At 42.7% G+C, this 71,250-nt stretch overlaps 4 protein-coding genes across 4 annotated transcripts; 1 reads left to right on the forward strand and 3 right to left on the reverse strand.

The window, feature by feature from the left end:
• Positions 1-3,824: 3,824 nt before the first annotated feature.
• LOC115820083 (cyclin-dependent kinase 16) lies at positions 3,825-24,682 on the reverse strand. The gene is made up of 17 exons (XM_030783543.1): positions 24,641-24,682; positions 22,502-22,665; positions 19,633-19,779; positions 14,560-14,693; positions 13,706-13,831; positions 10,234-10,290; positions 9,794-9,908; positions 9,460-9,554; positions 9,292-9,354; positions 8,707-8,830; positions 8,396-8,516; positions 8,129-8,226; positions 7,809-7,914; positions 7,393-7,435; positions 7,167-7,257; positions 4,662-4,739; positions 3,825-3,925 (listed from the first exon to the last, which is right to left on the reverse strand). Exons 2-17 carry the CDS (start codon positions 22,635-22,637, stop codon positions 3,825-3,827), a joined length of 1,635 nt encoding a protein of 544 aa, XP_030639403.1. The 5' UTR covers positions 22,638-22,665; positions 24,641-24,682.
• A 1,193-nt stretch (positions 24,683-25,875) lies between these two features.
• aaas (achalasia, adrenocortical insufficiency, alacrimia) lies at positions 25,876-33,563 on the reverse strand. Its single transcript, XM_030784728.1, has 17 exons — positions 33,518-33,563; positions 32,825-32,951; positions 32,574-32,701; positions 32,208-32,263; positions 32,021-32,112; positions 31,307-31,353; positions 31,084-31,182; positions 30,652-30,795; positions 30,407-30,527; positions 29,599-29,723; positions 29,255-29,315; positions 29,034-29,124; positions 28,731-28,797; positions 27,099-27,166; positions 26,887-26,968; positions 26,541-26,625; positions 25,876-26,193 (listed from the first exon to the last, which is right to left on the reverse strand). The coding sequence occupies exons 2-17, from the start codon at positions 32,936-32,938 to the stop codon at positions 26,047-26,049; spliced, it is 1,527 nt and encodes a 508-aa protein (XP_030640588.1). The 5' UTR covers positions 32,939-32,951; positions 33,518-33,563; the 3' UTR covers positions 25,876-26,046.
• A 2,133-nt stretch (positions 33,564-35,696) lies between these two features.
• Positions 35,697-42,946, forward strand: map3k12 (mitogen-activated protein kinase kinase kinase 12). The gene is made up of 13 exons (XM_030784905.1): positions 35,697-36,120; positions 36,425-36,608; positions 37,133-37,324; positions 37,674-37,832; positions 38,112-38,270; positions 38,525-38,633; positions 39,205-39,314; positions 39,793-39,909; positions 40,076-40,195; positions 40,566-41,235; positions 41,400-41,467; positions 42,404-42,692; positions 42,830-42,946. Exons 1-13 carry the CDS (start codon positions 35,697-35,699, stop codon positions 42,944-42,946), a joined length of 2,718 nt encoding a protein of 905 aa, XP_030640765.1.
• Positions 42,947-46,318: 3,372 nt separating this feature from the next.
• pcbp2 (poly(rC) binding protein 2) lies at positions 46,319-52,156 on the reverse strand. Its single transcript, XM_030783724.1, has 13 exons — positions 52,034-52,156; positions 50,396-50,527; positions 50,043-50,066; positions 49,753-49,785; positions 49,366-49,482; positions 48,762-48,893; positions 48,368-48,496; positions 48,075-48,149; positions 47,862-47,903; positions 47,335-47,407; positions 47,164-47,219; positions 46,580-46,749; positions 46,319-46,401 (listed from the first exon to the last, which is right to left on the reverse strand). Exons 2-13 carry the CDS (start codon positions 50,462-50,464, stop codon positions 46,365-46,367), a joined length of 957 nt encoding a protein of 318 aa, XP_030639584.1. The 5' UTR covers positions 50,465-50,527; positions 52,034-52,156; the 3' UTR covers positions 46,319-46,364.
• Positions 52,157-71,250: the final 19,094 nt, after the last annotated feature.

Below are 71,250 nucleotides of genomic sequence, written 5' to 3' on the forward strand. Positions count from 1 at the left end.
ACACACAAATCTACCCTTATCCACTGCAAAACTGGGTCTAACCTTTAAATAAAGATCTGAAGCCAGCAAATGCTACCCATGATCTCAAATTCAAATCTGTAAATCTTTGAAACCAAGCTTGATCCTGACCTTGACAAGTCATTCTATGATGTGGCCTGAGACCAAGAGACAAGAACTGCCATTCAGTTCATTATCCAAACTTATCAAAAATCTCAGCCATCCAAACTTATCAAAAATCTCAGCCTCCTCACACATGCGCGCGCATGCACGCACACACACATGCAGACACACGTGCACACACGCGCACACACACACACACACTCTTACAAAGGACAATTAATAGAGAACATATGCACAAAAGCAGGCATATTTGGTTCATGTGCAGCAATGTGAGTGTATGTAATGTGTTAAATGTGTGTGTGTGTGTGTGTGTGTGTTTCTGTGCGTGTAAACATAGGAGTGAACTTTACCTGACCGGTAACCAAATGAACTCTGACATTAGGTTTTGGCTCTGTTGATTTTCAAAGCAGTATTACAGTAGTTGAGGTGGTTGTAGGAGTGTCCAGGGACTGTTCAGTCTGATCTCGTACTGTTGACTAGGCTGTGGTAGTGGATCGGGTTATGTGAACATTTTGGGTTCTGCACTAATATGCAATGCTCTAGAGTTTTGTATGGTGTGTAGAGTGCTGCATAGGTGCTGTGGGAAAGTAATAAGTGTGTGTGTGTTTGTTTTATACTATACATTTTTTTCTCAGATTGCTAACTGGTCCTATGGCTTCATTTAAGACTACAGAGGAGTCTGTTTTATGACACTTTTTGAGTCTAGCTTTAGACTACAGCATCCAGAATCCTCAGCTACAGTTTAGTGTAACATGTCCTTCCTGTTCATGCAAAAAAAAAAATCAAAGAGCATTCTGGGAACACGAATCAAAAAAGCATTGGAATATTTCCTTCGTGAGAGAGAGAGAGAGGGAGGGAGGAAGAGAGAGAGAGAGAGAGAGACAACAAGAGAGGAAAAATAGCTAAGTGGAATAGTATAACGGCTACACAACCAATCAGACAGCAGGCTGGAGAGGTGAGGCAGGATTTGATTGGTAGACCGTGTGAATCTCCACCCCCTTTCTGTGCCAGTTTCCACTTTTGAAGCCTGTCCTATTTAGTGCACTCTTTAATGTAGTGTAGTCTCCATGCACTTCCTGCAGTGCACACACTGCCATTTAAGTCCACCTGATTAGGTTCATGTCTAGGGTCAAAGGTCAAAGGTTAGTCCAGTTCATAACAAAGGGCAGCCTGAGCTTAGCTACAGTCATAAGGTACTAAAGCTTTCTACAGTTAACTGCGAAAAACAGCTCACTGAGAGTGTATGTGTGTGGGGGAAGGGTAATGGTAGCACTGATAGTAATAGGTTATTGCAAATACAAAAATTTACTCTTCAAACATATACAGCAACTATTCAAAGCACAATCCCCCAACACACATAACCAACTCCTGTGATCCACATGCCTGTGTGTTTGCACCCATCTACATCCACACTCACACTCAGACACACACACACACACACACACACACATATATACACACACACACACACACACATAGGAGTGGCATGTAGGATGGATGGAGGGAGGGAAATGAGGTATTCAGTACAAGCGTGTCTCTATTAATTAGGATGATCTGTGTGTGTGTGTGTGTGTGTGTGTGTTATAGGCAGAGGGACTACACTGTGGTATGATATAACTCAACTCTGTATGTGTGTGTCACTATGTGTGTTAGGCTGAGGGACTGTATGGAGTATGGTATGATATGGTATAACTGGACTGTCTATCTGTGTGTGTGTGTGTGTGTGTGTGTGTGTCAGTGTGTGTTAGGCTGAGGGACTGTATGGAGTATGGTATGATATGGTATAACTGGACTGTCTATCTGTGTGTGTGTGTGTGTGTCAGTGTGTGTTAGGCTGAGGGACTGTATGGAGTATGGTATGATATGGTATAACTGGACTGTCTCCGTGTGTGTCTCTGCGTGTGTGTGTGTGTCAGGCTGAGGGACTGAAGTATGGTATGATATGGTATAACTGGACTGTCTGTGTGTGTGTGTTAGGCTGAGGGACTGAAGTATGGTATGATATGGTTTATCTATACTGTCTGTGTGTGTGTGTGTGTGTGTGTGTGTGTGTGTGTGTTTGTGTGTGTGTGTTAGGCTGAGGGACTGGAGTGTGGTATGATATGGAAGTGAACTGTAATATAGAAAGCAGCTTAAGTCTCTTATATACAACATCTAAAAACAGAAAAAATGTAGGGTTCCACTCCTCTTCCATGTTTGAATGCCCTCCCCTTCCTGGCTATTCTCTGCCTCTTCCTGCTTCAATATTTCTACAATAAAAGTTCCATTAAAGCAAAAAATAAATTCATGTCAGCTCCAAGGGAGAAACTATGGGAGCAGCAGCACATGTCTTCTTCGTATGTCCATGTGTAGTTTCATAGTTGTCTTTTGATATATGCTTCTATGCCTTTGACTTGATGGTGTGTTGTGTTATTCCTCTGGTTTAATGTGTTTGTTTTCTTTCTCTCCTTCTTTTGGCCCTGTGAATCAGTTTCTTATACTTTTGTGGGATAAAGTTCTCCATCTGTGCGTTGAAGAGCCACATCATGGTAATTAGCCACACACATTGATTTCCATCCTAAAACAACACACTCTGTCTGCGAGACTTCCCCTGAGCTGTGAGAAAGAAAGAGAGGGAGAGAGAGAGAGAGAGAGAGAGAGAGAAAGCAACAGGAATGAAATGAAAACAAAATGGTTATAATATACTTCAGAAATGTACCTCTCAAACTCACAGACACACACACACACACACACACACTCACATCACGCATCTCCTCTGAGTCATGCTAATAGTGCAATATCAAAAGTGAGCAAACAGTAAAAGTGAAATAAAACACAAAATTGTCCCGCATGGTAACCCTTTCCAAAATATTAATCTTTTTACTGCAGCATTTTCAAACCACTCTGATGACAGATTGTATTGGATGTAATGGGATAGCATGCTGGGTTCAATTTCATTTTCATTTCAAATCTGATTAAAAAAAGAGAGATAAGAGGGGAAAAGTGCACAAACAGGAACAAACACACACACACACACACTCAAACACCACCACAAGCACAGCTGCACTTACACCTATACAAAAGGATTAAAGCTCCCTCTGCAGGAACCTGCACAATACTGCACAGGAAAAAAACCCAAAACATTCAAATGAAAAGCAGAAATAAAAAAGCAATTAAAAAATGCATTACCAAACAGATATTGCTTCTGGGTGGCTGGCAGTCGCTCATGTTATATTAAACATGTTAATTTTTTTTAAATCAAATAATCAAAAAGGTCAGGGGATGTTCACTTCATTGCAAGCGCCAGAAAAAGTGTGTGTGTGTGTGTGTGTGTAGGAGACTAACACACACACACACACACACACACAGGCACACACCTTTAACTTCTCTCTTTTGTTTCCTTACAGAGAAAAAGATGGGGGTGATTCCCTAACATCCCAATCTTTAGAAAAGAGAGAAGAAAGAGACAAAGAGAGAAGGGGCAAGAGCAACAGAGCAAAGGGAGAGATAGAGGGAGCGAGAGAACAGAGAACAGAAGTTACTCAACATAAACACGGAACAGAGCCGGTAACCAGGCATTCCAAAAGAAAACAGGAATGGACAGAAAAAAGAAGAGATACTGAAAGTCATTGAGTGTGTGGGCAGAAAAGAGAGGAGGAAAAAAAGTGAAGAGGTGTGGAAGAGAAAGACAGAAAGTCATGTATTTACCAGAGTGGCAGAATGACTCAGCCAGTGGAAGGGGAAGAGGGGGCGGGACGCGGCACGGGATTGGCTCCTTCTCTCTGGAAATATTCCGATCGGGCTGAGCCCATCTTTCGGGCCAGGGCTTTATGAAGTTAACGTGGGTGGGGTTTTATGTTAGAGGGGGCGGGGCGGGGTGGGGCGGGGCGGATGTCGGAAAGGCAGAGAGACAAAGAGAGATGAGTAGAAAAAGGAAGACAGAGAGAAAAAGACAGAGAACAAGGGACAGAGAAAGAGAGAGATTAAGAATGAGATAGACCATTGAACGGAAAAAAGGCAGATGTGAAAACACACAAAGAGACAGGTCTGAAATGTGTGTGTGTGTTTGTGTGTGCGCATCATTGCACATACATGTATGTGTGAGTGCGTGTGTGCAAGTGTGTGTACGTGCGTGTGGGTTTCGCGTCTGCACGCGTGTTTGTCTATATGTGCTTATCTGTGTGCAATGGGCGATTTAGTGAGAAAACATGGGTGTGTGTCTAGTTATTAACTAGGCATTCAAGGTTTTTTTTGCGGTAAATACTTGTTTAAACTCGTTGAACCTGTGGCCCGGTTCAGAAAGTGTTGGCAGAAAGGTAGCTGTTGCTATGGGAGTGTATAAGATATGACTCAGCAATATGGAGAAGACACACACATTGATACAGAGAAACATGAAATACACACACAGAGCATCAAGAGAGAGACAGAGAGAAAATTTGTTGGGGGGTGGGGGAGTGTTAACGAGTCAGAGGAGCAGGAAACCCTGAGTGAACTGAATTTTTCTTTATCGTCTTACCCAACCCACTTCCTCCAGAGGCCGTCACCTCCCCAGTTTCACTCACCTGACTCTGGGTAAGTTGTGGTCCGTCTCCCTGGGTCCTTCTGAAGCTGGATCTCCCTCACAGAGAAGATAGAGGCAGCTGAGAGTGGAAAGACATGACCGGGTGTGTGTTAGGACTGTTATGCACTCTCTCATACTGTATCCCAATTCTGAGTGGAAAATAAACATAAAGCCAAGACTCTTCCCACTCACAGACTTGAATCACCGGAAGACGACATGAACAAGCAAAGTCAAAAAACAGTGAGAAAGAACAGACACTGTTAGTAGGAAGGAAGGAAGTTTTTGCGCAGTAATTGTGAGTACAGGTTACGATTACACTTTAGTTCACTGTGTTGAGGCCAGCTGACGTCCAGAGAAACTTGACAGTTATAACTAATCCATGTCAGAGAAACCTTGGAGTTTCAGCAGGAGCAGAGACAGTGAACAACAGTACAAATGCTTTATGGTATAAAACATAAGCAGTCCCAAGAGACCAAGAGAGATATTAGCACAGACACAGATGACACGAATATAAAATGTGAGGAGTCCCGGTGAGATACTGGTAGATCTAGAGGAGAGGAACACTGAAAAGCAAACAGTCAGAGTAGAGATACTGGTAGATCTAGAGGAGAGGAACACTGAAAAGCAAACAGTCAGAGTAGAGATACTGGTAGATCTAGAGGAGAGGAACACTGAAAAGCAAACAGTCAGAGTAGAGATACTGGTAGATCTAGAGGAGAGGAACACTGAAAAGCAAACAGTCAGAGTAGAGATACTGGTAGATCTAGAGGAGAGGAACACTGAAAAGCGAACAGTCAGAGTAGAGATACTGGTAGATCTAGAGGAGAGGAACACTGAAAAGCAAACAGTCAGAGTAGAGATACTGGTAGATCTAGAGGAGAGGAACACTGAAAAGCAAACAGTCAGAGTAGAGATACTGGTAGATCTAGAGGAGAGGAACACTGAAAAGCAAACAGTCAGAGTAGAGATACTGGTAGATCTAGAGGAGAGGAACACTGAAAAGCAAACAGAGTAGAGATACTGGTAGATCTAGAGGAGAGGAACACTGAAAAGCAAACAGTCAGAGTAGAGATACTGGTAGATCTAGAGGAGAGGAACACTGAAAAGCAAACAGTCAGAGTAGAGATACTGGTAGATCTAGAGGAGAGGAACACTGAAAAGCAAACAGTCAGAGTAGAGATACTGGTAGATCTAGAGGAGAGGAACACTGAAAAGCGAACAGTCAGAGTAGAGATACTGGTAGATCTAGAGGAGAGGAACACTGAAAAGCAAACAGTCAGAGTAGAGATACTGGTAGATCTAGAGGAGAGGAACACTGAAAAGCAAACAGTCAGAGTAGAGATACTGGTAGATCTAGAGGAGAGGAACACTGAAAAGCAAACAGAGTAGAGATACTGGTAGATCTAGAGGAGAGGAACACTGAAAAGCAAACAGTCAGAGTAGAGATACTGGTAGATCTAGAGGAGAGGAACACTGAAAAGCAAACAGTCAGAGTAGAGATACTGGTAGATCTAGAGGAGAGGAACACTGAAAAGCAAACAGTTAGAGTAAAGATACTGGTAGATCTAGAGGAGACGAACACTGAAAAGCAAACAGTCAGAGTAGAGATATTGGTACAGATGGTAGAGGACAGGAATCCAAAACATGACGAGTCACAGCAGAGACACAGAGGACAAGAATATTGAAAAGTGAGGAGTCACAGTGGAGATACAGAGGAGAGGAATATTAAAACGCAGTGAGTCAAAGTAGAGACATAGAGGAGAGGAATATTAAAACGCAGTAAGTCACAGTAGAGACACAGTGGAGATATAGGGGAGAAGAATATTAAAATGCAGTGAGTCACAGTAGAAACACAGTGGGGACATAGAGGAGAGGAATATTAAAATGCAGTGAGTCAAAGTAGAGACACAGGGGAGAGGAATATTAAAACGCAGTGAGTCAGAGCAGAGACACAGTGGAGACATAGAGGAGAGGAATATTAAAATGCACTGAGTCACAGTAGAGACATAGTGGAGACACAGGAGAGGAATATTAAAACGCAGTGAGTCACAGTAGAGACATAGTGGAGACACAGGAGAGGAATATTAAAACGCAGTGAGTCACAGTAGAGACATAGTGGAGACACAGGAGAGGAATATTAAAACGCAGTGAGTCACAGTAGAGACATAGTGGAGACACAGGAGAGGAATATTAAAACGCAGTGAGTCACAGTGGAGATACAGAGGAGACATAGAGGAGAGGAATATTAAAATGCACTGAGTCACAGTAGAGACATAGTGGAGACACAGGAGAGGAATATTAAAACGCAGTGAGTCAGAGCAGAGACACAGTGGAGACATAGAGGAGAGGAATATTAAAACGCACTGAGTCACAGTTGAGACATGGTGGAGACACAGGAGAGGAATATTAAAACGCAGTGAGTCACAGTGGAGATACAGAGGAGACGAATGTTAAAACGCAATGAGTCAAAGTAGAGACACTGGGCAGTGGTAGCTGAGAGACTTACTGTCTGGAAGGTGCTGCACCTGTTCCCCTAGACTCTTGAAATACAGATGTCTCATGGCCTCCTCTGCAGACACTCGCCTCCTTGCCTCAAACTACACACACAAATACACACGCAAACACACACGGACGCACACAAGCATACACATTTTAACATTAGGTTTGACTGGTTTTATGATGCTATAGAGTGTTTATGAAGTGAAAGGTGTGTGTGTTACACAGAGACTGACCTGAAGTAATTTGGTTAAAAGGTCATTACCATCAGTGTCTATCCTGTCAGGTGAAAAAAACCCCAAAAAAAACAGGTCAAATCTGGCGGAATACACATGCACACACACACAAACACACACACTCTCTCTCTCACACTCACAAACATGCACATCAACGGGCAGATTCATATCAAACTTCCACACACAGAAAACGTCAGACGAGAACAGAGATAGCAAAGAAGTCCCATACACGTGTAAGAGACTGACATATAACACAGGCATGAGCAGTGAGACACACAGACAGACCAGGGGACATGACTCCCAGCCATAACACAGACAGGCAGACAAAACAGAACAGCAGACAGACACATAACCTGCTAAACAGACACAATTACAGAGGAAGAGACAGACAGTCAGGGGTAGAGAGACAGACAGACCTGGGTGCATGGTTGACAAGTGGTTCAGTGCGATAATGTGGGAAGTTGTACGTCTTAAACTCTTCATTGCTACTGATTCCTGGCCAAGATGACTCTGTGGGTGTACCTGTCAGAAGCAGCCGGCCAATCAAAACATATATACACACACCAAATTTACAGACAGAATCAAGCAGTAACCAAATGAAAATATATTACACTATGACAGGGTCATACACACTAATACTCAGTCACACATTAACAGCATTCCCTGCTCTATAACCATGTCTCTCTCTCTCTCTCACACACACACACACATACACTTTTGCGTGTGCAATGCTTACCTAAGATGCGGAATATGAGGTGTAGTTGGTCATCTACTGTAGAGCCTGGGAACAGTGGCCTTCCTGTGATCATCTCATAGAATATACAACCAACACCCCTACACACACACACACACACACAAAAAGAGTAGTGTTTAAAAACAATCAGGGTTACACACATTTGCGTATGAAAGAGTATACAAACATTCTTTCATATTGTGTGCACAGAAGTGTGTGAATACACAGTATTACTTAAGGGGTGTGTGTGTGTGTGCGTGTTTCCCTCACCACATATCAATAGGTGTAGAGTACTCTGTGGATCCAAGCAGGACATCAGGAGGTCTGTACCAGAGCGTCACCACCTCATTAGAATATGTTTTAGTGGGTACTGACTTGGCCCTCGCCAGCCCTGTACACACAGACACAGACAAACAAACACACACACACACACACACACACACACAAACACACATATTGTAATCTCTGTAAGCACTGTGAAAACTGCAAGTCTGTCTGTGTACATGCATGTAATCAATGTGTGTGTGTGCGTGCTTGCGTTTGAGTGTGTCCAACTGTATTTAAGTGTGTATGTGTCTTACCGAAATCAGCCAGTTTGAGTTCCCCCCGGTCGTTGATGAGGAGGTTCTGAGGTTTCAAGTCTCTGTGGAGAACTTTCCGCCGATGACAGTACGCCAAACCTCTCAACAGCTGAAAGAGGAAGATCTACAGAGAGAAAACGAGACAAACAAAACATCTCCGCTCCTTAGATTCAGATACACTCTCCCTACAACACGTTTTACTGTCATCCCTCTGGCAATGCAAGTCAGACACAACATCTTCCAATTGACCCTCTGAGGCCAAAATTCGCTCAGACTGTATCAGAGGGGAGAGGCGCTGAGGGCTGCAGGTCCAGACACTGGATCAGTCACAGTGCAGGTCTGCCGGAGGAACGTGTGCGTGAAGGCTCTGGCTCAGTGGTATGTATCGGTAGAGTCAGGAAACTTAACCATCTGGGGTCCAAAACATAGATAATTCCTCCTTCACGTCTGACTGCTGGTTCTGTCTCCCTACCTATAAGTCACTGCTGGCAAATTCTTTCACACATGTGTGCACAGGTGTGGAACCGTGCTCTTCCATACACACACACATACGGGCACACACACACACGGCTGACAGACTCTCACCTTAACATTGTGAATGCTCATGATACTCCCACAGTCATCCATGTACTGTTTCAGATCCCTTTCCTGTTACAGACAAAAAAAAAAAAGAGTTTTATACACATGCGCTCTGTGTTATACACATACATATACACACTCACTCACACACACAAACACACACTCTATACGCACCAAGTACTCAAAGACGAGTGTGAGGCACTTGTCTGTGTGGATGATGTCGTGGAGAGTGACGATGTTGGCATGTTTCAAGTCCTTCAGGAGAGACACTGAGAGAGAAACACACTCGCATCACACTGACATCAAAATGACAGACGGCAACTGAATCATACACATTGCAACTACTACTGACTCTAAAGGCGTGTGTGTGTGTGAGCGTGAGCGTGTGCTTGCTCTGTGTGTGTATACGTGTGCGTGTATGTGTGTGTGTGTGTGTGTGCGCGCGTGCATGAGTGTGTATGTGCATGTGTGTGTTTGTTTGATTGTATGTGTGTGTGTGTGTGTGTACCTTCTCGTATGGCAGTGCAGGGTGCACCTTCCTCATGTTCCAGTCGGATCTCCTTAAGCGCCACAAGATTATCTGTCAGCTTACTCCTCCCCTTAAACACTGTCGCATAGGTACCCTAGAGAGAAAGAGAGAGAGAGAGAGAGAGAGAGGGATGAGGAAATTAAAGGAGGAAAGGGAGGAAGAAATAAGAAAGGAAACACAGAATCTGCAGCTCCATACAGGTCCAGGATTTAGAGGGATGAAAGTATTTTCAATTGAAATGTAGCTATGACTTCCAAGGGACAATCTAATAATGACAGGATCAGGGGAGAACTATCTTTCTGACTCCTCCAGGGAGGGGAAGAAGATTAAGAAAATATGCTACGTGTGAATTAATACTGAGAGAGCATCGGGCAGGCTCTGGGCTTGATTGGTTCGGTCTGTCAAATTCAGATTCCTACCTCTCCCAGTTTGTCCAACTTGATGTATGTCTCCAGTTTCCCAAATCCAATCTCTGACTGGGAGGGAAACACAGATGAAAGTTAGAATTAAAAAATTAAATAATTTCATTCTGAGACATAATACTTCATAAAAAAACCACACAGGTACAGTTAATGCACATACTGATAACATGTCAACAGTATAACAGAAAAGATAAGACTCTCTCTCCATCCGTCTAGATAAGAAGTAAAAAGATTCCCAGTTACATTTGGGATAGATAGGGAGAAAAGGGAAGTGAGAATGAGGACAAACTGTAAATTTTTCTGCAAGAGCTTCACATCAGCATTGAGACATAACATGCTACCCCTCCTAGTGGTAGCTTTTATATGACAGTTTACCACAGTTACAGCATGGCGCACTGTGGAAGCTGCTGAACAACACACTATCTGGTCTGAGTGAAGGAGGCATACACTATCTGGTCTGAGTGAAGGAGAAGGGTTCTATGTGTCTGCAGTCTAAAGGAATGTTCCAGAAAGACCATCTTTCATTCTCCTACTTAAAGACATTTATCCTCGGGCAAATACACTGAGGTGAAACAATAACGTCTAAATAACACAGCTTTTCTATATCTCTCCCTCTCTCTCCCGCCCCCTGCTTCATGGCCTTTGGGTCCAGAGATGGACTGATCACTGGAGTGAGAGAAACTGGGTTAATATAAAGCACAAGAGTATAAATGCCCTAGCGTGCAAAGTGAAAATAAGGGGTTTTTTTTCAGTTTTTGGACTCCCTGATGCATCTGCTTTTCTTGCCACTAGGGGGAGGCAGAGTGCGGTCAGGTCACTCATTCCTTAAATCCGTGTGTCCCGTGCCATCAACGTCTTCTGTGACCAACTTAGCTAATGAAGCATGTGATCTTTTTAAGGTTATCCCTATAACACCCACATGCACACGCACACACACACACACACACACACACACAGACACAGATTGTCTGTAGGGGAAGGTTAGTCATGATGAGGGAACTCAATGTGCTGGGCAGTTAGAACTGCATTAACATAACTCTAAAACATTGTTCCATATCTACCACTGACACCAAAGAACATAACCATAGAAAAGAATGAGAAAAAAAGCTCTTGATTTCATCTGTGTGTGTGTGTGTGTGTGTGAGCGCACACGTCTGCGCAGCCATAACCAGAGCAATGTTGATGCCTTTATTTAATTTCCTATGCTTCACTGGTTAGTGTCCGTATCTGGGTCAAACTTCATTTTAAGGGACCAGAATAACAAAACATCTTTTTTAGGCAGACCGAGAGCAAATGAGAGATAAAGAGAGACAGAGAAAGGAAAGAGAGTAACAGAGAGAGAGAGAGCGAGAGGGAGAGGGAGACACACACACATTCATGTTACGAGGGTTTGCTCTGCTACAGTAAAAAGTTACGGTCCTATTTTAAAATTACAGTCCTATTTTCTTTCAGCTGCTGTACATCATGTTCTGCTCACTGTAGCATGAGGAGTCACAATCAGCTCCTCTCCATCCCCAGCCCGTCCCTGTGACACACACCGTGCTCCAGGCTGACCGGAGAAACCCTGCCTTCCACCGGCTCACTGTTCCACAGCCCGGAGCCCAGTGCCTCTCAACAGAGAACAGAGCGGAGAGAGACAGAAGTAAGCCCAAAAGACTGCTCCGATAAGTGCTTTTACCACATAACAGACGGCCTTAGTAAGACCAAGGAATGTTTCTAGAGATTTCTAGCTGGTTCACTCTAGCTGGGTTTTTTTTTTCTTCTCCACTACATGCGTCTGTATAAAGTCAGAACCTGTCTAATGGGTTACATGTTTTACCACCAGCCTCCTCAAACTAATGGATCAGAACCCCTAAACCCGTCCTGAAGCGTAATATGGCCGACAGTTCCCAAAATAACAACAGAGCCACGTGGAGAGAGTCAGCGGCAGATAGGTGCTCTCCATCTGAAGGACAAAAACGAGGCCTGGACATCACAAATGGGAACATTTTGTCCTGGCATCTAAATTTCCGTTGTAAATTGAAATCGTTATCTGAATTCCAACGGAATCACAGTTAACCTCCGCTGTGCAAAACAAGCCAATCTATTTAGCAAGTCCTCACAAATGGGTTATTTGTGTTAGGACATCTAATAAACAAACAACACATACACATACACACGCACACACGCACACACACACACACACACGAAAAGTGTAGAAAGAATTTGCCTAATAGTGAGGGAACAAAGCTCTGAAACGTTACACTGAAATTTTCAAAAACACGTAACACCCTACGTTACGCAAGCACTCGTTTTTCTGACGTTGGGATCGGTGTGAAAAGGGAACAGCCAAGTCTGTTGCTGCTGGGCGATTAGCTGTATGACATCACTCCTGTGGGTAATGATTCAAGACAGGAAGAGCAGAAATGAAGCAGGCAGAAACATGTGGCCTGTCACTCCTCACTGGTCTTCAGGTTGGTGTAAAAGCTGGCAGTCAGCCAAGGCAGTTACTTCACCAAAAAAAAAAAAGAAAGAAATCTCTCTCTTTGACTGGAACTCTTCTTCTAACATCAAAATGTTGCAAAACCGAGGCTTAAAACACATGACACAGAGTAGGGGAGCAAGAGAGAGACAGGATTTCAACTCTTATAGGCGGAAGGCTGTAAGAGGACACGGCTAATTTTTAGTCTTACACAATTTAGTTAAAACCAGGACAACATCAAACTCAGCCTCAACCTCAGCACCAAAACCTCAGACCTCAGGACGGTGACCAAGTTTCAGTACATTTCTTAACCAGCACAAGAGTGTGTGTGTGTGTGTGTGTGGTGGGGGAAAGGTTTGTTTTAAGCCTTACCCATTGAGTAAAGTGGATATACAGCATGCAACAGAAAAGCTTGTGTGTGTGTTTTTTTAAATGAACTCTCTTCAGAGAGTGCTGTGCTGTTATCAAATGAGGTTTGTTAATAATGCAGGTAATGCAGCTCAGAGACATGAGAGAGCTGACAGAAAAAGACTGGTGTCAGAGGACTGGAAATCCAGTGTCTACATTCTTACACTCACTCACACACACATTTACGCACACGCGCACACACACACACACACACATACACACACAAGCCAAATTTTGTAATGCATCAACTCCATCACTTCATTTCTGGCAGCAGCTCTGGGGCTTCCCCTCTGAGAAGCTGTTTTTGTCCTTTCATGTGGAAAGACTCAGTCACGGTTTAACAGGAGTGGACTTTCCTCACTGGAATTAAACCAGTCAGCACAGGTTGAGACACCTACCTTAGGTCCTTTTCACTCTGACTCCCAGGTCCAGAGTTTTCTAGAGCTACATGACTACCGTAAAAGGGTGTCGACAGGTTCTCCAGGACCAGAGGGTGGGAATCGAGGAAAATAAAAAAACAAAAAAAGGGCCAGGGTAAGGGGTGTGGGGGTGTGTGTTGGGGGGGGGGGGGGGGGGGGGGGGGGGGGGGGGGGTACTCACCAGCGAGGCCCGTCGGAGCCTGCGGCTCAGGGGCTTGTCAAAGGGGGGACTGTTCATGGCAAACTTCTCTAGGTAACCCTCCGGCAAGCGGATATCCGCCGGCAACGACAGACGCTTATTAATGTCCTACAGAGAGAGAGAGAGAGAGAGAGAGAGAGGGAGAGATGGGAAAGGGAGGAGGGGAGACAGAGGGAGAGGACAGGGCCGGGGGGGAGTGGGGGTAGTATGTAAATAATATGCAAAAAAACCCTGGAAATTCCGTCCATCCTTAGTCAGCTACAATATTTAATGTAATTATTTTTTTAATATCATGAAACATACAAGACTTTACATTCTTGAGGCAAATAGTTTCCAGCAAACAGAAAGGGCAGGGCGAGTGTTTGGCACTTGACAGTGAGTTATACAGAGGGTGGTTTTTGTACTGTACAGAAAAACACAGTTAAGAATAATTTCAAGGTGCAATGACAGCAACATAAACCCCATCGTTCACAGTGACGGGTTAACAGCCACTGTGCTGAGGTGAAAATGAGGCCAGATTATCTATTGCTCCTGTGTTAATTATTTAATGAAGCAGTAGTCTGTGTGCATGTGTGTGCACGCATGTGTGTGTGTGTGTGTGTGTGTGTAACACTCTGAGTATTGGATAACAGGCTAATGATGTCATAGGTCACAAAAGTTAGGAATGACTCATAAGTGTTTCAGTGTGGCGTGTGAGTGTGTGTGTGTGTGTACATATTTGCGCACATGTGTGAGTGCGAGAATGTGTGTGCGTAATCTGATTGGAGGCGCATCAGGGATTATTGAAATGTATCTGGGGTGGTTGAACATGGTGTGAGTGTGTGTGTGTGTGTTACCTCATTGGAAATGCGGCGGGGATGGTTGTTTCTCATGCGGACTCTGACCGGACTCTGCACTTCGTCAGAGGATGTGCCAGACGCCTGATCGCTCTCTCCATCCGAGCCCATTTTCACGTTTTCATGAACTATACCTGCAAAACACACACACACTTAAGATTTAACACAGAGTGTCCTTTACATGTCTGAATTTACATGATTACACTCTCAACCCTGACCTCTACACACCCCTGCCTCTCCTTGAGTTATGGTGCAGTCCGACCCTGTGATTGTATGGATTGATGGATTATACCATAGCTGTTGTGGGGGTGTGAGATCTGCTGTAAAACTGACACAGGTCTGATAGCTCCAATCAATATGAGCTAGTACAGCTACCTCCTCCCCCTCTGATAAATCAGCTCAGCTGCAGTGCGAGGGGTATGTGCATGCGTGTGTGTGTGTGTTATGATGTTGTGGGAGTACCTAACCAAACTGTCAGTTGCTGCTGCCCCTGTCTCTTCCCTGACTGTCTGTTCTCCTGTCGGTGGAGCCTGATGCGGTGATTCGTTTGCAGATGGGGCTTCTCCTATTTAAGCATCCCGCTCCAAGATGGCTCTCTCTCTCTCGTTCTCCTCTTCCCTCAGGCAGACGCTGGAAACCACTTACGTTTAACTTTTATTGGTTGTTCTCTTGTGTTAGTTAATTCCACCTTAGTTTGTAAACACTTTCTGTTAACGGGTTTGATTTTTGGTATTGCCGGGCACTTATTTTTGAGCACCTTAGTTAAGGTTCAGTTAGTGTGGTAAGCAAGCGGACTCATGCCTTTTCTTTTCGCGGGAGCCAGGGAAGTTGATTTATATCAAGGAATAAAGCGTGAGGCTTTCTTTACATTTTCTCTTCCGTTTTTCTTGTTGTGACCGCCACGTTCTGTTATTTTTGTGATTTTCGCCATTTATCATTAAACTTGTAAAAAAAAATTTCCCGTACCAAACTGTTTGGGCTTTTTATGTTACTACGCCCTGCTTTTAAAAAAAGTTGGGCTCGTAACAGTGTGTGTGCGCGCGCGCATGCGTGTGTGCGTGCACAAAGCAAAGACAGGCAACGTTATACATTGAAGCCCAGGAGAAAAAAAGTGGTTGACCAAACCAGGAAACAATACATTCTACAAACTTCTCTTTACAAACCAGTAGCATTGTAAGGCAATGAAAGATGTAGGGTAATAAATAAACAGGTATATAAAATAATAAAATGTAATAAAATGCAGTACTTCCGTGTGTTTGTCTTGAGGATACAGAACACATTAACGCTCTCACACACACACAAATCTGCATAAATATACTCATAAAGAAAATAGGGCCATAAACACACATGCACAGAGGAAAGTCTGGAGGAGGGGCTCACCGATGCGGTTGCCAAGGTTACAGATTCGGAGCACACGGAAGGGAGAGAGCCGCTGAGGCTCTTTGGACTCCTCCCCCATCTCTTACACACACACACACACACACACACACACACACACTTAACACTCTATAAATCTGAAAAAGCTCCAACTTTGCTTAACCCTTCCTCTCTCTCTCTCTCTGCAGTCACAGCCTGCTGACTAAGTAAGGTCATACACGGTCAGCCAAGACACCAGAATTGCAGCAGAAATCACATACAACACACACATATTCACTCACACACACACACACACAGCCCCAACCCCATATACACACAGTCAAGCACATTCACCTAACTGCCCTAAAGCACAAATATGGGTCAACAGTCCTCCCCAAACACTGTGACAGGCCAAAATAAGGGTAAAAACAAACAGAGGTCTACATCTCTAAATCTCCAGCAGCAGCCATAAACCTTTCCACTCCTCTTGCTATCATTCATTCTCTTTTCTTTGCCCTCCACACAGCTGTTGTATTCTCCCTCTTCTTTGTCTCTGGCCTTTATTCAGTATGCGTCTCTATTCATGTCAGCCCAGCGTGTGCCCTCTTTCTCTCCCTCCACTCCATTCCTTTCCTCCCCACATTCTCTCCATCCCTCCCTCCCTCCCTCCATCCTCTCTTTCAGCCTCCACCACTCCCTCTGTCTGTTTCCCTGTGCAAGTCCCACCCCTTTCCATAAGCACTGCTCATCTCTTTCTCTTTCTCTCTCTCTCACACACACACACACACACACACACACACAATCCCTTGCTCTCTTTTGTCAGGGAACTTCATGGATGTAAACAGATAGATCTGCTGTCTCTCTTACGCTCCCTCTCTCTCTGTGCGAGTGAAATTAAAACCTCTCCAGTGACACCTCTTTTCTTCCTTCCTGTGCAGTTTTTTTTCTCCCCTTTTTGAATCGAATATGCGTGCTCAGGTCAGCTGTTTTATCCCTCCATTTCTCCCCTCTATAAAAGTCACATCCCTCATCCCTCTGTGAGAAGACAGCAGTACACAACACTGTTCGATGGAAGAGAGAATAATGATAACAATTCAATACAGCTCCACGCACATTCCTTCACTCATTCATTCATTTATTCTCTTTCTCTCTCTTTCTGTCTCTCTCTATCACACACACACACACAAACACAGTTGGTGTAAATTATTCAACTGTGATGTAAGCATGTTGGATACAATTACACACAAGAAAATATTACATAAACATACCAGGGCTCAGAAAGATGAGACCTCTTGCGCACACACACACACACACACGCGTGCGTGCACCCCCCCCCCCCCCCCAAATGAAAAGCAACACAGAGTGAGAGAGCGGGAGAGAGAGAGAGAGAGAGAGAGAAGTAGTGCAAGGGAGTAAAACAGCCCCTGAGAGAAAGGGAGAGGGATAGGGGGTAAGCATGGAGAGAGAGAGAGAGAGAGAGAGAGTGAGAGTAATTATGGTTAAACTCTTTATCTGTGTCTGAGGAATCTTGTTATTCAATTACTGTAAGAGGAAAACCCTCGAGCAACTGCCAAAGCTCTCTCTCTCTCCCTTTCTTTTTATCTCTCAGTCTGGTGCTCAGTCTTTCTTTCTGTTCCATTTTATAGCACGCCAGTCTTTGTTTTGGTTGGTTCTCTCTCTCTCTCTCTCTTTCTCTTTCTCTCTCTCCCTCTCTCTGTGTGTGTGTGTGTGTGTGTGTGTTTGTGAAAATGGAGGTGCTAAGCTTTTTCTTTTTAGGTGACTATTCTGTAGGCTGGTCTTTGATCGACAGCTGCACGGAATGGAGAGGGAAAGCTGATCCCACATACAGCGTAACTAAAACTGAAACACAACGAAATTCAGTCACACTGTGTGTATGTGTGTGTGTGTGTGTGTGTGTGTGCGCGCGAGAGGGAGAGAGAGAGCGAGAGAGAGAGATGGCAGATTTTGACCAGATTAAGCAGATTTCCCTTCCCAAATCCCAGCGATAATCCCTCTGAGGGAGGAAAAACTACACTAAATACAATACTATCACCACATTTAGTACAGTAAGTACATCATCAAACTACACTAAATACAACACTATCACCACATTTAGTACAGTAAGTACATCATCAATCTATCACTAAATACAACACTATCACCACATTTAGTACAGTAAGTACATCATCAATCTATCACTAAATACAACACTATCACCACATTTAGTACAGTAAGTACATCATCAATCTATCACTAAATACAATACTATCACCACATTTAGTACAGTAAGTACATCATCAATCTATCACTAAATACAACACTATCACCACATTTAGTACAGTAAGTACATCATCAATCTATCACTAAATACAATACTATCACCACATTTAGTACAGTAAGTACATCATCAATCTATCAAGCATTCTCTAAATTAAACAGGTCCTGACTGCTATAGACTTACTATCCTCCCCAACACAAACACACCACTACACTGCTATTCAAATCAGTCCAGCAGGTTACCGTAGCAACATCAACCCATGATACTCCCAAGTCTCCTCATCAGAGTGCTCAGATATGTTACTGACACAGAGTTTCCACAGCCAGAAAAAGTGCCGTGTTGCTAAAATCAACATATCACAGGAATATGAAAAAATGACATTAACAGTAAAACAGGCGCAAACCTTTTTGTTTTTTTACTGGATTTGAACAGAAATTCACTCTAACGCGGGATTTGTAAGAGTGGGCAGGGCTACCGCTACAACAAAGATTTCAACACTTCTTCATTGACGATGTAATTCGGAAACGTCAATGTCAAATTTTCTGTCATTGTCAATTAGGTAAATTTAATAAAACAGCATTCACAGTAATGACAGTAGACTTTTAAAATACAAAACAATCAAGTTAGCTCATTAAGTAGACTCATACACTCTTCCATGGGTGACAGAGAGAATGCTGATTTTAACAAGGTTATATGGAAACGGTCTAGACATGAATATTAACACGGCATGCATGCATGCGTACGCGGCGCGCGCGCGCGCACACACACACTCACTCTCTCTCTCTCTCTCTCTCTCTCTCTCTCTCTCTCCCCCCCCCCCTCTCTCTCATCTCTCTCATCTCTGTAGTGCTGTGGAGACTTTGCATCACCGGCATGCTCCATCACTACCAACGTGAGAGACATACAGAGAAAGAAAAAGTGAGAGAGAGAGAGAGCATGAGTCAGCAACACACACACAGACACACAGACACACACACACAGACACACGCAGAGGCACACACACACGCGCGCGTAATGCATGTTCCATGCACATTTCAACATATCGTGTTACACAGACCTCCAAAACACCCAGGTGAGGCAAGAAGTGCCTTTTTTGTTTGTTGCTGTTTATCTGAGGTGATTAGAGCGTCTCCTCAGTCCCCACTAAAATGTAAAAAAAGAAAACAAACAACCAAACAAACAAAAAAACAAAAAAATGCTTTTCCTAAAAAGAAACTCACTGGAAAAAATAGGCCAAAGTGAAACAGGTGTGAAAGTGGAAAACACCAAAAGTCTGCTGGACCTAACAGCGATACCAGTAACTGAGCAACCCAGAGGAGAGAGAGAGACAGACAGAGAGAGACAGATAGAGAGAGAGAGACAGATAAAGAGACAGAGAGAGAGAGACAGATAGAGACAGAGTGACAGACAGATAGAGAGAGAGACATAAAGAGAATCACCGAGAGAGCCGGTCCGGTGCAGGCTGAGGTAAGGACGGTCCAAACCGTCTCTGCGGAGACCACCACGCCCCAGACCCCCAGCATACTGACGCAAGAATGAGGGAGCACTGTGAGACGCAGGAGGGGGGACAGGGCACACAATGGGCTCTGAGAGAGAGAGAGAGAAAGAGAGAGAGAGAAACGGGGGGAATGGAAGAAAAAGAATGAAGAAAAGATATGTGGGAGAGAGCAAGAGAGAGAGCAAGAGAGAGAGAGAGAGAGAAACAGAGAAAGGGAGAAGAATGGAAGGAAAAGAATGAAGATATGGGGGAAAGAGAGAGAAAGAATAAACTAAAGATATGCAGAGAAAATAGGTGGTAGAGTGGTAGCAGTAGTACAGTAGCAGAATTAGTAGATTTATTAATGGATCTGCCATGGAATATACTGATGCGCTCAGGCCAGAGTGCAGCAGCTACTAGTTAGTGGGGAGGGAGAGAGCGAGCGACCGAGCGAGAGAGAGAGAGAGAGAGAGAGACAGACAGACAGACAGACCTGCTGACAGGCAAGCAGAGAAAGTGTAGTAGAACATGCAGTGCATGCCAAAGCCTTAGTATCCAGCATAACATGCATAAGAATCAGTGTCAGCTCCACTCGCAGAGGGGAGAGAGAGAGAGAATGAAAAATATCCTCCCCCCAGCCCATACAAAACTTCAAACTACACCCTCAACTACATCCTCACCTAAAGCTCTGACAACTGTACCAACAGACATCAGGCTGCACAGAAAACAGTCCAAAACCGCCATGAACAATGCTATACTCTGGTATATGCACCAATACTATAATGAAGGAATTATGAATTGAATTGTTGATTAAGTGGGATGTCATTTACGGGCAGCTGACCAGTTTAGCTTAGCTGTGAAAACCAGTCAAGCAGTAACTTCACCAGCCTTCACTGATGAGTCTTACAAAGGTCCACACTAGGCCATTGCCTCTAAACTCCCATCATGAGGATCCGACAAACCAGTCTGTCCCTGCTTCTGACCAGTACTGCAGCAGCAGACTGAACCCATCTCCTCATGCCCCAGAACCCATCTCCTCATGCCCCAGAACCCATCTCCTCATGCCCCAGGCCTTGGCCTCTTGACTTAGCTCTGCTGGGTATGGTCAGTGTTATCTTGACTTAGCTCTGCTGGGTATGGTCAGTGTTATCTTGACTTAGCTTTGCTGGGTATGGTCAGTGTTATCTTGACTTAGCTTTGCTGGGTATGGTCAGTGTTATCTTGACTTAGCTCTGCTGGGTATGGTCAGTGTTATCCTGACTTAGCTCTGCTGGGTATGGTCAGTGTTATCCTGACTTAGCTCTGCTGGGTATGGTCAGTGTTATCCTGACTTAGCTCTGCTGGGTATGGTCAGTGTTATCTTGACTTAGCTTTGCTGGGTATGGTCAGTGTTATCCTGACTTAGCTCTGCTGGGTATGGTCAGTGTTATCTTGACTTAGCTTTGCTGGGTATGGTCAGTGTTATCCTGACTTAGCTCTGCTGGGTATGGTCAGTGTTATCTTGACTTAGCTTTGCTGGGTATGGTCAGTGTTATCCTGACTTAGCTCTGCTGGGTATGGTCAGTGTTATCCTGACTTAGCTCTGCTGGGTATGGTCAGTGTTATCTTGACTTAGCTTTGCTGGGTATGGTCAGTGTTATCCTGACTTAGCTCTGCTGGGTATGGTCAGTGTTATCTTGACTTAGCTCTGCTGGGTATGGTCAGTGTTATCCTGACTTAGCTCTGCTGGGTATGGTCAGTGTTATCTTGACTTAGCTCTGCTGGGTATGGTCAGTGTTATCTTGACTTAGCTCTGCTGGGTATGGTCAGTGTTATCGTGACTTAGCTCTGCTGGGTATGGTCAGTGTTATCTTGACTTAGCTTTGCTGGGTATGGTCAGTGTTATCTTGACTTAGCTCTGCTGGGTATGGTCAGTGTTATCCTGACTTAGCTCTGCTGGGTATGGTCAGTGTTATCCTGACTTAGCTCTGCTGGGTATGGTCAGTGTTATCTTGACTTAGCTCTGCTGGGTATGGTCAGTGTTATCTTGAATGTCTAGTGGACTCTGATGACTGGAGTTGATAAATACTGGTCTAGAAAATTTCAAATCTCCACATTCTTTTTTTCTCTCTGACTCACACACACCACAAAGAGCTAATTCAGCTGTGCACACACATGGGCAGACACATAAAAACACAATTCTCAACGCACTCTCAACTCATTCACACAATCCTGCATTATGGCGGTGGAACACACTCTCAAAACACATGGATAAGTCCCGACGCACTCCTCCTCTTCCAGCTCTTTTCTCATCCATCTCACCCTCTCCCCTCACCTCCTTTCTTTTCTCCATCTCTCAAGCATAAAGGGCACATGACAGTGAAGGCAATGATTCATATTATCAAGTTATGATTATGTTACTGATGATGATGAAGACACTTGGGAAGGGACTCTTACTGTTAGTGGTGAATGAGAGGGTATTCAGATGATAATTTAGATATTCTACAGGCATATATTTTATGCATGCAGGTGTGAGAATGCCTGGAGTAAGTGCACTCACGACTTTGTTTCTCATCTGTAAACAAAGAGTTGAGAGGGTTTTTTTTTTAAATTTTTGTATATGTATATTGAAGTCCTCCATATTTGTCTAGATAAGTTCTGACTGTGTGTGTGTGTGTAATGAGAAGATGTTTTTAACGTGTCTTTTGAAGTGTGTTTTGAGTGTGTGTGTGGACAGTTCTTGCATTTGTGGTTTAGCACGTGTGAAATGCAAGCCATTTCCAAATGTAAGCTATTGCAAAGTTTTTTTCTTATAATCATGTCTGTATCTGTGTGTGTATGTGTATTCTAACCATTATCCCGTGTGTTGGCTGCGTTTGGATCGTCCAGGCTGGTGTGTTCTGTGAGCTCAGCCAGGTTCTCGTCCACAGGCCGGGCACTGCGTAGACTCATGGACAGCCGCCGCTTGATTATCTTCATCCGGTCCATCAGCTCTCAGCCAGGGGCCTCACAGGGCCTGCAAGGGCCACACATACACTTCATATCATGTGTCTATATCTGGGCCCATCACACACATATTTACTTCCACCAAACAAGAAGCTGTTACAGATACACTATTAATGACATCACATCTGAGGCAGCAAAAAAACAAACAAAAAAAAAAAACACACTATTTATAGCATAACACCTGTGTCCACAAGACACAGTGAAATATCTCTGACAACATCTTGCCCGAAACTGTCAGCCCCCCTTTCCCAAAACACACGACGTATTTACACCATTAAACCTGGCTCTTTGCGTCATTGCCCCCTAATTTCAGCCTTTAAACCGGCGCTGAATAGTAACAAACAACAGAGTCTATTTTCTAGGTTTTTACTGGTGGCATTTTCAGTACGCCTATTTACTTCACGCTTCATTTGTAAATCACAGCTGACAACTCCCAGTTAAGACAAAACATCAGTGCAAAGCTGTTCGTTCGGTCGTCTTTTTCTCTCTTAGCAGCTTGAGGTAAAACTCGCTTAGAAACTCCTGACCTTACTCCCTCATTATCTTTCTCTATGCACCCTGTGGTCACATTCTACTTTCTCTCCAGTAAAGGTCAGAGGCAGAGGGAGAGATATCCAAGCGAAAAGCTTGTGACGGAAGGCAGACAACACTGCTTTGTCGCTTTATGTCGAGGTTCAACTTACTGGCCATTTGGAACACGACAAAACACCTGGTTTTCCCTTAAACACAAAATTACGCTGACTCTGTGCTTTAGCGGTGAATACTGTAATTATCTGAGTGTTTCCCGAATTATAGCGCCACACTCTTTTTTGCGCACTGACCCAGAACTGGGCTTGAACTTACCAGCCCGCGTCAAAGGCCATCAATGGCGCAACGCATATGCAGTCTGTGATGGAATCGATAATACAAAGCGTTGCTGATCGAGTAAGGACACACTTCGTGTGAGAGCAATATAAATTGTCCTAACGACAGAACGGTAAACCGACAGTCGATTCGCCGGCTTCCAACACAGCCGTAAAGTCATTTTTTGCCCCGCACCAATGGCACTGACCGCTGCGCGTTCGGGGCTTGGGTCTGTTGATCAATAATTTTTTCCTCATGATTTGTAATACAAAAGATCGATGCAGTTGCTTACCTTGCCGCAGGTCTGACAAATGTGACTTTTAAAAACCGTATTCATCCGCGGCGGCTTACTGTTTGAATGGACTGCAGTACAGTCCCGTTCCTGCGTGTCCCTGTTTTATAGACGCCGGTCAGTTGAGTTTGACGCCAGACAAGTAACTTGGCGTATGCTGTCCCGAGACTATGTGGAGTCTCTTCTATTTTGGGGTGTGAATTTCAAATGTACTTATATGAAATATAAATTGTTTCAGGGCGGAACTACAAAGCGGGCCTCTAAACAGACATCCCATTTCTCTCCGTCTTTTCCTGGTACAATCACCCAGAAGGGCAAGTCTAACCGGGCTTGAAAAGTTAAGGAAATCTACACATATCAAATCAAAATGTTATCACGAGTCAAGTTAATGTGGAAATATAGTGTTTCTCTCGCTGAGAAGTTTACCTAACCTCACAAGTTACCTCGCTTATAAATAACTAATTTGCCTAGCTTCCACGCAGTGTTGTGGTTATGAACCTTGTCCCATTAGAGAGCGGCGTTAGCGAGGGTGCTAACAACAGTCATACAATTCAATCGGATTCATTCTCGTTTTGTCACAACTTTAATGTGATAACGACCGGTTGGTTCCAGTAAAACAAATAACGTTCAGTTGGTTACCACAATTAAAAGCTATTGCTAGGTATATGGAATCTCCGCTATCAAGGAGAACATCACACATGAGGCAGCTAGCTACACAGCGACGCTATGACAGGCTAATAAACTTCACCTGGCCCACGACAACATCCGACACGAAGCTTTCAATTGTCCGCGACAAACAATTAAAGGTCCTTATTATGAAATACGTATTGATACAATTCAGGGGACTTACCTGATGTATGATCCGGATATGGGCCGATATTCCGGCTGCAGTCTGCGGACTACACAAACGTCCTGAAACGGAACAGGATTCACTGCACCAAGTTTACGTGGTTTAAGCGCGGACAAAACAATCAGCCGCAAAAATAACACTCCAGGGCAAGCGCGAGCGGCACATCCGGTTGACAAATCGGGCTGGGGACTTAATTAACGCCTTCTTTTCAACCAACCACTCGTTAGACGCATCTCGTTCATTCATGGGCATAACACGTTTCACTTCTCTCCAAAATCTCGTGCGTGTTAACTGAATACTGAATGGCATCGCTTTAGCATCCCGGGAAACACCGCAAGGGGTGAGGGAGTGTGTGTGCGCGCACGCATTGTAAAGGGAGACTGGGGGCCTGAATTTTACCAGAAGGGAGATTAAATTATTCCGGGTCCCCCATCCTAATATGCACGCCTGAGGCATCCATGTAAAATGCAATAATAAATTCAGACCTCTGCCAAAAACATTTCTTTTGAACTTAACCATCTCCAGACAACCAATTTATATAACAAATTAAATCTTTAATAGAAATGAAGACAGAATTCCAACCTCTGTCATGTTTATCTTTAAACCTTTCAGTAGATGTACTGAAAACCCAAAAATCCAAGAGAAACACTTTATTATCGCCCTGAAACACCCAATTGAACAAGTTGAGTGACATATGGATGCACTCAGTGGTAATCTCACTGTAGCATCCTTTTTAAAAGTGGAATAAAAAGCATGGTTTTGTTGTGCATCAAAGGACAGCTAAGGGTGGTTGAAGAGGGGGGGCAGTATGCCATTAAGCAGAGGAAGAGGAGATTATTTGGATCCAGATAGCAAAGACAGATTAGGAGGAGATAAAGACTTGTTACACACAGATAAAACAGCATTGGGATTAGCGAACGGATCCCCTAACATGTGTTTATGACGCTACCTTGGCACATTGACCATTAAAAAGCAACGGTAGGCTGAACACCAGCAAGATGGCGCCATCTAGTGGTTTAGGGAGGACATCACTTTGAAGGCTGCTGAATAAATGGACAAGAATAACACGGATCAAACTCAGATTAATTTCAGTCCTTGGTGCACCAAAGATCAAGAGAGTTTTATATAAAAAAAAACAAGTGAATTATTTTAACACACGTTATTTAATCAGTATAAGAACCTACAATCATGTACGTATACCTTAAACTAAGCAATAGGAGAGACATTAAATAAGGGAGCTGAAACATTCCTATATGCATCAACCAGTCATAAGCACAACATAAAGCAAGTCTATGCTGATATCACCATTTATTTACGGTGTATAAAAAAAGGTGGGTTTCATGTACAAAGGGAAATGTCCAGGTTAAGGCCGAGTAAAGGTGTATGTGTGAGTGTTTTTAGGACACCTATTTGGTGTAAAGTGTGTGTGTTTTGTTGTCGGCTGCCTTGCTGGTAAGGTGGGGTATGGGTGGGCTCCCCCCCAGGCCTGACCGTGAGCCCCCTGCTCTGCTGAAGTAGAAAGGCACGTGAGAAATCCTGCCGTTCGACCAGCACTGCGGAGAGAATCAAACAGACGAGGAGACAGGGCCAGTGAATCCCGGTGATTCGGTGAGAAATGAACAGAGAATGAGTCAAATACTTTGAGAACAAGAAGTGAATAATGAGTCTGTGAGAACCAATCTGAAGTGAAAGCTTCGGTATCAGAGTGAGTCATGAGTGAACTGGCCAAGGCCGAGGTGTCAAAGATAAGAGTCATTACCTCTCAAGAGCATTAATGTGAGAGTTCAACACAGAGTCCACTGAGTAACAGCACATGCTGTGCACCAACCACTGATACACACAGTCCATTCATTATAGAAAAAGCACACACACACACACACACACACACACACACACTCACCACTGTGAGTAGAGCCCCATGCTGGAAATGTGGGTGGAATTGCATCAGTCTGGGCTCTGCACCAGCCTCCCCTCTCACAAACCCACTGACAGAGACAGACACACACCGTACACAGACCAACAAGGGTGCAATTAGAGGCGCTCATTCATTGCTAATACCACTTTTCCAAAAAAAAAAAAAAAAAAGGAACAGAACTATCACTATGAGAGTGACAGTGGACTAGTCTGTTAAAATCAGAATGAACCATTAAAAGTTAGGAGCAAGAGATAGGTATAACACTCATAGTAACATTACATTAGTCTGATAAGGGCAGCGTGAAGAAGGTAAAATTTTTGTGAGAATTCACCATGGCAGCAGCTCGAACACAGGACTGGTACGTGTCTTGAAAACAGCAATGATGGAGGGATGACTGGAAGACTGGGGATCACCTGCAGGAGAGGAGAGGAGAGGTGAAGAGGGAGAGAGGGAGGGAAAAGTGTCACAAGTTGGCAGTACAGAGATAGGAGAACGACAGACATTCTTCGCATCTTCTGAAGATGATGAGGGGAAAGGTTTTACCCTTAAGCAGAACAGCGAGTCTTTCTCCACTTGGGTCCCAAGCCAAAGACTGCACCTCCCCTCCAACACTGCCACAAACACAAGAGATTTATTGACTTTATGTTAACACTAGATACAGGTCCAACTCACAATGTCTCAAGTATTACTTTTCCACTGTCAGGCCTCAAGACTTAATTCAAGTCTCAATGGTAATATCAGTGTATCATGTCAACTGTCTTGCTTTTATAGTTTCCATGAGAGTTCCCACTATAAGCCAAATGTTAAATTTCCTGACTTTCCCCTGACTTTCACTGACTAAAAAGCTGAACTTCCATGACTTATAATGAACGGAAAAACAGGCCGCCTTTGTACTGAGCAGACAAAAACCAGCCACAGTATTTTAAACTGTTTGCGAGCTTTATTTACTAGTTCACATACGTTTTCAGTACAAAAGTTAAAGTTTTCACTGCTTAAACACAGTGCACAATTATGATCACATACGACTGGGCCTATACACCCTTGTAAACACACTGGCCCTTATGCAACAAACTTTGAGCAAAATATTTGCGTGGTTGTGAAGGGTTCCCTCTCCCACATTTGATAGACCGGTAGTAGTTTTACGAACTTTACATTTGGCTTTTCTATCGTCCACTCCTAACTCGCAGTCTTTGAAGTCATCATTTTGTAGCCAAAGCTCTTGAAACTGACATTTTCCTGGCACGTTTGCCTTCGTTAGCAGGTACAGGAGACTGCATATCTTGACTGAAGTTATTGGCAGTTGCCGACGAGCGGGAAGGGGATAAACGGGCACTGAAAAATCAAGTAACCATAACAACCATGCAAGCAATACAGGAACGCGTGAAATAACCCGATAAAGAAAAATACTGCATGGAAAATATTACATTTTGATAAATGGCAGCTAAAATTTAAACACACTACAGACAAAATTCCCTGACATTCCATGACTTGGCCCAAAAAATGATCAAACCCCCTGACTTTCTATGTGAAATAGACTTTTTAAAATTCCATGACCTGTGGGAACCCTGGTCTATTCTTCATGCGTTACTGATCATTTATGTGTATATTTGCAGTACTCCTATGTTTGTTTGTTTTTAGAGCATGTGACCTAAACATCTAGACTGAGTAAATGACAAATTTTTTCAGTTGGCAAACTATCAATGGATTCACCTATTTCAGCAGCTTACTAAGCTTTTAACACGGGGTGTTTTTGTGTGTGTATGTGTGTGTGTGAGGTGTGTCCCACACGACATGCGCTGGCATGTTACAGAGTGAACACAGCATATTCGTTACTCTGTGTGTGTGTGTGTGTGTGTGTGTGTGTGTATGGTACCAGCATGCAGACATTACAGTGTGGTGTGATTTTTCCAACACATTTGATGAACACTGAACAATTTATTGCAGCCTGAAGGAAGACAGCAAAGCAGAATCCATGGCTGTAAACTGTCTCAGACAAGTCCTGGAGATCAAGCAATCTCCAGTCACGTTCGTTTGTACATTTCAGCTGTTAAAGTCCCTAAAAACTCTGAGATGAGTCAGAGTCAAGTCCATGTTATAAGTCTACAAGTTAGAAGTCCTTACGTTCCTGATCAATACACACGTTACACAACGGACAACTTAAAAAACACAACTTACGTAATGTCTCCATCAGAAAATGTGGTCGCAGACAAATCAGCCACCACTGCTGCAGCTTTAGATCCTCCTGAAACACACACACACACACACACACAAAATCACTGATCGATCCTGATCCAACACCAGTGCACACTCACTCAGGCTTTAAACAGAGCACAGATTGTCTGTAGATGATCTGATGTTGACTGAATGGGGGCTGAGATAGAGAATAAGCAGTTGTTTATGGTACAGGGCTAAATTAAGCTGAGTAGACAGCAGGCTGTGTGATAGTGTAGGATTACTGAGTAAAGCAGAGATGAGTACCTGGGGCATCTGTGAAGGTTAGTGCATATATGACTGTCTCTCCCTGGACACTGAACAACAAACGGCTCCCATCAGGACTCCAGCAACCAGACTGAGAGAGAGAGAGAGAGAGCACTAAAAGATTAGGTCTCAGTAACAAAGGTCTTGGTCAGACATGGGTAATGTGTGTGTTTATCTGCGTGTGCACGCGCGTGTGTGTGTGTGTGTGTGTTGAGCCTCACCTGACAACGACCTTTCAGACATGGCCATCTCTCACAAGTCCACATCCTGGTCTCCCACACCCTGCAGCATAACATACACAAACACACACACACACACACACACACACACACACACACAAACACAAACACATCAACAGAGCTCTCTAGCCGTCCACAAATACACCTGATGCAACTAGTCAGAGTCGTTTTGAGCCTCTGAGTGTCAGCAGCAGGCAGAGTGGATCAGGAGTGCTACTGCAGGAGTGCTCTTCTCCAGGCAGGACATCACCTTCCTTTCAACACTGTGTGTGTGTGTGTGAATCCATATACATAATCTGTATAAATGTGTGTGTGTGTGTACGTACCTGAATAAGGCAGAGGGCGTAGCTGCCAGCACTCTCCCTCCATCAGGGGACCAGGAAATTAACGTGACTCCACCCCCTCCAACACGCTGCAGAGGAACGCAGGTTTCTGCTGCTACATCCCACACCTTCAAAACACACATACACACACGCATATACATATACGTGCACACACACACACACACACACACAGAGTTATACTGTTAAGTACCCACCAATTTACTATAGTTCGATGTAAAATCTAAAACTTGAGGCAACACTGTCTAAACAGTCAATAAGTTTGTACATTTAGCCTATGTGTGCATGTTCCAAAAAGCCTAGACTACAGGAAATGTGCTTTTTTTCCACTGGTTTGAATGGAATACGATGCTGTCCGCAACCAACTGCACAACTCTGTGTTGACATGGACTGTCTCAACTCGCTTCCGTTTGTTCTAACACAACAAATAGTCCGGTTCTCTATGCCTTCTGTTCAATCTCACATGAGCAAAGCTTCCTGCATCTGCAAAACTTTGGATGTGTGAGTGTGTGTGTGTGTATGTGTGAGTGTGAGAGAGGGAGAGAGAGAAAGAGAGAGAGGCATCTCTATTACAATGTAACTCAGCGAAATATTGATAATTCCTGTTTTGATCTTTGGGCGTCAGGACCAAAATTTCGCAGGAACAGAAAGGATTGGATTTTAATCTAAGGTTCATGCAGGACTCTGAGATGGACTGGCAAGACAGCTGGCAGGCAACTATAAATACGAAAACACCCCTACAGCGGGTTTACTATTGGTATCAAAGTAAGTTTGCTTATATGTTGGGGCATACCATCATGGCTGTGTCTGCGGGGGAGGCTGACACCAGCAGAGATCCGGAAGGGGACCAGGCAATGGAAGTGACTGGAGAGTGACCAGGGTGAGACAACGCCTGGGCACAGCCAGAGGAAGGGCTGAGAGAGAGAGAGAGAGAGAGAGAGAGAGAGAGAGACAGAGAGAGAGAGACTTATAAACTACAGGACAAGAGGTTCAGACAGTGAGCAAAGACAACGGGTAAGTGAAGTGAACGGTCAGTACCGTGTGGACAGAGAGGTCGGGTCCACGTGCCAGACAAGCAGGCAGGTGTGACAGGCCACTGCTAAAGCAGATGCACACAGAGGCTTCCACTGTAACGCAGCTACACTACGCTGCAGCCTATGTTTCAAAGTCGGAGCTGTCGCACTGAGAGAGAGGGAGAGAGACAGAGAGAAAGAGAGAGAGACATTGATTGAGAGAGAGATAACTTGAAATAATGTATGACTGTTGCACACTTTCAGTGAAAGCATACCGGACACGCTCAAGATACCACAAGTTGTGTGTCTGTATGTGTGAGTGTGTGTATGTACAGGTTGTGCTTGTGAGTGTACGTGTGACTACATGTAAGTACAGGTTATGTGTGTGTGAGTGTGAGCGTATGTAAGCACAGGTTGCGTGTATGTAATGGTTGTGTGCGTGTATGTGTGTAAGTACCTTTTAGAATTGTAGATCTTGATGGAGTCATCCAGTAAAGCCACAGCAAACTTATCAGTGTGTGGATGCCAAGAAAAGCCTCGGACAGCGCAGTCTGACCTAAAACACACACACACGTACATGTGCAACCTTTAAAAAGAACACACTGACAAAACTCACAGCTACATGCGCATTTTAGCATGTTAGAAACCATTTGGAATTAGCAAGTTATTTAAGTACTTACCAGTCTAGGACCTGAGAGAATTCAGCAACCATCTCTTCACTGCTCAACTACAGTCAGAGAGAGAGAGAGAGTGAGAGAGAGAACAATACAAAATATTACACACTCATATTAAAGAGATCTCATACATTCTAAAATGGCATGAGGAGGGTATTGATCAACCACATATTTAAACAAGTGTAATCATATAATCAGTAGGAAAGTGTGTTTCAGAGAGATGGATAAGAATGATACAACTCTAACCTGTGAGATCTTAACTTTAACCTTTTGCACTCTGCACTATACAACATTCATCATTCATCCAACATTCAAACATTTGGTGCCCATTCCCAAAGAGATGATAGAAGCCAGCAGCTGAGCTCTTGGCACTGTCATCCATATGTGTCTATAGACAGACTATATGTGAATGAATTAAAGATGAACAGGCCCAACACAGATAGATCTTCCAAACACCTTTACTATGACAAACAAAACAGAAATATACAAAACATACAATCTCTTCATCAGTTCTCTGTTGAGGATCCAGTATTTTGTCTGTTGGTTTTTTTTGTGATATTAGGGGTGACTGGAGTTTGTCTCAGCATTCTGGCCTCTATCATTTGAATTCAGAATTAACAGCTTGTCCCCGGCACCTTCCCTGTCGGGTACGCATGTCATTATGACTCATTACATTAGGCATATCATTATGACTCCAAATCATGAGTAAAAGATACTCACCGTCAGATGTGGGAACAGAGAACCATGGAATGAAGACATCCACCGAAGCAGAGCCAACACACACCCTGAACTCACCGTCAACCACTTAGGCACTGCAGAAACACACACACACACAGAGCAATGGCTGAAACTCAGTTGCAGAGTTCATCTATAGAGTGCACTGATGCATGAAGGCAGAGAATCCAACCTTCTTCAGCACTGTTGGTGATTTCATCTAAGAGCCCTGAGAGACCAGCATCCCGCCTAAACAAGACACACACAGACAGACATGGGAATGAGGGTTCAAGCATAGAGAGTAACAGCAAAGCAAAAGACAACAAGAGTGATACAAAGTCAATTCACTGTTATATATTTCACTACATGTGTTGTGTAGCTTATACCCCTGAACAAAGCAGTTACATTCAACATCATAGAGTGTGTGTGCAAATGTGAACACACAGAATACAAAACAGAGAATATGAGTGCATGCATGTATGCATGTCTGAGTGGGACACAGAAAGAGTACATTTTGAAGGGAGAGTGTCAGACTGTGTGTGCGTGTGTGTGTGTGTACCAGGCTCCAGCGCTTCTCATCCATAATGTGTCTCTGTGATCCAAGAAGGCAGCCTTGCTGCTGCTCTCTGGACGACTGTGTGGTTTCAGAGACTCTCTGGGGAAATGCAGGCTGGGCGGGTCCCACTCCTACACATAAATGCCATATTATTCCTGTCAGTCTTACAGAAAATTATACCTGACATCCCACCACATGGACACATGATGTAACGAGTATAACCCCCCGAAAGTTCTCAACTGAGGAAACTTTACCTGTTTCTCGTAACAGTCGGCCGAGCTGGCCGACACAAGCTCATTGTTTGCCTCGTAGAGAGTGACCTGACCCGCTGGTACAGGCGATGGAAACAGCGAGAGGGAACACATCATACTCACTGGGGGCCTGGGCGACAATAAAACGACTCAGCAATTACACAGCGTCACATAAAAAAAGAAATACAGTATTTGTAAACATGTCTTGAAAATACATAAGTTACTGTCCTGTTATCTATGGCGTCGACAATATTAGAATATTATCTTAGAAATGTAATACAATTCTTAACGTTTCAATTAACACGAAATACTGTGTTATTAACATCCTCAAGCTGGTGTACACCACAGCGAAATATTTAGTTGTTAGTTTGTTAAATAACTTTGAGCCAAAAGTCAGTAAATTGCTTCGACGTATTCCCTGGGAGTGCAGTTTGGGCTTCTGGTTTAAAGTTACACAAATAGGAGAAAGCCCAAGTTATACTGTATCTACCCAAAAAAAAGCATGACAGAAAACGACCATAGCTAGCCAACTTAAGCTAAGCTGGCTGATATATGAAGTATTAAAAGCACAGTGTTCATCTACTTCTTTTTAGACACTCGAATAATGCGTAACCCTGACTGAAATATATGTAACCGTGAACGTCATCTTGAATGTCTTGAATTGCCGAGACATTTATTTTTTAACACGAGCCTGACCTGATTCTGCCTCCATAACAGAACGCCGCGCCGTGATGTGAAACTACAGAGCACCATTATGGACAAACGGAACGAAATAACTCCACAACGCGCGCCAGTTTCTAGCAAGTCCACACTGCCACCTGCGGGATATAAAAAGCTAGTACATACGTTTTGGAAGCCTGTCAAATATGCACCGTATGCCTGTACTCAACGTCCTTGGTATTTTGTGCCCTCTTCATTTTGTAACTACGCTGTAAGATAGTTCTCCCCTCGATATACCGTTGACAATTGCCCATTTTGAAAATATTACGACTTTACTGAAAAGAGGATTTTATGTAAGCTGTTACGTGAGCTGTCTGCAGATTATCAAGTTAAATGTGAATCGATTGTCATAAATTCGAGTGAAAGTAAAGCACCTTTGCGTTTGTTTTTTATTATTATTAATTACATGACATCTCAGTGATGCTATGGTGTGAACCACACTGGCACCATTTTATCTCAAGCAGCACACACGCCCCCTTGTGGGAGTCACGCAGCCACGTGTGACGTCAGTTCAGCACCGGGCAGGAGACAGCTCCTTCCCCCTCCTCGCGCCGTGCGCCCCATGGCTTCAAGCTTATTGATAACGCAATTTGCCCGATGGGACTCATTTTGATCAGGTGAACTTGCCAAGACTTTGCCCGGAAAAAAAGATAACACGAGCTTGATTGAAGAAGAGGACACGACAAAATTCTACTTTGTATCCGGAATTAGAAAAAAAAATCTGATCCCACCCCTCACTTGACAACGCGACAACACGGAGCTCGAGAGGTACGGTAATGTTTTATCATCTACAATCGAAACTTGGCTTAGAGCTCTGTCTTCCGCCGACGGCCCGATTTAGATGAATGGCTTCGTGCAGTGTAGCAGCACGTCACGCGTCTTTAACGTAAGCATCCAGGTGAAAATGTTTGGCTATTCGGTGCAAGAGAATTCTTCATCGGCTGTATATGTATATATGTGAATGTGTGCGCGCGTGTATGTGTTTGTACATCCACTCGTTCTATAGGCATTGCGGCACTTAGCTCTGGTGCCCACGGCACTGGCTTTCATAAGAACCATTCATACTCGTTCTTTTGCCATTGAACATGACTTCCCATTTTGGCCAAATCAAATGTCCGCCCCGCAGCGGACCGTAATGCTATTATTTCAGACTCGTTGCGTGGACGGACGTCAGGCGGTCCATCTCGAATGATGGTGCAGTATCGCGCTGTTGTAAGTACACTGCATGTGGTATGTGTCAATGTGAACGAATACACACACACCACACGTACGCACGCACGCATACAAACGCGCGCGCGATTCGCGAGCACGCATGCAATACACGCACACAAACAATGCCACACACGCCGATAGAGAGATGGAGTGTCACACGCACGCACCACACTCGGGCTAGTTATGCAATTTTGTCGTATTGTGCGGAGACTGAAATGACGTGAAATCTACGTTACGACTGAAACGTAGGTTCGTTCGTGTGCTGTAGCTTACGGTAACAGCGTACAGTCCAAAAGAAGGTGAATGGAGTGCAGCCACTGTTATTCAACGCTTGAACCAGAAATGATATGTTATTACTATGTTTCAGACAGAAACCGTTTACGGTAGTAATAATACTTTTTAATTAGCACTTTTGAAACTGCATCTATTATGACCATTATTACTGCTGAAACCGCGAGTGTAAATGCGATTGTAGCCACCTCTGTCAAAGATGTGCTTCAGAAATGTATGTCACTAACGTGTGCTTTAACAGTAATCGTTTACCGTAATAATGATATTTTTTATTAGCATTAGTGAAACTGTTAATTTTACGACTGTTATTACTCCTGAAACAGCAAATGTACATATGAATGTAGCCACTTCAATTAATAGGATACCAGTACCTCTATTACGACCGCACACGTTCTCTCTACGCTAGGTAACAACTATTAGTAACTAGATTATGATTTTAATGTCACCAGTTTTGAAAACACTGTCCTCCTTTTTGCTGTTTTTGCTAACAATCATGTCTTTTCTCTCTCGCTCTCTTTCTTCCAATTGGACACATTCTTTCATGCTTCCTCCCAGGCTGTGAAGACTTGTGTCTGTGTGAGTTCACTCGTGTTGGAATATTGAAGGCCACCGTGTTTTAGGGGGGTCAGTAAATGAGTGTGCCCCCCTCAACATGGCTTGTGTCCATGAACAACGTGCACCCTCTCCCTCCCTGTCAGGGTTCAGCACTCCACTGTCTGAAACCCCTTACCGTCGTCCAGAGACCGACCCCTCTGCTTGCACCCCTGATACCGAACTCACACCTACTCAGTGTGTCCTCCGCAACGTGCTTTCGATCGACCCCCCAGGGGGCGGGAGCGCCCCTCACACTCAGGGCAACAGTCCAACCACAAGCGATGAGCCCACCCCCTTCTCCAACAGTGTGTTGAAGCTGCAGGAAGGTGGAGCAGAGGGAGGAGCTGTCCGCAGCCAATCGGAGAGCTTCAGGTTACAGGCGGGAGGTGGCGGCTTTCTGGAAGGTCTCTTTGGTTGTTTGAAACCTGTCTGGACCATGATTGGCAAAGCCTACTCCACTGAACACAAACAGAGTCAGGAGGGTAAGTGAGAGAAGAGGGAGGAGTGAGAAAGAGTGAAAGAGTGAGCAAGGGAGCTAGTGAATGGGTGAGAGAGAGGGAGGATGAAAGAATGTGTGTGTGTGTGTGTGCAAGAGAGAGAGAAAGACGTGAAAATCTTTCAGCAGGTTTTTTTTTTATTCTGTGTCTCTCTTTCACTCCCTCTCTCTCTGTCACACACATTCATTTTACATTTCTCACCTTCACAATCTGTTCTTCCCTTCCTCTACCCTTCTCTCTCTGTCTCCCCCTCACTCTTTCACTTGTTATTTTTTACCCCTTCCCTCAGAGTCGTGGGAGGTGCCATTTGAGGAGATCTCGGAGCTACAGTGGGTGGGCAGTGGAGCTCAGGGTGCTGTGTTTCTGGGGAAATTTCATGGCGAGGAGGTGGCCGTCAAAAAAGTGCGGGACATCAAAGAGACGGACATCAAACACCTTCGCAAGCTGAAGCACCCCAACATCATCACCTTTAAGTGAGTGAACACAGTCTCCCTCTGACCTCTGTTTTCCCCAGCTCTATTCTCACACACACACACATACATACACACCCACATACACACAGACGCGCGCGCGCGCGCGCACACACACACACACACACACACACACTCTCAGACACACATACTCACACACACACACACATGCACAACTGCGTATGTTTGTTGAAACTCAGCATTCACACTAGTTCAGTGAATCAAGAACTTGTTTATTACTCACTAAGCTATATTAGGTCTGTTAGCGGTGAGCCATAACCAAACTGTGTAAGTCTGTGTATAGGACTTGGATTAGAACTAATACTCCGCCACCCAAATGGTGACTGATATATGAGAGGCTTTATTCAAGTCACTGAGATGTAACGAGGTGTAGAACCGCTGCTGACAAGTAAAGGGAAGGTTTCAAGTCTGATTCAAGTCTTAATGGCCTTATACAGTGACCATAAAGTTGCTGTATCCATGCAACCAAAACCCATTTTTAGCTTATCCTTCTCTTTGTTTGTCAGGGGAGTGTGTACACAGGCGCCGTGTTACTGCATCATTATGGAGTACTGTGCTCAGGGCCAGCTCTATGAGGTTCTGAGAGCTGGACGTAAGATCACTCCCTCTCTACTGGTGGACTGGGCCATGGGCATTGCAGGCGGCATGAACTACCTCCATCTTCACAAGATCATCCACCGGGACCTCAAATCACCCAAGTGAGTTGGCATGCATACAGACACACACACACACACACACACACATACACGTATATATGCATGCACGCACACACGCACACACAAACATGCACGCACATGTGCGCACACACAAACATGCATTCACATGTGCGCACTCACAGTCATACACTGGCTTAATCCCAACCCTAGATTTCACACACAAACGCTCAGATAAATGATTTAAAGGTTTCAAACTAAGATGTGTAGACACTGTTTTCAAATCAACTGCCATAGTATCAAAAACCTCCAGAAACTGTTTAGTGGATCATTCATATTTATTTTTCTTTCTTTCTTTCTTTCTTTCTTTCTTTCTATGCCCATCTTTTGTCAGTATGCTGATTACCCATGATGACTTGGTGAAGATATCTGACTTTGGCACGTCTAAAGAGCTGAGCGATAAGAGCACTAAGATGTCCTTTGCTGGGACAGTGGCCTGGATGGCACCAGAGGTCATCCGCAATGAACCCGTATCTGAGAAAGTGGACATCTGGTAACAATTAGTGCACTGATAGAGTGAGAGAGAGAGAGAGAAAGAGAGTGAATGAGAGAGATAGTGAGACACAGAGAGTGAAGAGGGGAGAGAGTGAAAAGGAAGATAGTAAGAGAGTGAAGAATCAGCCTTTTCATGAATTTAAATTACGTGTGTCAGATTTTCCCTCAAACTGTCCTCATATCCATACTCTGTTCTTATTTATAACATCATCCCCCCAAACATCCACTTACACACACACACACACACACACACACACATACACGGCATTGTCCACAGGTCTTTTGGCGTGGTTCTTTGGGAGCTGTTGACTGGAGAGATCCCCTATAAAGACGTAGATTCGTCTGCCATAATCTGGGGTGTGGGAAACAACAGCCTGCAGCTTCCCATACCTGACAGCTGCCCCGATGGCTTCAAAATCCTTCTGAAACAATGCTGGTGAGAACAGGCACGCGCACACACACACACACACACAAATACGCACACACACACACACACACAAAACTACAGGACCTATGCTTAAAAAATGTAAAGTCAATGAAATGTGTTGTGAAGAGTGACACGATTATTGAATAATGAGATTCAAATAAAAACACACTTGGGAATCAGTTCCAGAGGAAAGAAAGATACTTGTAATATTTAAGGATTTAAGGGATTAGAATTATTTACTGTGTGTCTTTGATTGTGCGCAGGAATTGTAAACCCAGAAACCGGCCATCGTTCAGACAAATACTCCTGCACCTCGATATTGCTTCTGCAGATGTCCTCTCCACGCCTCAGGAGACTTACTTCAAATCTCAGGTGTGCTGAAATTGTCTAACACACACACACACACACACACACACACACACATACAGACCTGGGCCAAAGTGGTACTTGAAGTCACAGTGGAACTACTGGGGCCCGTCCCAAATCCCCTCAGTGCTCCTCCTCCTCGCAACCTTGCTCTTTTAATTAACAGGATGTCTAAAAGTTTTGATGAAGAGTCTTTAGGGCATTCATGCTATATTTGTTTGGTATAGTTTCAACTCACTCCTGTTTGAATTTCAGCAGTTTAATGCATCAGGACAGAGTCCTGCTCATTCAGAAACTTCTACAGCTCATTTTGATTAAGGTCTCACACACACACAAACACACACTGTCCAATGTTATGTATCCAAATGAACAATATAAAAGTGTTTTCTGGGTTTGCCAGTGAAATAATTATAATGATGTGTGTGTGTGTGTGTGTGTGTGTGTGTGCGCGCGCATGCGTATGTGTGTGTGTGTGTGTGTGCACATGTGTGTGTGTGTCTGTGTCTGTGTGTGGTGGGGGTGTGTGAATGTGTGTGTGTGTGTGTGTGTGTGTGTGTGTGTGTGCGTGCTTTTACAGGCGGAGTGGCGTGAAGAGGTGAAGCAGCACTTTGAAAAGATCAAGTCAGAGGGGACGTGTCTGCACCGACTGGATGAGGAGCTCATCAACCGTCGTCGCGAGGAACTCAGGTCAGCAACGAAACAGTACAAAGCACAGGTTGCCATGGAGATTCAGGTCTTTACAAATTTCAAAGATAAATACAGAGATGATTTTGCATTTAGGGGCGGCTATGTGATATGGACAATTGGAGATTCCAATCATGTTCCGACCAGTACGCTAGTATCAAACCAGCATATGACCCCTGATCAGTCAACCAATGGGCTTATTGCAGGTCTCTTAAACAGCTATATTCCTTTATTCCTTTGTGAGTACATCGGAAGGAACCATAAAATCAAGAGCTATGATGATTAAATCCCATTTAGTCTTGATGCATTTCAAGTTCTGTGGTGAAAAAGGCAAATTGACCAACAGTGCTCAGTGTATTAGAGCAGTTACATAGCAGAAAAACACAAAAAATATATGATTAAATAAAGCCTGGCGTCTCATGAGTCACGTGACCCAAAATGTCCAGAAGGAATGACTGGTTGTGGCTTGTGCTTTAAACAGACACGCACTGGATATTCGAGAACACTACGAGAGGAAACTGGAAAGAGCAAATAACCTTTACATGGAGTTAAATGCAGTCATGCTACAGCTAGAACTCAAAGAGAAGGAGCTACTAAGGTAAACAAGGACACACACTCATGCTTATGCCCTCTCTCTCTCTCTCTCTCGCCCTCTTTCTCTCAGTCTCTCTTGCTTTCTGTCTCTCCTGGTCTCTTTCTGTCTTACCGGCTTCACTACCTTAAAATTATGTGTTTTGAATTTTCTGTTGATATTCTGTGATAAGGAGGGAGCAGTGTTTGGATAAGAAATACCCCGGTCTCTTCAAACACCATCCCTCAAACACAGTGGACAAACTCATCAAGAAGAGGAATGTCCCTCAGAAGCTCCCGTCTCATGGCAAGAGGTGAAAACCTTACATGTTTCCAACAAGACAACAAAATGCTAACACTCACATCAATTAAAAACATCCTCGAGCTTTATATAAACTGTGATGTTCAATATTGTTAGCTAAATGACAGCTTGTGTTACTGTAATTATGTTTTTTAATATGTACCTGAATAGCCTGAACTAGTGAGAAATAAAAATTCACAGGATTTAGAACAAAAGAAGTATGTTAGTGTATTTTAACCTAGAAAAAAAATCCTATAAAATATCAAGACTCACATCAGAGAAAATCATAGAGAAAAAGAAATCATTTTCATTTGAACAGAGACTAGCTTTTCTTTTCTTTTCTTTTCTTTTCATTTCTTTTCTTTTCTTTACTCTTTCCTCAGGCCTGACCTTTTAAGGTCAGAGGTCATACTGCCTAAGATGGACACGGGTGTGCTGCAGGTGACTGTACCATCCTGCCCAAACCGAGGGTCCACGTCCCCTAACCGTTCCCGTCGAGTGAAGACGCGCCATCGCAGGGGTGGCAAAGGGAGCAGCGGGGATCTTTCAGGGCCCAAACACCCTCCAGGACCTCCCAGCAGAGAGAGGGAGACCCCTGCACCAAGCAGCGCAGCTCCTGGTACCCCTGCAAGCGAGGGAGGATCCGCACAGAGAGGCCCTCAACAAGATGCTCCCCCACTGAAACTGTCATCCTCCAGCCCAGACCTCCTCTGTTCCACAAGGGGGGCCGAGGGCGGAGCCAGTGGAGGGGCGGGTAGCCTGAGCGCATGTGAAGACCTTGGGGGCGGGGCAAGGGGCGGGGCCGAAGCTGGGGTGGGAGTGGACGAGACTCCGCCGCGCAGCGACACGGCTAGCGAAGACGCGGCTTCCCTGCCTTTCTCCAGCAGCCCCGATTCGCCGTGCTGCGGGAGGGGTGGGGCTGTGGGGAGGGGCCACACATTGGGGGAGGAGAGAGAAGAAGGAGGTGGGACTGTCCGATTACCCAGAGGAGCCAGCGGCAGTCACCTGACCCCCTCTGCAATCCTATACAGAGCAGCTATCACACGGAAACAGGTCTGCATGTACACGCACGCTTGAACATATCCAACGCACCTGAATTTAACTTAGTAACTAGACTACTGACTGTTCGTTGCTTGTTAAACGCTATTCATGGCAAGTGTGATTTTGTATGTGTGTGTGTGTGTGTGTGTGTGTGTGTGTGTGTGTGTGTGGCACAGCGCCGAGGTGTCTCTTCAGAAGAAGAAGAGGGTGAGGTGGACAGCGAGGTGGAGTTACCAAGGAGACGGTGAGTGAATGTCATCAGACTCTGCTCTATTTTCACACTCGTTCTCCCCTCTTAAACGATTTCGCTGTTTATAAAAATGACTCTCTCTCTCTCCTCTCTCTCTCTCTCTCTCTCTCTCCAACTCTCTGTTTGATGTCTTCATCTCAGAGCTTTACTTAGCCGTTTTATACATGGCTGCCTTTCTCAGATTCTTCTAGAATATTAACAAGCTAAAAATGCAGTTATTTTGCTTCAGACTAAGGTGAATATATAGCAGCATCCATAATTTTAGATTTTTGCACTCATCCTTGACAGTCCATAGTTAAATATTGATCATAAATGTAAATATCATATATATAAATCTAATATCTTTATTATTATCTTTGTTACCCACTGGGATTGAATATTAGTCATAACTTCAAATTACTTGTATAGCCTGTATTTGAGTATTCATGAATGTTACATTTTGCTGCTATATGATGCTCTGTGGCCCTGGTTTCTTAGTAGACTTTCTTACATTTTGTGCTGTTAATTTTTGTTCATACCTAACTCAGGTCATAGACCAAAAATTATCCTCATAGTTTAAGAGTAAAATAACATACACTTATATAGACATTATATAGAGAACTATGTCTACGGTTCACTCCTGATTTTCTAAATATAACGGTCTTCAAAGAATCCAGTTCATGTAATGAGGGAAAATACAGTTGATTTTAGTTGCTTAGCATGACATGCATGACATGTTTGCATGACATGCAGCTGTCTCAGTCATTTTTGCTGAAGGACCGTTGCACTGGGCAATGTCTTTTAACTTGCATCTCTAGGCACAGAGGCAAGTTTGTTATCTGAAGGAATCTTGCTACGTAGACAGGACTTCAATACAGCTTCAAAGCTCATGAATAATATGTTTATCAGAAACTGAAATGTCCTCTCTAATTGGTCTTTGTTGAAATATAGACGGCCCACCAGTATAACCAAGTGCCAATCAGTGTCAACATTCAGCTCAGAGAATCTGTCAGTCTCAGATGGGGAGGAGGGGCATACCACTGACCATTCCCACAGTGGAACACCTGATGTGGTGAGCACCAATACTGATGAACGTTTGGACGATCGCAGCGATGACCTCATCTCACAGGGCTCCGAGATCCCGGCTGACATCACTGACCCCGCCCTGTCTGAAAGAGAGGCCGCCGCACTTCCTGAACAGGAGAAATTTACACTGGACACAGAACAGAACATTTTGGAGGTAACACACACATACGCACACACACACTCAGTCACTTAGAGCAGTTTTGAAAAGAAAATAAAAACTGACAGACCCACACCACATTTTTAAGGGAATTTGTAAACATGACCTTTCTTTTTCTCTCTCCTTATTTTTAGATTCGAGCGCTGTGCGAGGATTCAGACTGTGATAGTGCTGAGCTCGACCAATCAGGGAGTGGAGAGCCAAGTCGCCCCCCAAGCGCAGGGGGGTGGGGCCAGGGTCCTCAGAACTAACTAACCAACAAACACAGACAGACAGACAGACACACACAAACACACACACGCAGACACAGACACTTATGCATTTGTACATATACCCCCCCCCCCCAAAAAAAACACAGCCAATCAGCTTACACACTCTGTGCAGCACCTCTGTACACTCTAGAGAGATCACTAACACATACAGCACCCATGCGTGCCACACACATGCGCACACACACACACACACACACACATCACGCAGAGAGAGGAAACAGTCCACGCTCCATCTAGCCTTCTCACAGGAAATACTGATGGGTCAGCATTAGTGTGACAAAAAATCCCACATTTAGTCTCTTTAAAAACCACATACCTTCTGGACCTGGTCAGGATTAAGAGATCAAAAGATTAGTGATCCAACAATGCCAGGAAACCAGGAGAAAGCCACGGAAATTACAAAAAAAAAAGAAAAGAGAAGAAAAGAAATTACACTCTTCTTCACACTCAGATGTAAAGTAATCAGTAAATTGCTGCTCTGTGGACTGAAGACACGGGTAGACAACCGGAAGTGCGGAATGGAGTCTGGCTTAGCCCGCCAGACACGATGATGTCACCACGTTTTTTACCCAATCAGTGGATGTTTAACGTTGGTTTTAAGTGATGTCGGCTCTCGTGAGGCCGAATGATCAAAAACACTGAAATGCTGGCATTCAATATACGGTGCCCACCGGTATTTCAGGAAATTTAAATGGACAAACCAAGCGGATATCACCATAAAAGGACAGGGCTACAACGTGCAATCCAAACAGCAGAGCTTATGTATTTTCACCCTGGTAGATATACTAATCAGTCCAGGAAGTCTGTAACTCTCTCTCTCTCTTACCTCCAGATTCTCTCTCTCTCTCTCTAGGTTAATAGGGACATGCAATACGTACACTTCAAATATTCTGGAAAGACAGCACTTTTATTTTCTGTACTTTCTGTAAAGAGAAAAAAAGATTTTCTTTTTGACGTATAAGAATTTTAACTCGAGAGTATTGAGTTTTTAAAAAAGAAAAAAAAGTTTAAAGCAGCCCTTATGAACAAATGCATGAGTACATTTGTATGCATTTTAATTTTTGAATCATTGTTTTTATAAATCTCAAGAAAAAAAATGTTTGCACTTTTTTACCTTGAATGTGTAATCTTGTTTTGTTGCTCGTAGGCACTTTAAGAAAAAAAGAAAAAGAAAAATAAGACATGAAATATTTAACTTCACCAACCTCTTCCACACACTCATTAAGCACTGAAAGGTCGCTATGATTCTAGACAGCTCTTTGGCCCTAATGTAGAGCCAATCTGAACCCCTTTCAACTACACCCCCCTCTGTCAAATCAGAAAAGGCTAAACAGGCATTAGTAAATAAGTTATATTCTCCATCTGCCATAAGTGACAGGAGAAGGGGCACAAGGAGAAGGGGCACAAGGTTGATTTTGGATGGGCCTATGGTTTGTTGCAATATTCCTTCTTGTTCAGTGGGACTTATTGCTGAAGTGTAGGGCTACATTCTAAACAACCAGTCATATCTGATATGTCTTTTCACTAATTAGCCGTTGAAGTTTTCATCAGCCTGTTCTTCGGTTGTGAGTGTGGAGATAGTGGGGTGGAAGGACACAGCAGTGTTTGAGTCTGTAGAAACACGCTCGTAATTGTAGATCTCACCACATGGGAAAAACGGAAGATAGAAAGAAGAATATAATGTACTAAAACTGGATGAACGTTTTGTCTCCCCATTAATTCATAGCCCTTTAAAACCACAGTGGCACATAGAGAAATCCAGGGCAGATATAGAACACTGCCCTCTAGTGGTATGGAGTCAAAGCATGCCATCTTTGGATTTCTTTTGGGTTTTTTTTTGTACTGCCTTGCTCAATGTAACTGTACTATACAAAATCTATTTAAGGTAAATATAATGATCAAAAATAAAAACTGTACTAGTAAAAATGAACCATAAACGTGTGGTGATTTTGTTTGTCATTTCATGTATTGTGTACAGTAAAAAGTATTTCGATCATTTTGGCTTGAGGATATGACAGAACTTGTATTGGTATGTCAAACTGTATATGAAAGGGAGCTTGACAGAGATAGATCTTGGAAATAAAACACAAAAGGGGCATTCTGTAGTTTTAGCATTTCACATCTTTTTTAATTTGCATTTTTAAAATTCTTCATTCCTGTTGCACCCAATTCTACAATATTCTGAAAACGTGCACAAAAAGTTTTATTCTCTCCTTTATCCTGAAAAATCAAAAACAAAAAAAAAACAAACAAACAAAAAAAAAACCCAACAATACGAAATAAGTCTGACTCAAGCAAAAAAGGAAAGGAGGAAACTAGTGTTACTTCTAGAATGTTCCTTCTAGTCATTTAATAGATCAACAACTCTGTCGCATCATACAAAACAACGAGTTGGATTAGATCCTCCGCAGCCTCCCCACCCCAATAGTTAAAAAAAATATTTTCTCTATTTAAAAGAAATATTTTCAACTCATTATGATAGTATATTTATATGTATATATATATATATATATATATATATCAGTTTATCAGAAATTTCAGTAAGAGATTCAACTCTATCTACCAGCCTCCCCTCTAACTTCTGGATTTAAAAAAAAAAGAAAAAGAAAAAAAACCCGGAATGACATAAAATTAACAGTTTAACATTGACCGACAATGACGTCAAACCAGCGGGAGGTTTAAATCCACTGAAAGCCCAAATGACTTCCTATGGATTTGTCTGTAACGGACACAATGTAGAAAGCATTTGGGGGGAACAAAACAAAAAGATATTTTCCACCCAAATCCTTCCAGCTTATTTCCAGCTTTCAAAAAAAAAAAAGTTAAATTAAAATAAATACACAAATTCATAAAATACAGGGAAAATGGCAAAACCATCAATACTTAACTTTTGGGATAACGTTTTTTTTTTTTAAGCTTTTTTTAAATTATTTTTGGAAAGAACAATCTGAGAACTAAAACCCTTCAACCTCTTCAGATTTTACGTTCACTTTCAAGCGGCAACATCAATGACACAATATACATCAAGAACCAAGAAGAAACATTAAAAACTATAGTTAAAAGGGGTTTTAAAAACAATCTTTATCCAAGAGATAAATAAATAAAATACCTTTGTATATATCCATGAAGCATAGCGGGATGAGTGTAAAGATAGATCAAGTTGTATTTGTGTGTGTGTGTGTGTGTGTGTGTTCTTTTTTTTTTTTTTTTTTTTTTGGTGGTTGTGCGTGAGTGACAGTTCATGCACATGTCATGGTTGTGCGTGCGTTCGTGTGTGTGTTTGTGAGTGTGTGGGTATGTGTGTGTGTGTTTGCGAGCGCAAGATGCAAAAAAAAGAAAAAAAAAAAAAAAAGTAAAAAGGGGTGAGTTGCTAGTGGAGATGCTTTATGTCAGCGGGTCAGTTAGCCGCCAGTCCTGTAGCCTCAGAGGAAAGCCTGGAATGAGAGAAGAAAACAGTCGTTTTAGGACATCAATAAGAACTGCAGCTGCAATTATTACCTGTCACTGATTCTGTAAACTGTTGCCACAACACTGGTGTCCGTGTCTGTGTTAGTGTGAGTGTGTGTGTGTGTGTGTGTGTGTGCGCGTGTGTGCGCGTGTGTATGTAGTCACCTGGCGTTGATGAGGTACTCAGCCAGGCTGATGCTGGCTGGAGAACCTGTGATGGTGACTTGGCGGTCTGTAGAGCCCTCCACAGGGTTGGCAATCTTTATCTGAGCTCCAGACATCTGACGAATCTCATTGATCTTGGCACCCTGACGGCCAATGATGCAGCCAATTAACTGCCAAACAAGAGAAAGGGGGGGACTCGTTTACCCATAACAACTTCCTGTCAGGTTTGATCAATTTGAGCTTACTTACAACATACACCTAAACCATCAGGATTTTCAGTCAGGGAGAATTTCCAGTTGACCTTAAGGAATGTTAATTTTTTAATCCCAAATACACAAACTCTTCCTTCAATTTTCTGAAATCATATTTCAATTTCTTTCCTTTCACTCTGATCTACATGAATCCACAGGAATCCTCATAATATTTCAGTTAAGCCCAGTAAAAAGTTTGAAAGTAGCTCACATTTCATCCAATATATACACTTCTTGTTTTCGTAGTCATTCATATATGAACATGAAACACACAGAGGCATGCAAAACTGAGTTGTGTTCGTGCAGCCACACACATCACACATGCACACTTACGTCATTAGGAATGGTCAGTTCATGAGAGCCAGTCTGTGCAGTAGCGTCCATTCCAGCTGTGGAGAACCAGATAGAGTTTGAAAATCAAACAAAACAGCCCATCCACACATAGAGGTCAACTCAGTCAGAGTGAGAGTCTGTGTTGGCGTGTGTATGTGTGTGCTGATTTACCTGTAAAACCTTGGCTACTGGGGGCCAGAGGAAATGGGCTCTGCTGCATAGCCAACTGGTGAAGTTTTGTGAGCTGTGAAGAGCAGCATTTTAGTTGTTTAGTTTTACCTCTCAAAGAAAACAGACAAGTGTCCAAAATTACCTGCAATTTCTACCATTTAGAACAATTTGACTATGAGAAAATCCAGGTTTTCCTGAAGGAAGAGACAAACATACTCTGGAGCAAGCTGAGAGGCGGGCCCCATTCTAATGATGGAACTGAGAAATGAACATAGACTTTGCTGCCCCACCATACCATTCTCATTACCAGATCCACTTCAGGCGCGTCCCTGAGCTTAAGCCTTTTCCTTACCACTGTGGTCACAGACATGCTCACCGAGGTCTAGCTCAAAACTGCCATAAAAGTAAAACTAAACTGATTTAAAAAATCTCGTACTGTTATTTATCATGCAGTGTCCACAGTATGTAATCATCTAACAACAGATTTTATGTCAATGGAGGAAGAGGACAGTAGAAGTTTCTCTTACATCAGGTTGGGGAATGGCATGTTGTCCCTGCACCGCATATGCCTGTTTAAAACACACACACACACACACACACACACACACACACACACACACACACACACACAAAAAGGTCTATTAGCTCATATTACGTTATGCTCAGAATACAGCCTGCAGCAACACACATACTCACAACAATCAGAAATTAATTACTCTACTTTTGAATTGCACACACACCTGTCCTCCAGCAAAGATGACAGGCGAACCTGAGGGTTTGGGTCTATACGGGATGGTCACACCTTTAGGAGGAGACTGAGTGAAAAACAGAAAGATAAAAGGGGAGAGGAGTAGAGAAAGACAAAGAATAGAAGAAACAGAGCAGGAAAGACAGATCAATGGGAAAGGTGGGGGACAAAACAAAGTTAGTTACAATGTAGAACTACAGTTACAAATGCAAAACAAAAAAAAATGAATTCTGTCACAGCTTAATGTGTTTTTTGTTTTTAACTCATTTAATATTTTCCTCTCACCTCTAGCATGACCACACAGATCTGTTTGACACACTCAATGATTGACAGCGGGGTTCCGGCAATGGTGATGGCTCTCTCTGTGGAGTTAGGCAGCATGTCTCCCGCCACTTGCACCTGAGCACCCGTTGACTGGAGAAGGAGGGAAAAAGAAAATTAACACCAGAGAGATCTCCCAGGTCATTTGACCAGTTCACAACAGAACAGTATATAATATTCTCATGACAAAGGGATTATGTAATCCACAAAGTTTAAGGCTAGTTTTTGTGGACACTTGCTTCTTTCATAGAGCTAGGAGAGATCAGTAGAAGAGGAAACCCTGTTCTAAACAGCAGCGAGGACTGCTGTTAGTGTATGGTACTACCTGCAGCTATTATCAGCTACGGGGAACACTCACCTCTCGGATTTCTTTAATCTTACAGCCGCCCTTGCCGATGAGCGAGCCACACTGGCTGGCTGGGACCACGATCCGCAGCGTCACTGGAGGTTTGGATGTGGCCGTGCTGTTGGACATGGAACTGCTGATGTCCTGCAGGTTAAGGTGCAAGAGGGTTTTACAACGAGAGAAGAGAAGGCTGAGACATGGTTCTGTTTGACTGTCTCAGAGTACAGAGATAAGTGTGGAACCACTGAACACTGGACATACTGGGATTAAGAGATTCTCACCTTCTTCTCTGTGTTAAACAACAACCATACCCAACTGTGCAAATTAAGCCCAAATGACTAATTAATTGTTAAAGTGCAGTGAAGTGTTCCTCTCCTTGACTACATCCTGCTGTTAGCTAGTTCGCCCGGCGACCTGATTGGAATATTTTGAAATCCTCTGATTTTTATTACGTCCAAACCCTTTGTATTGCCAAACAGAAAACACACCCTCATTGTCCACATTCTGACAAGTCCAGCATTCAGTTTGGACCCAGTTCCAAGAAACCATCCAAACTGCTAAGAGAATCCCTGTGGTATTATCTTATTAATGTGAGAAAAAGTAACACTTTCTTTACCTCCTCCAGTTTGTCGATGATCATGGAAAAGGCTTTGAAGATGGCGGTGGTGGGGCCAGAGAGAGTGATGATTCTCTCCGGGCAGTTCCCTTCAGAGATGTTGATACGGGCACCACTCTGGTGAGGGAAGAGATGGTGAAGGGAGAAACAGAAAGCAAGAAAAAAAACAAAAACAAAATCTGTTACGTACATATCCCGGTGATAACCAACAAGCATATCTTTCTCAGTCTTCTGCTTAACTACAGAAATTCTCCTCGTGTGCAACATGTTAAAAACCACAAAACAAACTGTGAGAACTCTCCGGGCAGTTTTCTAACGGTATGCTTTGACCTCCAACTGATCAACTTTACATACTATGAGAAGCTGAGTATTGGCTAACACACTCACCTCCTCTCTCATCTTCTTCACTGATTCCCCTTTCTACAATGAGAGGAAGGAAAAATAAAATATGATTAACGCTACAATCAACACCAAACACAGCGTGTTTCTGTGATACCCACTGTGAGGCAGTATGCTGCTTGAGATGTCATGAAAGTTAAAAAAAAATAAATAAATAAAAGGGAAAAAAAGAACAGAGAAAAATAAATATCTGTCCAGGTGTATATGTTACAGTTTGAGTCTGGGTTTAAGGGTGAGTAACATTTGAATGTTTTACTGAAAAGCACAATATTACTTACCTTGCCTATAATACTCCCAACCTCCTACAACAGATCGGAGAGAAGACAGACGTTAGAGCAATCGCAAAACATACGGTTTCTCTTTTAAAAAATCAGGGCAGGCATCTCTATAGAGGCTCACTGTGCATATTTCTCAGGAGAAATAAAAAGAGAGAACACTCAGACAAGACTACACCTAATCTGCCAAACCTCATTTAACTTAAGATGGTGGTTTTTTTGCACATCACATGAAATATGGAAGTGTTCAACTATTGGAAACATACTGTTCTCTTATTACACATTCAGCATCTGAAGTGTAAACTAAGCTTGATTTATAAGGTTACTTCCTCACACACACACACAGATTCACTCACTTTGCCATGCATGAGTAGCCTGATGGTTAGAGTGACGTTGAGTCCTCCTTCAATCACACTGGAGTCCATCCCTGCACTCTGGAGGTCTTCCTGGTCTTGTCTTCAACTCTTTGGTCACCAAAATTAAATCTTCTGAAGATACCAATTCAATGAGCCAACGAGGCACAGAATAGACAGACAAAAACGATAATGACACATCACAGCTAATGCATTAAATACCACATTAGTTTGAATGGAGCGGAGGGCTGCTTCAAACTTTAACAACAAAAAAATCTACTCATGATCAAAATAGGAAACCGGTTAGTGGAATATAGTCTGTGTGTGGTTTATCTTTTAACTTTAAAAGGTCTGCCATTGCGGTTTTCCTGGAAAATGACCCGTCTTGTACAATTACCATCGTCTCAAAGTTACACTCAGGATTTGAAGATGCAACTTCAGCTAGCTACAAGAGTCTCGTTAAAAACAAAGCTTACTGGCAGTAGGGCTAGGAGTAGCGGTACTGGTCTGACAATAAAGCTTTCGCGGACGATTCCGCTTACATGATCGTTCCTCTTATCATTCGCTCTCATTCAAACCAACAACGATTTCCTTACATTCGGAAGTGGGCTTCGTAAATCTCGAAACAGTACTGGGGTTTACGTGTAAGGGACATTTGACGCACGGAAATAGAGGTTAAAATGCTCAAAGTTCAACTTTCTAGTTCAAATGTAGCGTGATCTTAGAACTCTATGATGCACTTGATTTGTATGCGAGCCTACTGTAGCGATGAGCTGCAACGACGTGACCTTTGCTAACTCTAAACTTAACAGCCGATAAGCATCGTAACTGAATGTCTCCCGCTGAGTTGCCACTGCCATTTTAGACCGTACCAATACAACTGTTTAACCGCCTAGTCCCACAAGAACAAATGAATAAGTTAACAATAAAGAAAACTAGCTGCCAATGAAGTGATTTATCGTGGCAAGCTCATTCATTCTACACAACTGGTTAACTCAAAACGATCATCAGTGAACTTTGTATAAATGATATATGCTATCTAGGGTCCAAAATAACGCCCACGGTCTGCATGGCGAAACTCGCATTCACCGGCTGAAAGTATGTGCACAAAATAGTAAAGGGATCAATCTGCTAAGTGAACAAGATCGATGGACGCGAAACAGTGGATTATCTAAAGATAGCAAATGTTTACGCTGCTTAACCAACGAAGAGGTTCAGAAATATTGAGTGACCCATTTAACGTGCTAATAAGAGCTAACTGGCTAGTTAGCGTGCTAGCATAGCCCCTCTAACGTGGGAGCTTAATACAGAAACAGTTAGCAAGCTAGCACGCTTGCTGCGAGCTAGCTCAATGGTAACTATTCTCTCTTAATAAGACATTTAATTGATCAGAGGTCCTTGGCACGAGAAATGAAACTGTCTTTCAAAGGAGCAGAGCAAAACCAAACTTACAAGCTGTTTTACTTACTTTTGACCCAGAAACTGCCTAGCAACTGGGCTAGCTATAATCCGCAACTAAAGAGTGCTTGTGCGGCCTAGCGGGGTATTCGCACGCACCTTTGAATTTCATTCTAGTTGCGCATTCACCGTGTCCCGCATCGAAAATACATTTAACAATCGCAATGAATCCCACGTTCTTACCTGAACCGACCCTGTAGATGCGTTCAGGGGGAGGGGTAGGGTTTAAAGGGTAAAAGGGGAAAGGTTCGGGAGGGAATTTTGAGAGGATTCGGGGAAGAGGGAAGACACACGGATGCGTGAATGAGCTCCACTCTTCTCTGTACAAAGACAACAGCCTGCGCCCTCATCAACTTTCACCTATGACCCCCCCTCTTCCTTCGTCACTGATACCCACACCCACCCATATACACAGACTGATATGTTCATGTGTTTATTTAATAAATATTAAAATAAACGTCAATTACGTTGGATTTTTTTAAACGAATCTCTGTAGTCTACATGCTTAATTTAATACATATAAAAGAATACTGAGACAAATTTGCAGGCAAGTGTCCACTCCTGACACACTAAGAAAGTTTGTAATTACAATCAAATTTAATATTGTTGTGGTAACCAAACATTTTAGAAATTAAATTAATTTGCCTCCACAATATTTCAGGATCAATTTAGCTATCCCAGGGTATGAAGCATTTTAGGGTTACGTCTGCAAAGTGGGGAGTAGTGCAATTGTTACAGAGGGGATAGTGTATGAGCTTGAACATTATTGTCATTTAGTTTTATCTTCTCAGCACGAACTGTGCGCAGACATGAGCATATCCTTGGGGTACTTCATACTTTGAATGATAAAAAGCCCATAAATGTCACTGTGGTAGGTATCCTGAGGCTACTAAAAATAAGCCGATTCTACCTGGTACCGCGACGGTATTGCTGTCGCAGGTAGGGCAGTTAATAGCTAATTAATTTAGATCTAGGTGTAACAGTTGGCTTTTATCTTTCATTTCCTGCTCACATGAAAAACATCTCTCGCAGACGGTTCTTCGACATCAGGAGCATTGCCAAGCTCAGAAAGCTAAAACTGGACTACCGCAACGCTGTCGCCTGAATATTCATGAGGTGTCTCTTAACAGGTTTCAGCGAATTCATAACACAGGTCTGTTTTCTCTTGTCTACACTTGCTTCCAGTCAGTCTTGTTGAAACGACTGCTTCTCACTTGCAAAGCTCTGAATGGTCTTATTCGTCAATACTTCAGGGATCTCTTTATTTTGCTCTCAAAGCGCAGGATATCTTGACAGTTCCTTGAGCTCCAGAGAGCAGTGGAGCATCCGCATACAGAATTACATAATTATGGAATGGCTTTCCAGCAGATGTTTATAAAACACAGACGCTCTCAACCTTTATGTTTAGACCAAAATCATACTTGTCCAGTTAAGCCTACAGGTACATATGCCAAAACTAGACATTCTTCCCCAAAGGAAAAATTTCCTTACAGCTGTTGCCTTAGCCTTCCTTAATCACTGGGGATCTCAGGTGGAGTATTCTGTGAAGCTGGTCAGCAAAAACGTACAATGTAAAAAAGTGACTGACAAATAAAATTGAATTGAACTGTGCATCACTGCTACTTCTAGCTTCTGTATTCAAAATGAATAATAATAATAATTATAATTATAATTATAATAGTGATGATGATGATAGTACTGTTACAACTAAATAGTCTGCAGTGCAAATTTGCAGAATTACAATAATTCTAGAGGTAATGGGGTAATATCACAGAACAGCAGGATAACCTTTGGTGTAAATGACACATTCATGCTGGAGACCTATACACAACACGATAGTATTGCTTGACTCTATGTGTCTGTTCAAGGCTGAGGTAATCTTTTAACTGTAGCCCTGGATTTGGATATATGCAAATCTTTAATGCCCCTCGGTCCCTCTTCGTTTATAAGTTTCCAAGATTTCTAAGATAAGAATGAAAGCACCAGTTCCTAAATGTATCCATGCAAAGTATCATCCTTCTTTGTGAGTTCTGACTCCACCGTTCTCTTTGTGATAAAAACTAAGTGAGAAAGGAGGTCATGCCTACATCTGTAATTAATTACAGGTTAATTACATGTATAATTAATATTATCTACATAATGCTGGTCATAGTTCCCCCTGTGTATAAGCATCTTTTTAGTGATCTTACCCTAAATTCTAACAACTGCATCATCTCTCAAACCTCTAAAGCTAAAAAACTTGGTGTGATTTTTGACTCTAGTCTCTCGCTAGTCACTCATATCAAAAACACAACCAAAATTGCTTTTATCATCTCCGTAATATCACTAAAATTAGTCCCTCTCTATGTATGGCTGATGCAGAAACCATTATTCACGCATTCATCACGTTTTGCCTCGATTTCAGCAATGTTCTTTACTCTGGCCTGTCTGCCTCTATTACCAAAAGTCTTCAGCTGGTCCAGAATGCTGCTGCCAGAATCCTGACCAGAACAAGGAAGTTTGATCATATTACTCCTGTCCTGACTTCCCTTCATTGGCTCCCAAATCATGCAAGGGCAGATTTTAAGGTCCTCTTATTAACATATAAAATTCTACATGGGCTTGCGCTGGCCTACCTATCTGACTTAATTACACCCTATAATCAACCCCCTCGCACTCTGCACTCTCAAGATTCTAGACTATTAGTCGTTCCAAGAGTTAAGAGGAAGCCTGCAGGCCACCGGAGCCTTTTCCTACTGCTCTCCCTTCCTCTGGAATAGTCTACCGACAGACGTTCATAACTTTAAAACCAAGCTAAAGACTTATCTATTTTCTCTAAATTATGAATAATATCATTTTGATTTGACTTTGTTATGGACATGTAAAGCCCTTTGAGACTATTAATAGTGATACTGGGCTCTAAATAAACTTGTATTATTATTATCTCTCTGCCCACACATACTCTGTCTGCTGGGGAAGAACATCAGGCCTGTAAGATCAGTGTGGTTAAACCACCACATGGCATGTACACACATACACACACACACACACACACAACCATTAAGGTTGAAAAGCAAGCAAGATATACAGATTTAAGAACAGAGTAGATATTATGTGGAATGGATGTGCTGTCACCCAAACTCCTCTGTGTCTCATAGTTCTACTCTCACTCCTTCTGATAAAAGTTCATACTTTTATTTCTCTTACCCCCTTTGCTGTTTGCTACATTTACAAGAAATCTTGATATGTCTGCAGTGTGACAGCCTAACAATAACCAATAATTTACATAACAGCTGGCTCTTCTTTTTTGACAATCACGCTCCAAACAATGTGGTGCTCTTCAAACAGCACCACAGCTTAGCAAAGGCATTCTCATGTACCAGGTCATTCACCGCTTATTTATCCAAAGTAGCATACAGGCCTTAATTAATCAAGAAACATGCCAGTAGCTAATCTTAAAGATCTTAAGCAAAGAGTTGAGATCAGATGTAATTACACAGGAATAGGGTCTTTTAGGATCTGATTTGGAGCAGTGATCAGTCTCTTTGAGTTTTCCAATGTCGTGACAATGTTAGAGAGCGTGAGCTGTTTGAATCCTGTCAAGGATCCATTACTGAGCTGCTCCTTAAGAAGCGATTAAAGGATTATCCTTGGAGAATTCCTGGAAGGCTGCCTTTTCTGGCCTGATGTACATAAAAACTCTCACGCACATAATATGTTTAACATTCTGTTCAATGTATAAAACCAGTGTACAATATACAAGTGATATTATATTAGCTCCATTTCGCTGTGAACAATGTCACATCAAGGGTGTAGTTAGCAAAGAGTTCTGAGAACCAAGGGTCTCTATGACATCTCTATGAAAATATCAGGAAATTATTAGTAATGTAATGTTGTTCAGTAACTCCTGTTTCTCATTTGTACAGCATTCCTTCCTTATTCTCTTATTTCTGATCTCTGTAGTATTGTTTACGCACATTAATCATAAACAGCGAGGATTCTCCTTGCTTATAATGGAATAATTTTTGACATTTATATGTCACATCCTTATTCATATTAGATAAATTGAAAACACTATTACTCTGAGTAATTTGCGAACTCTCAGAAGTCCAAAACCTGATGAGACATCTCTTTGTCCCATAGGCAGGTTGGTAAAAATATTTGCGTGCGCGTGCGCGCTTGCGTGTGTGCGTACATGGTCCCCTGAGACTCTGAGGATCAAGCAGGTAGATTAGACCCATGACAGATTATGGGAGTAAGGGACCTTGTGCTTAGCCTCTAGGGTGTACTCGCACGCACACACACACGCACACACACACAGCATTGTTGCAGACCTCAAGTATAGTGGGTGAGCAAACACAAAAGGAACAGACATTTGCACAGATACACTAATATAAACACAGAGAGAAAGCAGAGTTGTGTGTTGTGTGGTTGAGACTAAAAGGTAAGCAGTTTTTGGACAGCTGGTAATCACTAACTGCTTTGTGTACCTCTCTGCAATCTAATTTACCTAAGATAGCACAGGCTAATACAAGGGGCCTAAACACACACACTCACATACAACATTTTAAAAAAATATATAGAATAAGCTACTTTCCATGTATTATACTCAGAGTTACTCAAAAAAAGTAATTAGTTATAAGTTACCAATTTTACATCTTTAAATTCTAATGGGATTACTTTACTCATTACTCCTTTTGAAAAGTAATTACACGACTCATTACTTTACTCGAGTCACTCTCTAAAACTACAAACTCCCCAATTTACCACATAAAAACACAAGGACAAATATCATAGTCCTTTCATTACTTTATTCTCAATGCAATAGTTTTACATCGTGCTTAAGACCCCTTAGCTGCTCTAAAATAACTCTGAAGTGTGTCCTCATTCATGAGTTCACATTTTTGACCGGTGACAAAAAATATAAACACACGAGCTTAGCCATCGAACGATAACTATAGTGTAGCTACATTAATCAAGATGTTGTCATTTAGCTTCAGTGGTTAACTACCAGTAGTTTCTGAGGTAGCTAGTAGTATGTTTTGGTATCAGCCAACAGCGGCATTATCTGTATTTTGTGATTAAAAGCAACATTAAATTATTGTCCATATTATTGTCCTGGTTGGCTACACCATATTTTCAGGTTTTCTTAAATGTAGCAGACCTCGCTAGCTATCTAATCAGTTGTCTGACTTGATTTAACAGGAGCTACTGTCAAGGACCCAGTCTCTCCTTAGGCTGCTTTCACACTTGGTCCGTTTGGTCCGTACCCAAGAGCGATCCCCCAACCCCCCAGGTGTGTGTCGCATCATAGCTGCTTCTATAATCATGTATTTTAACATCGATGAAACACTGTATTGACCAATTAGCACCCAGGACCAGAACTCTCTGTTTCATAAGTTAAATTTAAATATTCTGTATGAAAAACATTCTTTTGAAAAGGTGTGTGTAATGCAGTAAAGGACATTTTAATAATCTAGTATCTAGTAACTGTAATGTGATTACTGAAATTTGAACCGTAATGCTTTACTCTACTTCGTTATGGAGGAAAGTAATATAATTACAGTAACACGTAAGCCTGCTTTGTAACTTGTTACCCCCAACACTGACTATACTTTCATGTTCTCTAGTGAGAGGCAGGAATGTCAAATACACAAAATTAACAAAATAAACCCTTGGCAAATGCATGCTAAATGCTGTGAGGAAAAGCTGCTTCTGGCGAGTAATTCAAGGTCAACGTTCATGGTTAGCCAGTAAGACAATACCATGACAAAACAAATTTTAGGCTGAAAGTTGGACTGTCTGTTTTTTATGTGTCTCAGTTTCATCACCAGAGGGAGCAGGACCCGTCTACTCTGTCTCACCTTACTATCAGTTTATTATTACACCTGTTCCTCATTTTCTCTGAGTATTTAAGACCTTTGTTTGTTTGGTGCTAAGCCTTGTAATTTGTTATCCTCATGTCAAGTTTCTGTTTTTATGTTGTCTCTCGAGTCGTCTCTCTGTCTCTCTGTTCTCAAGTTAATTGCTCTTCTCAAAGAACATTTATGTTCTTGTAACAAAATGATAATCAATAAACCTGTTAAAATCTTAGCCTGTGTTTCTCACCTGGGCTCTGCAGGTGGATTCACAAAGAAACAGCAGTCTTGTCTGCGGTTACATCTTTGTTTGTTTATTTGATTTTTTTTTTAAGAAACTAATGGGTTAACACAAAAAGATGATATTTGTGGTTATCTAGCGTATGTTTATATACTCAGTACATATACTCATTTTCAGTCCTAACTGAAAGGTCAAACATGTAAGGGCCAAATGTGTTTGGATCTAGAACAGGTGGGGATATTATTATTGGTGATGCCACATGTGATCAGTTTCCAGTCAGAATCTCCACAATATCAGATACTGACTCTGAGAAACTCTGTCAGTATCACAGTCAGCTTTTCATCAGACTGTGCATTCATGCACAGCACATGCTTCAAGCATCCCATTTTGGTTAGAGAGTCTTTTGCTTTTCAAATAAAATGGTTTGATTTGTATTTGGACACAAAATTACAATTATCAAATTTCAGTTTTGCTCACGTGTATTCACACATGATATCACATACTTCACATGACAGGTTTGAGAACTTTGAGATACTGTTATAGGATATTATCTATCGCCAAGCTACATTTTAAAGCTTGATTAATTCCATTTGGAAACTTTACCGTTGCCATTACCCTACTGTACTACTATTTCTAATGATAATAATACTAAAAATAAAAATAAAAAGAGGAAACATCACTCATACACAAACAACATTTTCTTGAAATGTTTACACAGACTGAAGTATTATGAATGTGATATAAATGATTGCAAATATATAAATTACAAATTATCAGTGATTACATAGCTGTTATTCCAGATCTCTACAGATCACTGACATACTATGACTATGAATACACAGATACTATATGTGTGTACACATCCCTGTATGTATGGGACTGTGCCTTCTCCATACATACACGCATTTGTTTGTACTAAAACCTACAGGTCTGTACAAAAATTAGCAACTGCTAATCAATTCAGCACTAATACAAATACAATACAAGAATGTGTATAGGAGATGTTTTTGTGGGCTTTTTTCTGATCATGATAAACCTCCTTTTAATCACAAAATGAAGGTCCTATAAGAACCTCTTGGTGATGGTTCCCAGACGAGGTTCACAAAGTTCTGTTTTATTGTTGGAAAGACAGAGACCTGACTGAGTCTGATCGTCCAATCTGATGCATCACATCTCTTCCATTTTCTCTAAAATACTCTCCACTTTCACTTAGATTTATGATTATTTTGTCTCCTGACAGTTGTGATACATTTGAACATACACATGGAAATACACTTTACACTGACTTCACAATTCAGACAGACACAACCTTGCGTGAACCTCTTTGTTTATTTCTATTTTTAGTGCTTCTTTGTGTGTAGGAGAAATTACTCCTGGTCATCAGGTGGCAGAATAGTCTCTGTCTGATGGACATCTACTCCCCATCGCCTCAGATTTGCAAGCATCCTTTTGTTGAATGAACAAAGAAACAGAGCAATTAAAAATAAAATAAGGTCTACAAAAAAAGAGAGAGAAAGAGGTGGACATCAAATTGTAATGTAGTCTTGTTATAAAATGTAACATTTCTTTTGCTCTTTAAAGCAAAGTACATATAATATTAAATCAGCTCTCCGTGTGAATCATATTATTGTTTTATGAAACTTTGAAATATTTCAGCAAGGTAGCCAACAATGAAGGAAACTGTATGTGTTTGTGGCTGCCGTACCTGTCCAGATAAGGTCTGAGAGGACTGCTCTGACCAATGTCCAGTGCCAGCAGTTGGGGAATATTTAAAGTGTGTAGCAGAGAGGTGGGCGGAGCTGCTGACACATAATTGGTCAGAGGTGTGGGCGGAGCTGCTGATGCATTATCGGCCTGCTGCATCTTTTCAAGGGTGGCAGAGACCTCCCAGAGACACGGCACCTCCTTGCTCAGTTTCATGCCTCTGTTGACAATGTTATTTATTGACATTAGCTTTCCTTCTTACTTTTCTTTCATTCTTATAAAACAAAGCATGTTAACATACTGCTTTGCCTCAAAACACTGCATACAGGTGAACTATTTACTAGTTAAAGGGCTACTACATCGCTCTAACGTAAACACAGCACTTAACCAAAATATTTAAGTCAGTATATCATATATTGCAGTGCTGAGTTTGTAATAACAGTGATAGAAAAGAGTGAACTCATACAACTGGACTGCCAGACTGGAGGCTTGTCCAGGTTGCCTGTTTCACCTGTAAAACACTGTGTGGTACAAATGATTCACATGGTATCACTGTCAATGCTGATAATCATTATTGTTATTATGGTGTGTGTGAATGGGCTTTAAGGTCTGATTTTACCTGACTCCCAGTGTTGGTGACAGTTCCGGCTGTAGCTTGATGTTGGACCTCGGCCTCACTCGACGTAATGGAGGTCTGGTTGGAGGTTTAGGACAATGCTTCACACTGCCCTTAAGCAAACTATAAAAACAGTGGTGAACGTTAACAATAGCCGTCATTGAGATCACTTTCAGAGATTTTTTATGACATTCAATGTAAAATCACGGACCGCCAACCTAGACTAATCAATACTGAATGCCAGCAAATGGGTTTCGTAATAAAAAATCAAACATAATTTGAATAATTCACGAATGAAAAACACATTCAAACAAAGGAGGGAAAAATAAAAAGTCAGAAACTTATTATTTGTATCAACTTGTTCATGTGCAATCAGAAAATGGACTGTGGTTCCATTAAAAAAAATCGACAGACATTCATGTAGTTTCTGCTTTCTATTTGCCTGTCATGAGTGGAATAATCATTTGTCCCAGTGAACTGTTTGAGCTATTAAACCCTGTGTGGTACAGATTTTACAGGTCTTATAAATCACTACCATTGTCAGTGCTGATAATCATTATTGTCATGTGTGAATGGCCTTGAAGGCCTGCTTATACCTGGCTCCCAGGTTTTCAGCAGTTTCGGGTCTAGTGTAGGACTCCATTGGCATCGTCTGTACAATTTGTGGTATGGTTGGACGCGTGGGGCCACACTTCTCCATCCCGTTGACCAGCACCCAAAAATCATAGGGTTCAAAGGACCCAAAGTGCTTCCCAAGGAAACAATTTGTGTTATGGAATGGACTCTGTAGATGTAGGCCAAAGTCCTCCTGCAGCTGAGGGGCAAATGTCAGCAGATAAAAAAGTTTGTGGTGACTATATTTTAGGATTGTTTCATTGTTTATCACTGTCCACCAGCAATAGCACACTGCTCTAAGAAAGTATTTCTGAACACTGCTACACATTAGTTTTGAACAACCGGATACCAAAAGTCCATTCCTCTCACCTGATCAAACAGGTATATCATGCGGGCCAAGTTGGCTCGGCAACGATGCTCCAGATCAAGCTGCCTGGACGTCCAACGGGCCATCACCGAACTCGCATACGAATCCAGTTTATTCAGTGACATGCAGAGATTGTTAATGGACACAACTTCGTGCTGATTGAGAGCAGAGTGCAGCATCACGTCCAGACAGGGAAATTATTTATTTATTTATTTAACATCAGTGATGACCACTAATGCTTTCACAAGTCATCCTATGCTATACTTCCAGTGCTATCCATGTCTAAAGTTTATTTTTTGATTGGCACTCCCTGATTTGTTCTCTTACACATACATTACTGTCAGTACACCTGAAAGGTTTCCCCTAAAGTTGCTAAGTAATATACAGCTGACAGTACCTTAGTTTCCTCAGAGTCTTGAAGCTGACATATTTGCGCATCAGCAACGCAAGTCGTTCCTGGCCGAGGTCAAACGCATTTAAAATCAGCCCTTTAGAGAATTTGTAGAGGTCGGCTGAGATCTGTCCCCTACACAGAGCTTTGTGCAGTTTCACCAAATTAGCCTTTTAACAATCTGCGTTCAAGATGTACCTACACACAAACACACACAAAATCACTGTTATCTGAAGCCTGTGGTGATTTCAAGACAAATGCTCACGCAGAATAAGATCTCATTTGGGTCTGCTAATCTACAGTAACTAGTTATTTGGATCTCATTACTCTACTAATACAATGTTTTATTTCCCCAAGATATCTTGAACTCAAGGTCTGTAGCAATGCTTAGCCCACTAAGGCAGAATCTAATGCTAGTCATGTGCATCTCCTTCCCATAAATGACAAAAATGATGGATCTCACAATACGGTAGCAGTGGCTCTTCAAGTAAGCTTTCAATGTGAGTAGCATACAAACAAACATTCAGACAAATACCTCACGCTTCCCAGCAGTGTCCTTTCAATCTCCACCCCTTCAGTTTCCGTGTCCACCTTATAGCGTTCCAAAGTCCTTGCATCTGCAGGTGGAACTAGAGGTGGAAGTTTGTCTGGCTGTGGCTGGGTGAACGTCTTGGAGACATAACTCCTCACTCTGTTCTGAAACCTTGGGGGTGCTGATGGCCTAGCTTGGCTGGGTGGCTTTGGCATGGGTGGTTTAGTCACATCCTCCTTCAAGCTGGGCAAAGGAGGACTGAAGGTATTTCTGGGTAACTGCTGCTGCTCCTGCTCAGTGCCGGGATCTGTCTGTGTCTGCATCCGCATGTTCATCTCCAGTAAGCCCTCCATTGCTAGGCTCATCTTGCAAGCCTGCTGCTTGGTTGTGTCATTAATATTCTTTAGCTGATCTAGGATGCTGTGGAGTGCCTTACGCCGTTTTGATCTTTGGCCCTTTACCTTAGACTGGTCCTCTCTCATGAACACACCCATGCTGTCGTCAGACCTGGCAACATCCTGGTCGTGCTTCTGGATTGAATCGTTAATTTCCATCAGCAGATCACTGGGATTCTTGAGTGTGTCATCCCAGAAGCCAGCCCAGGAGAGTGTGTCATCAGCAAAGGGCATTTCAAGGACACTGTCTGTAAACTTGCTGTGAAGTTTAGAGCTGAGATTATTGAAGACATCACGGATGTTATTTTGCAGGAGAAACGTAGAGATTGAGAGCGTCCTTTGCCTTGTCTGGCTGTAAGCCCATGCTCTCCAAATGTCCTGCCATGCCCATCCTGTTTGGCCCTGGTTTCACCATCAGGCACTTCTCAGTGATGTTGAATACTGAGGACTGGAAATCCTCCAGCAGTGTACAACTCTTCTTTTCCATCTCATCACGGATGTCAACACACTCAGGTACTGGTGCTTTGTCCTCAATGGTGTCAGAGCTCTCAGAGGCATCGTCTGATGTGCTCTCAAAGGCTGATGGCTGCTCTTCCCTGATCCTCTCTTGGTACTGCAGGTTCATCCATGAATTTTAAGTCAATGTCCGGCGCTTTTCTGGTTGTTGGGATTTTCCGGGGCACGGGACGAACAGGACGTTCTGGAGCCCTCACTTCAGGTGGCGAGTAAGTTTTAAGTGGTTTAGAAGGAGACACTAAAACAACTGTTTCTGATGCCTCACTGACCACGAGTGGAGCTTGAACACTGGCTGCCTGCTGAAGCATTCTATTGTGGAAGGCAAAGGTGTTATTCTCTTCCTTAAGTTTCAAGTTTTGAGCCTGCAGTCCAGCATTGGCCCTTTTAAGCAACGCCACTTCTCCACTCAGCCGAGTCACCTCCACCACTTTGTCAGTGGCATTCAGCTCATCCAGGCACTTCTGCAACTGCTGTGTACGCACCTGGTAAGCAACTTTAGGTTGTGCAGACCTGTCCTCGCAAAGTGAAAAGCCATCTTCATGCCTTTTTTGCAGGACGGTGTCTTTTCTATGTGTCTCAGCATATGGGAGAGGTCTTCCTCCGTTTTTTCCGCCAAGGACAAGTCAGAGAGCATATTCCCAACTGTAGGAGGCTGCAGTTTCTTTACTTTTCGTGCAGTGTGAGCATCTACCTTCGTCTCCCCTCGGATTTGTCTGGAAAACAGTTGGAGTCATATGAATAGTGCTTGATGGCGTGACGTAACATCGCTTGTCACGAGTGAGATCTGAAACACGATGCAAAACTATATCTCATGAAATTATTGAATTAAGTAAATGATGTGAATAAATCATTTAACTTTACGCCGAGATGCACCGGCATAATATTTCTTCTTTTGTTTTCATAAAATTTCACTGTTTCATGTTGCGGACAGGGTCTCCATCTGCACATTGTTAAAACTGTGCAGTCGCTTTTGTTTGAGGAAATGTAGTTGCAGTTGTTGAATTTATTTCTAGTTACAAAGTCAGTTTTGTATTAAATTCAGAATGACCAATCAAAGATACACAATATATTGACCATAACTCTTCCAGAGCTTTTGAAAATGTGACTGGATAATTAAAGAGCTTGGTAATGTGCAGTGGCAGACAGTTGCACATGAAAGGTTTGCGGGATCTCTTTATGTACCTGCTTCCGCCTTCTTGGACTTGTCAGAGTCCAGGTCGACAATCAAAGAGCCGAGGTGGTATAGGCGTTTCAGGCACTCCTCAAAGTAACAAATGGATTTTTGGATTTTAACGTCCATCTCTTCCACCCATTCCTTACTGACTTTGTAAATTTCTTCATCCTCCTCCAGCTTCTGCAAATCATCAGCTGGACATTTGCTTTCCTAAGTCATTATGGTTAATCCAACAAACTCCTTCACCCATTCATTGTCACCCTGACCCCATACTGTATAACCTCACTGTTACTCACACATATCCCTGAGTCCCATGAGAACTTCATCTACATGCTTCTCCATCTCTACACTGGACTCCTGAAGGTCACAAAAGGCAGCGAGAGTCTTCTCTTGTCTCTTCTTACTTTCAGTGTAGCTTTCAGAGACTTTGCTCTCGAGACCTTCCACCTCTACCCTTAAGAGTGCCAGGTTTACTCGGTTGAGGATCTCCTCCATTCTCTCTGATATGTCCTAGGAGAGGAGAGGAGGAGCACAAAGCAGAGGAGAAAGAGAGGAGGGTGTAAAAATCAAAGCAATTTCATTTGATGAGTTTACCTTGCCTCATTTATCTTATACCAAGTAAGGGGCCGGCCCATTTCTCTCCGTAGGCTGCTTATGACACTGTCTACAAGCCACATTGTTTAAGAACAAACTTTGCCTCTCTCCTGCCCTCACTTCCTGTCCAGCATGCTTTTTTTTGTTTGTTTTCATGTGGATGCAGCAGTAAGCTATATCTAGTGCAAACTCTCTTCATATGAGCGGGCGCTCATTTAGCTTGCAATATTATAACAATAACTGCATTGCACTGGGTAAATATAGTACTGGCCCATACGTTACTGCAGCCAGTATAAAATACCCCAAATTTTTGATTTGTAAAGAGGGTTTGATTAATGGTTAAGTTAACGACAGATCGTGAGTTCATCATCACAACAAGAAAGTGCGAGAAGAGATATGTAAACACAGACGTAGGATCCATATTTCATTATCCTGACCATGTTGGGAAATAAATTAAAATGAGAGAGCCTAGCCCTTGACTGATTACAACTACTAATGCTAAGTTTCACAAAATGATCAAATTATCGTACATTATGGGATTTATGGCATAATTGACTGTATGTCGTACAGAGGGAAAAATTTTCGTACAAATTCGATAATAATTGTACATCTGGCAACGCTGGTTCCCAAGTTAACATTAGTTAAAATGTTTACCGCTCAATTTCCAGAGGCGGAAGGCTATAATTGCGTGTCCATTCGCCTGTCTCTGACATTCCCGTTTCGTTAGTATGAGTTAACTAAAATGGTAATATATTTCGTCACAGTTTTTATTTGCAAAGGTGCATTTTTATTTAGTTATCGTCTTGTTTTCATCATGGAAAAAAGTTCGTCGACGAAAACTGTGATGAAAAATGTGTGTCGACGAACTTTTTTCCACGACGAAAACAAGACGGTAACTAAATAAAAATTAACACTGGTTGTGAAGCAGTGGTTGTCCACCTAATGTTGGCTAGCTAGCTTCAGTTCGATAGCTAGCCATTGTAGCACTAAATATAGTCAGTTCTGACCAGCGAATTCCCAGATAGCAAGCCGACATTGAAAAAATATTGATTTTCCATTTGAATCATTATGGTTGAAACTGAAATCCCAATGCTAAATAAATGTTGGATCACCACTACAATACCAATGAAACCCGACAGTATAGTAAAGTTGATGACAGTGACATTGGAATAACATTGATTTGTAGTTGCCCTAATTATAAATCGATTTGTAGTTGACCAGGTAAGGACAACGATGTTGAAAAGTCATCGTTTTATAGTTAACCGGAAATGATGATGTGACATTGAAAAGCCATTGATTTATGGTTGACCCATATGATCGAAAAGTCATCGAATTATAGTTGACTGGGAGCCCATGGCATGGAAGACCCACGGCACCTCACACATCTCATTTGTGAATCCATATCAGGTAAGCATGCATTCATTTATCTAATGTTTGAATGTTGAATTGTACCAAATTGAATATTCATAGATGTTTGTAACTCGTCTAAAGCTTGTCTAACATTATAAACTGTCATACAATCATGCCTGTCACAATGGTCGTTATTATAATTTAGACACCTTTAAATGTCATTGAAACGTTAGCATCTGTTGCCGGATTTAGGTATCACAGACTAACTTCACTCTACAGCTTCATAAACACCTACACTAAGTTAATTTAGTCAGTTAGCTAACCTTAGCTTACTGTAGGGTTTTACTGTATTTGTGGTAGCTATAAATTACATTAAATATTTGGGATGTTCTACTGTCAAAATGTCAAGACTGAGAGATGCAGATGCCATAAATTAGCCCACTAATGCAACTGGTAACTTTAAAAGTTAGCATTAGATGACAGGATAACATTAGCTAGGATCAGTTGAGAGGAAGAGAGAGGCATGTATATATTTCGAAGACAACCCAAAATCTGAACAAAGAAAAATTCACACTATTTTCATGAATTACAGACCTCAGTGCAGGATTATTTCTTCCTACTACAAAGTTAGCATTTTGCTTTTATGATGGTGAAATTGAGAGACCAGACATGCCAAAACCAAGCAGCGTGTCAGGTCCTCCTGTATTAAAAGAAGAGGTTCGAAGTGCTCAACGCAAGATGAAAAATGGAAAAGCTCCAGGGCCAGACGAAATGACAACAGAAATGCTGAAAACTAAGAATTTGGGATTGAGAAGCTGACAGACTTATTCAATAGCATATATTAAGTTAAGTTTCAGTGATTGCACACACACACTGTGGACAGCGAGCAGTGAATTTGTCCTCTGCATTTAACCCATCCAACACACCAGTAGTGAACACACACTGGACGCAGGAGCAGTGGGCAGCCTCCTTGGTGAGCGCCCAGGGAGCATTGGGGTTAAGTGTCTTGCTCAAGGGCACACAGCTGTGGACGTTGGGCCTGGAAATCAAACCGGCAACCCTCCAGTCACAAGCCCAGTTCTCTACCCTTTAGACCACGGCTGTTAGAACTCTTAAGTTGGATGGCACATACAACTAAACTTCTACATAAATCAAAAGGCTTAAATCAAAAATTAACAAAGAAATTGGTGAAGAGCAGTTTGGCTTCAAATCTGGATATGGTACGAGAGAAGGACTATCTTGTGTGAACATACTGTCACAAAACCATTTGCAGGCAAACAAAGATTTATATGCATGCTTCATTGATTACTCCCCGGCATTCGATAAAGTTAAACATGTAAAGCTGGTTGAATGCCTAGAAAAAATTGGAGTTGATGGGAAAGACATCCATCTTATAACATGTTTGTATGGGCAACAAAAAGCAGCTTTAAGAGAGGATAAGGAGTTATCATCTTGCACTGAAATCCGAGACTACATTATTTCCCCAAGATATCTTGATCTCAAGGTTTGTAGCAATGCTTAGCCGAATTAGGCTATACATCTGCTCTTAATACAGCAGAATCTAGTGCTGGTCATTTGCACGTTGTTCCCATAAATGACAAAAATTGTGGATCAGGCAATCTCACAATACGGTAGCAGTAGCTCTTTGAGTAAGTTTCATGGAGTAGCCTACAGACATTCAGATAAATACCTCACGCTTCCCAGCAGTGTCCTTTCAATCTTCACCCCTTCTGTTACCATGTCCACCTTATAGCGTTCCAACGTCCTTGCATCTGCAGGTGGAACTACAGATGGAAGTTTGTCTGGCTGTGGCTGGACAGTTGTCTGCTGTTGCTGGGTGGACGTCTTGGAGACATAACTCCTCACTCTGTTCTGAAACCTTGGGGGTGCTGATGGCCTAGCTTGGCTGGGTGGCTTTGGCACGGGTGGTTTAGTCACATCCTCCTTCTTCAAGCCGGGCAAAGGACTGAAGGTATTTCTGGGTAACAGCTGCTGCTGCTCCCGCTGCTGCTGCTGCTCCTGCTCAGTGCCAGGATCTGTCTTTGTCTGCATCCGCATTTTCATCTCCAGTAAGCCCTCCATTGCCAGGCGCATCTTGCAAGCCTGCTGCTTGGTTGTGTCATTAATACTCTTTAGCTGATCTAGGATGCTGTGGAGTGCGTTACGGCGTTTTGATCTTTGGCTCTTTGCCTTAGCCTGGTCCTCTCTCATGAACACACCCATGCTGTCGTCAGACCTGGCAACATCCTGGTCGCGCTTCTGGATTGAATCGTTAATTTCCATCAGCAAATCACTGGGATTTTTGAGTGTGTCATCCCAGAAGCCAGCCCAGGAGAGTGTGTCATCAGCAAAGGGCATTTCAAGGACACTGTCTGTAAACTTGCTGTGAAGTTTAGAGCTGAGATTACTGAAGACATCACGGATGTTATTTTGCAGGAAAAATGAGAGATTGAGGGCATCCTTTGCCTTGTCTGGCTGTAAGCCCATGCTCTCCAAATGTCCTGCCATGCCCACCTCGTTTGGCCCTAGTTTCACCATCAGGCACTTCTCAGTGATGTTGAATACGAAGGACTGGAAATCCTCCAGCAGTGTACAACTCCTCTTTTCCATCTCAACACGGATGTCAACACACTCAGGTACTGGTGCTGCTGGAACCTCAATGATGTCAGAGCTCTCAGAGGCATCGTCTGATGTGCTCTCAAAGGCTGATGACCGCTCCTCCTATGGCACCACTGGAAAATGATCCACTGTTGGTACAGCAGGTTCATCCAAGAATTCGAAAGTTAACGTCTGGCACTTGCTTGCTGGGATTTTCCGTGGCGCAGGACGAACAGGACGTTCTGGAGCCTTCAGTTCAGGCAGCGAGTAAGTTTTAAGTGGTTTAGAAGGAGACACTGAAACAACTGTTTCTGATGCCTCACTGACCACGAGTGGGGCTTGAACACTGGCTGCCTTCTGGAGCATTTTATTGTGGAAGGCAAGGGTGTTATTCTTTTCCTTAAGTTTCCTTAAACTCGGCAGAGTGAGATGGACAGACAAGAAGACAAACCATGAAGTATGTGAACAACTTAATGTTAAAAAACAGCTGCTGCCACAACTCAAACAGAAAACTTAAATACATTGGTCATGTGAAGAGACATGACTCTATACTGAAAGACATATTGGAGGAAAGAATAGATGGCAAACGTCCAAGGGGACAACAGCGCAGAACTCGGATGGATGAAATCAAGAGCTGGACATTGTCAACTGCAAACCAGGCCACATTATCAGCTGCAGACAGAAAATGTTAGAGAGCCATTTTGCATCGACCTCTGGACCAGAGATGAAACTGATGATGATGATGATGATGATGATGATGATAATGAAACGGTGTCTTTGTGTGTCGATGTCGAACCTGCCGTCTCAGTTCTTCTGGCTCTCTTCACTTCTTCCGCTTCTGGTAAGATTGACTTAAGAAACTTAAGACTTAAGACTTAAGAGAGGAGAAAAACAAATTTAAAACATAGTTAGGGTCAAAAGGCCAAGAAAAATGTAGATTGTAGCGAGAGGCAGGCCTGTTACAGTGCTGTAGACTCAGCAGTCTTACCCTGGGCCATCTCAGCCCCTTGTTTGTTAGAAATTTCTTGAAAGCTTGGGTCCCATACATTTGCTTCAGTTCCTCATTCTGTCCTGTCCTATCCTATCCTATCCAACAGACAAACAGAATAAGATAAAGAGAAGCAACAATAAGGATAAATTAAATGTTTTGACTTAAAAAAAAAGAAAAAGAAAAAAGAAAGATAATTGTTGGCTAAAAGAACATTACAATTCCTCATATTAATCTCAGTTATACTGAATGGCTCAGTCTTGCACGTGGTTGAACTAGTCATCGTGATCAATGACGCGTTTATTTGAATGCCTAACATATAGATCTCACACAGGTTGTGGAGACGCAGTGTGTTGGCAGTTGTGCTGTGTGATTTGGTCTTGAGTCATCTGAAATGTTGCAAGTATTATTCCTGACACATGTCAAGTATGGACATGGTAAACTTTGAGGTACGTATGACACTCTCAAACTCACCTTGTCACTGAGCTTCTCACTGACCTCCTCAGCAGCATCTCTGAGCGGGTCATGTGCCTCCCTCCATGTTTTAGGGTCCAAGTACCACATACCTTCTTTTTGGTAGATGTGCGAACCTGTCAGATCAATAGATTGACTGATATTGTTTAATAGGTATCAATCATTTTTCAACCAGACACTTTGAGAAGCTGAAAGCAGAGAAAAAAAAACACACACACACACTCTTCTTAGCTTCAGATCCATAATATAAATATAGATCTCCCTCTAGCGGTAAAACATCCATATAAATCTCAGTTTAGGCTAGCCTTGGTCTGGTAATCCATGCCACACCCTACGGCTGTACTCATGCCTTCTCTGACTCTGCCTCCTTTATGGAACCGAGAAGCATAGAGCTCATGTCCTCGGAGGAGCTGGGGAGCTCTGGCGGAATTCGGTTTGGTTCCATCATTGGGGAAAGACAGTGTTGTCCTCTCCACCCTGATCAGAATCATAAGAGAGAAATGACTGTTCAGAAGAATTTTCATTTATCAGATGAAACAGTTCGGCAAACTATAGTCAGAATTTCAATCAGTTCAATTGAAAGAGCAGACAGATTAGGAGGTTAAATCTTAAAATTGCCTTAATGAGTTCAGATGAACTGTCTTAATCTAAAACAAACCTGACCCACCATGGCTGAACTTACATGTTGCTGAGGGTTTTTTTATATGTTTTCTCAGAGGCGAATCACACAAAGACACTCCGAATTATACTGATTTTATGTGCCGTCTGTCCTCAAAGTCCAACACGAGAGTGGTTCTTCAACTTTATACTCCCAACAATCAAAACAACATGGTTGCAGGGACATGTTAAAGAATTGGACCGAATTTGGATGCCAGACGGAAATTCTATTTCAATGAAACCTTTATGGTATGCTTCCCCAGCACTGAATTTTGCATCGCTCTCATTCAGGTTGAACGAGTGCGAAATCCGCACTGATCATGCGAAATCAGTGCGCTACTGTCGCAGTTT

The sequence above is a fragment of the Chanos chanos genome, chromosome 9 (genome assembly GCF_902362185.1).
Source record: "Chanos chanos chromosome 9, fChaCha1.1, whole genome shotgun sequence".
NCBI lineage: Eukaryota > Metazoa > Chordata > Actinopteri > Gonorynchiformes > Chanidae > Chanos > Chanos chanos.

What these genes read in the sequence shown, in the direction of transcription:
- LOC115820083 (XM_030783543.1), bottom strand. Translation starts at nt 22,637, where the DNA reads ATGGACCGGATGAAGATAATCAAGCGGCGGCTGTCCATGAGTCTACGC. An exon ending in GGCTCCGACGGGCCTCGCTG is followed by an intron (nt 10,291 to 13,705) that starts GTGAGTACCCCC and finishes TTTCCCTCCCAG; the next exon opens with TCAGAGATTGGATTTGGGAA. An exon ending in ACTCAAACTGGCTGATTTCG is followed by an intron (nt 8,517 to 8,706) that starts GTAAGACACATA and finishes CTGTGTGTACAG; the next exon opens with GGCTGGCGAGGGCCAAGTCA.
- aaas (XM_030784728.1), bottom strand. Translation starts at nt 32,938, where the DNA reads ATGATGTGTTCCCTCTCGCTGTTTCCATCGCCTGTACCAGCGGGTCAG. An exon ending in GTCTGAAAGGTCGTTGTCAG is followed by an intron (nt 29,125 to 29,254) that starts GTGAGGCTCAAC and finishes TCTCTCTCTCAG; the next exon opens with TCTGGTTGCTGGAGTCCTGA. An exon ending in ATGGGGCTCTACTCACAGTG is followed by an intron (nt 26,194 to 26,540) that starts GTGAGTGTGTGT and finishes TTCTCTCCGCAG; the next exon opens with TGCTGGTCGAACGGCAGGAT.
- map3k12 (XM_030784905.1), top strand. Translation starts at nt 35,697, where the DNA reads ATGGCTTGTGTCCATGAACAACGTGCACCCTCTCCCTCCCTGTCAGGG. An exon ending in ATCCTTCTGAAACAATGCTG is followed by an intron (nt 38,271 to 38,524) that starts GTGAGAACAGGC and finishes GATTGTGCGCAG; the next exon opens with GAATTGTAAACCCAGAAACC. An exon ending in AAAGAGAAGGAGCTACTAAG is followed by an intron (nt 39,910 to 40,075) that starts GTAAACAAGGAC and finishes TTCTGTGATAAG; the next exon opens with GAGGGAGCAGTGTTTGGATA.
- pcbp2 (XM_030783724.1), bottom strand. Translation starts at nt 50,464, where the DNA reads ATGGACTCCAGTGTGATTGAAGGAGGACTCAACGTCACTCTAACCATC. An exon ending in TCATCTTTGCTGGAGGACAG is followed by an intron (nt 47,904 to 48,074) that starts GTGTGTGTGCAA and finishes TGTTTTAAACAG; the next exon opens with GCATATGCGGTGCAGGGACA. An exon ending in AACTGACCATTCCTAATGAC is followed by an intron (nt 46,750 to 47,163) that starts GTAAGTGTGCAT and finishes CTTGTTTGGCAG; the next exon opens with TTAATTGGCTGCATCATTGG.